Genomic DNA, 72089 nt, shown 5'->3' with positions numbered 1-72089 from the left:
ATTCCACTTGTCGGTGAGCCACAGAATCTCCATAAATGAAGAAGAGCATTTATTAAAAATTAAAATCACACTGCAGGATGCTGTATATGATTAAATGAAACTCTTGCACATAAAACTATCACTTTTTTCTCCTTTAATTCTCCTATGCTTCTGTATCAGATTTTATGGCTTATAATGACTAATGATTACTAGTAATAATAGTCCTTTGTGAACAAAGGTGAAGCTTATTACAGTACCACATTCCCTGAGTCTAAATGTGATCAAGCATATATTTAATTTCAGCTACATCATTTGTGGTAGAATGCTACCTTGTATATCCACCCTTTATTTTTAACTGAATATACTACTGTGATTTTTTCAGCTGTTCAAACTGTAAAGTTGTTCCTGCCAGGCCCATAAAATGTTCTCATGGGCTATGATATCCCAGGTGATCAGAATAAATAAAGTTCAAAAGGTGCTTCTTAATATCCTTGGAAAAGGTTAAACTCAAGGAAATGGCAACTTTGAATCAAAGGTTTCTAAATCAAAAACTGGGAAGCCTGGCCTTAGGTCTCAGATGCTTTCAGCTTCTACTCAATACAAACTGAACTTTCAGCCCTTTAACTAAAAGGAGGCTCTCCCATTTATTTCATGTTCTGGGCTTACTGGACATAGCTGCAACAGTATAAATAACCAGTCAGGACTAACTACAACAGCCCTGAGAGGCAACAGCCATGTACCTCAGGGCTAAATCCCAGAACTGATTTCAAGGGCCAGCATGACTCACAGGAGCCCAGGCTTCTGGGCAGTCATTATGAGAGATTCCAGCACTACTATGGGGCAGTCAATATAAAAGGTTTCAGTCCTGGAAAACCTGGGTTTAAATTTCAGCTGAACCACCTAGAGCTCTGGGATGCTGAATCCAATGACTGCTTTTCAAGTCTGCTGCTCATCTGACTGTCCGGAGGCGGTTAACACTCCTGCCTCCCTGATGGCCCCTCAACATCCTCTCCTCCTCTCTCCCCATGTGGGAGTCTCCTGGAGCCAGCCCAGGTTCCTTTCTTGATTTCCTCAGCACTCTTGTGCAGAGGAATTTCTTTCGTATCCTATTCCAAACTAGCTTCTATTTCCACCTATGTGCCAAGGATTCCCAAATCCTGACCATTTGAAGAACTTTAGCTCAGACCTCTCCCCAGGGCTCAAGGCACAGAGTCGCTAGCCTGCTGGATATTTCCATTTGGATTCTGCCCAGGCTCCTCAGATTTAACAAGTCTAAAATGGAACTAACTCCCACCAAAGCTGCTCACTCTCTCCATCTCTTGTCTTTGCTACTGGATCCTCTCTCACCACTTCCTTCTACCTGGATGATGACCACACTTGTTTCCTAGTTGGTTCCACTGTCCCCAGTCTCCCTCCACCCTTATCTTAGCCGAAAGAGACGTCCTCCTTAAAGACAAACCCTGCCATATAACACCCCTAATGTATTTCCTTCAGGGTCGCTCTGACTGCAGAGTACAGCCCACCTGGGTTAGCACGTGAGGCCTTTCCTACTCTGGCCTCTGCCCACCCAATAGCAGCACCCCTCATGCACTCTTCTCTGTGCTCTTGCCAGCCAAGTGCAATTGCCAGGTTCTCTGGTTTGGGTGCATGCTGAACCCTGTAAATGTCATAAAATCCTAAGGGTCTGTCTGCCTGAAACAAATTTTAAAAAATCACTCCTCCAGGAAGCCTTCCTTGACTACTGAGCTGAATGAGGTGACAATCCTCTGGGCCCCCCAGCAGCCATTTCATAACCTTTATCCTGCCCCTGGACCTCATTAAAGTTTACTGATGATCTTTTTCCCTCCAGGAGCTCCTCAAGGATAGAGCCTGGCTCTTCCATATGTGTGTCTCAAGGAGAGAAACGAGGCAAGAGAAAGAAAATAAGCCAAGTGATGACAGTAACTTGTTACCATGATGCAGAAGTGCTTTTTTCTCTTCCTATTTCCTGTTTTTTCTAGTATTTTATACATTTTAATAACATTAACGACCTATATATTTAAATAGATTTGATACATTTAATGAAAAGTTAATTCATTTTTAAAAGATGTGTCCACTCTCTCCTACATAGCTTCAGCAAGAGAACTCGCTGCCTAAGCAAGTCAGGTTCCCTTCTCCCCAGACCCCTCCAGCTCAAGACAACTCCGTCAAGCTCCATAAATTCTTCAGAACTCAAGCAAAGTAAAAACACTTACTTCAACATTTTCAGCAGGCAGAAGGACCACCCACATACAAAAAAATTCCTTGGCCTTGAGGAGGTTACATTGCTCTAGTAGCTGAGTGCCAAAACCTGTTTCTGGCCAAACATTTGTCAGAACCTCACTGTATTCATAGCCCAACACAAATGAAGAGGTGCATTCACAGAACCTGCCTAAGATTTATAGAGGATGCAACTTCTGAGTGATAGAGCTATCATCTTGCCAACTTGGGACATCAGTGAAAGACTGGGGTGTCAGGGAGGGCTCTGAAAATTCTTCCCCCATATTTTTACGAAAACATTAATTACCTTCTCAGGTATCAAAAAATTCAACCATGCACACTGGCTTGTAATACTTTCAAATATATGAGAAATAATCCAACCAATAAATGTTGTCTGACATTTGCTATTATTTTTCCTTAAAAGAAAACAAAAACTGGATTAGCTCCAAAAATAAAACAAAGAAAAACTCAGTTGGAAAGCAAACCCTGAGGCTTAGAAATCATCTCTCTGATTAACAGCACATAAGTGTTACCTGACAAATGGATTCTTATCTTAAATGCAATTACCGCAAATTTTCGTGATTCCCCACTGTTTTTATAGTTTATGCTGGGCTCTTGAAGCAATAACTTTAATAGCAGAAAATCAAACACAACCTTGCCTGAGCACTTGAGCTGACTAGACTGTTTCCCACCTCAGGCAGTGGATACCCTGGAGTGAAATATTGGCCCTTGGCTCAACTGCTGGCCAGACAGGTACCTGCTTCTCTGCCCTCAGAGGTCCTTGCATCAACTCCTGGGGGGTGCTTTTCACCTGTGGCCAGGGCCTGCTGAGACAGTCAGGCCAAGCAGGGTTTCCACCTGCAGGAAATGCCTGCCTGAGGCACCACCAGCAGCACCCTGGAATGAGGACTCCACCATGCTGTTGGCAGTGCAGAGCATGGTGGCCCTTCTGGCCCTGTGGCTGAAACGCCATCCAAATCAAGGGGCCACTGGAGCACAGGGATATCAAACCTGGACTCATTTCCAGGAAGCTGGGGGTGTGGGAGAGATGCAGAGGAGAGCGATACAAGGGATGAGGGGGAGCTGGGAGCATCATGGGGCCTTTTCACTAGGAAAACTAGAAAAATGGAAAGAGTCTGGCATGCATTTGTGTCACTGAGAACATACTGTAAACAAGTGCAGCATTTAAAGGTAAAATTTCCAAGATTTTTGATTCAACTCAGCACATATTACCTACCTACCTATGAGTACCCATCATCACCTGGAAACTTACCTCAGGTAGATTATTTATGTTCTTATCACACAGAAGTAGTCAAAAGGGAGAAAAAGAGTATGTCAAAGCAAGTCAGAGGAAGATCAAAATGACTGATTCAAAGCCACACAATCATCAGAGGCACCCGCACAGCCAGGAGACACCTTTTGTGCTTCATCCACCATTAGTTTATTGCAAAATGAAGTTTTGGTTCAGAACAAAAGAAAAGTAAGTCCACCAAGAATGAATTACACTAATTAACGAAGTCAAACTCAACAGATAGTAACATGTATTTAGTATCAGCTGTAGGTAGTTCTCAAGGTCAAAATTTATTGGCTATTCAAATGTTCAAGCTGTACAGATATTTTTCAGATGTTACATACAACATATTTGTATCATAACAAAGTTCATTTTTTATAAAATATTACTTCCTTAAGGACTGAAGATGCTAAAAAGCTTCTGACACTAACAATTAAATATTTGGTGCACATTAATAGGTACTATTAAATATCTGACATAAATACATTAAGTCACACAGCTGAGTAAGAAAAGCTACGACCCATGATTGCATACTTTACTAATCCTGTGTTAAAGTAGAAAACAAAATTATGCTACATAAATTGAGTTCATTTTAAGAATCTTTTTATTAGCAGCTATGTCCATTTAAACCATCATTCCTAAAAGAACTACCAACAATAAAATTATTACCTTAAATCTCAAACTATAATACAATCTTTACTATTTGAATTATCTGCTCTCTTGGTTAATAGAGTACATCTGATCCCTCCATATGTGCAATGGCCATTAATGATGACAGGTAGCAGTAATTACACAGTGGAAGTGGAACTGACCATGTATACATTGGAATTACTACCCCCATAGAGGATAGTCAATAAAAACAATGGTTAAAACCGACACATATTTTATCTGTTCAATCGCTGGCTGTCTGTAGCAGTAAACACCAGACACACACATATTATTTCTTCCATAACATCTTCATATATGTCAAAAATATTTTTTAATCTAGGTTCTGATTATTAACAATGAAAAGATGTTCATTTGCTTTCTTACCTCTATAGACTTTATCAGGCTTGCATTCACAAAGCAAACAGAAAAGTGAGTGACTGGAAACACAATTTGACCACAGACTGCTGCAATCAGAAGTGCTCTATCTTAAGGCAAGTATCTTTATCACACACATACATAGTAATTTATCTTATCCACTGGTGAACTTTATCATACAAAATTCAACAAAAAACTGAGTATAACTTGACAACAAAAATACACGTCATAAAGTGTAGACATTCTCAATACATTTAACATATTTTACCCATACTAGATAACTCATCTCAAAGTTCTTTTATTCTTTGGAATTCAGAAATATCCAAAATTCTGAATTCTAGAAAAAATACTAGAAATTAAGTACTCTAATATCTTTGCAATAGGCTCTCCACATAAGGCTACCTTTAATATAAGGCTACTTCAACTTGGTTTCTGAAAATAGCAAAAATGTGCACCAAAATTCAAGCTATTCTAAACTTAAGAGAGAGGAGTTGGTCTTAGGAGGGGTCATGAGGGGATGAGATTTTTGGGCAAAAGCAAAATTTAAAATACATCAAATAAAAATTTTCCTGTTATTTTTGAACATAAAACAAAACTTGTGAAATAAAAATGGTTGCATGTAAAAAAATGGTTGCATGTGTATTTTTAGTGCAAAAATAGACATACATTTACCTTTACATAAATAATTTAAATAGAATATAATCCATAACTGAGTATGTATATTTTAAAAATCTATATTCTGTGACCTTTACATAAGTAGATCTATTCTTTACTTTCAAGTTAGAAATGGTATCACAGTTTATCTTTGAATATTTCAAGTCAATGGCTGTATAAAATGAAAAATAATACAAATCTAAGTCATAGGCCATTTGGTACATTAACATGTAAAGCCATCAGTTTAGGGCCCTAAAAGCAAAAGTGATTGATACTACAAAAAATGGAAAAAATAAACCCCAGATTTCACTCTAGTTCAAAAACTTACAATTTCTACATACTTTCAATTGTTGAATAGTTTGATGCAATGACACTCTGTGAAAAAATTTGATTATTAACTGTATTTTATTTAAAATGTTTTCATTAAAGTGAAAATAGATAATATTCATTATGCCTGAATACAGAGGTAAAATAAAGACAAGGTAAAAACTTTTTTTAAGTTTGACAATGACTACACTCATTTTCTCTGCCAAACTTCCAGTGACATTAAGAGGGAAAAAAATCCCAATTATTTTCGCCTAATAATTTAATCAAGTGTACACTGTAGAAAAATACTGCTCAAAAGGGAAGTTCTGCAGGAATTGCTTATTAAATTTCCAAATTAGACCAAAATAAAGGAAACAAAATGGGACTCAAAAATTCAAACTATGCAGCTAAATAAATAATAACAATAAAGACAATCTAAATAGATCCACAACCTAAATTCCACTTCCAATAGTGATGTCAGGCCTCAGCTGGCTGTGGGGTCTTGTGCTCTTACAGGAATAGGCACAAAGCACCCTTTAGTTTTTCACTGGCACCAAACTCAGGATAGTTGCAAAGCGTCCTGACATTGGTTAATAGTAGAGGGTCAGGGAAAAAGAACTGTTAGGTGTAAATACCAAGTTAAGTGCTCCTTCATTTAAGGGATCTCTAAATCTGCTTATTTTAGTAATTAACCCAACTAGTCACTGAGTTCAAGCACTTGCACTTCTACAGACGGCCACAAATCAGTCACAGCTTCTGCCCACAGAATGATTCACTCTTACAACTGTGGCTAATCACAATAACTGCTTGAGATCTGAGTAAAATCAATTTTCTACTCTGACTACACCACACAAGGCCAATCACTAAGTTCCTGCTACTGTCTGTGCATGATGTCCTATCGACAAAATGCCATAAACGTGGTGGCCCAGGGTGTGGTTCTGTGCTGTGTCTGCAGACAATATAATGGCACTTCCACCATCTCCTTCTAAGGGAAGCTGCCCTATGCACAGCAGTATCCCTACCTCCAAAAGACTGCTTCCACCAAGCCAGGAGGCCTGGCTTCAAGAACTACTCCCCAACCTGGGGGACAGTAAGGCTGAACTAATGCTACTCTGGAATCTAAACAGGGAAAGAAGAAAGAGAATCAACCAGTGGATACCAAGTGGAGAAGGTATTAACCAGATACCTGGAAGAGGTGCAGGATGCCACACTGCTGAGAGGGATGCCAATCCTGAGAGGCAAGACGAGAGACATCAGAACAACCAGACTCAGTCAGACAGCTACTGCTGTGTCTATAACAATAAACACCCATTACCTCCAGTGCCCTACATGTTCTCTGCAACAAATGAACCTATAAACACAGTGAGAATCATATATTTTTGACTTATTGCTAGTTATAAATTGTTTTTTTCTCAGCAAATTTTTTTTAAGGATGATCAACTAGGGCCAGAGATTTACTTTCAGAATGCTTAATAAAAGTATTAAGCAAAAATAAAAGAATCACAAAACATTAGTACACTATTTTTTACAAAAACATTGTCATAATTTTCATTACTCCATAAACTTCAGGAATTGTGGCCATTATTCAAGCATTCAGTGATTAATAATTGGGAATCCTACTATTCGAAAGAACAATTGTTATGAAGTGTCAGATACATTTGCAGCAATGCACAGCTCTCTTTGAAACTTTTTTTTCCTGAAGATTTTTTAATAAATATGTAACATAACAAATGTAGTGTACCCAAAATCTTTATAATTCCATTAGGTTTGATATCCACATTTACACTGAAGATTATTAAAAAATTCACCAAGCCCATTCAAGAGTATTATTAAAAATGTAGCTATTCACCAAAGGCCTTTGGCATATGTACAAAACTAGAGAGCTGTTAAGTATACAGTCAAATACTACATTAGCAATATTAGTCATGAGAAAAATGCCAGTGGGCTCTACCCATTAAAAGATAGTCAGACTGGAAACCTTAACCTTGCAGGCAATCTTCCAAACCATTTGGGGAAGTGTTGTTTATAGATAATATTTAACTTTTCTCCAGTTATTTCACTAACCTAATTTCCTAGAGGAATTTCAGAATGATTATATTCATGGTGAGGGATTGCATTTAAAAAATCTGGGCTTAGTACTGTGTCAAGGATCCTTAGTTATACCAAAAAATGGGTGTCTTGCAAGAATAGGAGGAGTTTTACAAAGGCATCTGCCAGGGTAAGAGCAGTTGATGGTCATCTCTGTGTACTCCACAGGGCCCAGCACAGCAGTGACACTTGGTGGGCCAATGCTCCTACTATGTGCACAAGGTTTAAAAAACAGCAACTTTTCCTACAGCAGGGCTGCATGTCAATTAACTACCAAGTCTTGTTTTTGAAATGGCTTCTCCCTTATCCCAGTAATTCAGTGATGTTTGCACTTCCTGTAGGTACTATAGAGAGATGAAAGTTTAAACACACTAGGAAACCAAGTTCCAGAAGCTCAGACAGGCTCCCTGCTTCCTGAGCTTTTCCGCCAAGGTATCCCCAAGACAGGCAGAGGAAGAGAACTGCCACAGCTCTAACAGACTGTTCAGGGAGAGAAAGCCCACCTTTATCCACACCCTCTGGTGTTCCCCTAGTGCTCCTGGACCATCTGGGTATGAGAAGCACAAGGTCAGGTAATAAAGAGGCATTAAAATAAACCAACCAACAGAAACAAATTATCTTCTCTCTCTTGTGTCTGTGTCTCTGTATCTTCAGGCAAGGGAACACAAACTCCAATTATCTTGGGTTAATGAAGAGAATTAGTTTAATAGTCTTAGAAACCATTAAATGTATATTGATTGACAAACTGTAAAACCTACCAACAAACTATTCTATAGCTTCAACCTGATTAGTAACTTGTATAGATTTAGAAACCCACTTCAACAAAATTTATTTCCTGACACAGGCAGTACATCAACTCAACTCACCACAAAATCTGTCCATCTCTTCATCAAAACACATTGTGAGAATCCAACACCCTTCCATGATAAAAACACTCTGCAAACTTGAAATATAAGGAAACTTCTTCAACTTAATCAAGGGCAGCTATGAAAAACCCATAACTACCATAATATTTAATGGTGAAAGATGGAAGTTCTTCCTCCTAAGATCAGGAAAAAAGAAAAAAAGGTCCACTCTCACCACTTCTATTTTACATTGTACTACTGGAAGTTCTCGCCAGGGTAATTAGTTAAGAGAAAGAAATAAAAGAAGTAAAACTATCTCCACAGGTGACATGACCTTTTAAGTAGAAAACCATAAAGAATCCTCAAAAAACTGTTAAAGGTAATAAACAAGTTTGGCAAGTTTGCAGGTACAAAAAAATCAGCTGCATTCCTATACACTTGCAAGGAGCAGCAATTTGAAAATGAAATTTAAAAACGATTCCATTTACAATCAAATCAAAAAAATAAATATTTAAGAATAAATTAAAGAAGTGCAGGACTTCTACACTGAAAACTATGAAACATTGAAAAAAATTAGAGGAGATTTAAGTAAATGGAAAGACTATGTCCATGGATTGGAAGACTTAATATCATTAAAACAGCAATACTTCCTGAATTGATCTACAATCCCTATCAAAATTCAATACAACCACTTTCAAAATTCCAACTTCATTTTCTGTAAAAATGGACAAGCTGATACTAAAAATTTATATAGAAATGCAGACCCAGAATACCCCAAACAATCTTATAAAAGACAAGGAACTCACACTTCCTCATTTCCAAACTTACAACAAAGCTACTGTCTTTTATGTGGTTCTGATCTAAGACATCAATGGATGATAACTGAAAGCCCAGAAATAAACATACATCTATGGTCAGTTGATTTTTGACAACTGTGCCAACATTGTTCAATGGTAGAAAGAAGAGTCTTTTCAACAAATACACAAAAATTAATTCAAAATGGATCAGAGACCTGAAAGTAAGAAATAATACTATCAAAGTTTTAGAAGGAAACATAGAAGTAAATCCTCATGACCTTATGTTCCTTAAATACAACACCAAAAGCAAGAGACAAGAGAAAAAATAAATAGGATTACATAAAAAATTAAAACCTGTGTACTGTAAAGTGATATTCACTATAATAATAAAAAGACACACTCAAACTGGGAGAAAATATTTGCAAATCATATGTCTGTTAGGGGTCTAGTATCCAGAATATATAAAGAATTCATAATTCAACAATAAGAAGAACACACAAATAAAAATTTACTTGTTTTAAATGAGCAAAGAATCTGAATAGACATTTCTCCCAAAGGGACATACAAATAATCAGGATGTTCAATATCATTAGTCATTATGGAAATGCAAATCAGAAAAACCACTAGGATGGTTATGATGACAAAAAAAAAAAAAAAGAAAGGAAAATAAGTGTTAGGGAAGCTCTGGAGAAAGTGAAACCCTCCTACATTGCCAGTGAGAATGTTAAGTGGTTCAGCTGCTTTGGAAAATAGTATGGCAGTTCCTCAAAAAGTTAAAGGTATCATTACCATATGACCCAGTCATTGCATTCCCAGGCATATACACGAGAGAATGAAAAACAAATGTTCACACAAAAACTCGTACATGAATGTTCATAGCAGCATTGTTCATAACATGCAAAAAAGTGGAAAGAACCTAAATGTCCATCAACAGAGAAATGAACAAACAAAAATATGGTATACCATACAATGCAATATTATTCAGCAATAAAACAAATTAAGTACTGATACATGGTACAATATGAATGAATCTTGAAAATACGTTAAGTAAAAGAAGCCAGGCACAAAAGGCCACATGATTCCATTTATATGAAATGTCCAGAAATGGCAAATCCATAGAGACAAAAAGCAGATTAGTGATTACCAGGGGTGGGGGTGGGGGTGGGGAATGACTGCTAATGAGTATAGAGTACCTGGAAAAGTTCTGGAGTTAGATAGTGACAATGGTTGCACAGAAATTCACAGAATTGTGCACTTTGAAATGATAAATTCTATGGTATATGAATTTTATCTCAATTTTTCAAAAAAATGCATTGTTAGAACCACCTCATATTTACTTCGTTCTACTTTTTAACTTCCCTAACTCGTCTTCCAAATAGCATAAAGCTTGTAAAACAAAACAAAACAAAACAAAAAACCACCACACTGCTAACAACTGATTGATCACTTCAGCCAAATATCTAGTAACTATTTCTCACTCCCCTTCCAAGCCACCTGACATTGGCATGGTAAAGACATACTTGGCCTCCTTTGGGTGGTTTTAGACAGAATAAAATGTGGGTCACCAAATTAAAAAGGTGAAAGGCAGAAAAGGTTTAGAACAGGTAATAAAAAGAAAGTATCCACCTACTGTTCCCAGCTACCACTTAGAAAAATAGTGGGGACCAGAAACCCACACCTTTTCACTAGTTGATAAAAATTCTTATTATTCAGTCAAAAGTTAGTTCCTCAAACCTGATTCCAAACACAGCAGCTTTTCAATGATTTGCTCTGATTCTGATCCCATGCAGGTAGGCCCTTCTAAAAAGACCTCATTCTGGATAAAGAAGATGTGGTACATATACACAATGGAATATCATTCAGCCATAAGAAGAAAACAAATCCTACCATTTGCAACAACATGGATGGAGCTAGAGGGTATTATGCTCAGTGAAATAAGCCAGGCTGAGAAAGACAAGTACCAAATGATTTCACTCATATGTGGAGTATAAGAACAAAGAAAAACTGAAGGAACAATACAGCAGCAGAATCACAGAACCCACGAAAGGACTAATAGTTACCAAAGGGAAAGGGACTGGGGAGAATGGGTGGGAAGGGAAGGATAAGGGCAGGTAAAAAGAAAGGGGGCATTACAATTAGCATGTATAATGTAGGGGGGTATAGGGCGGGCTCTATAACACTGAGAAGACAAGTAGTGATTTTACAGCATCTTACTACGCTGATGGACAGTGACTGTGAAGGGGTATGTGGGGGGGACTTGGTGAAGCGGGGAGCCTAGTAAACATAACGTTCTTCATGTAACTGTAGATTAATGATACCAAAATAAAAAATAAAAAAATAAAAAATCTCATTCTTACAGACATTCAATTCATGAAAAATTGAATCAGGGGATAATAACAAAACGATGATTCGCAGGTTAAAATTATTCCCTAATTGAGTTCCTGTACACATCTATTATTTGTATATGAATTACGACTTACAATGTTTGAAAACCTATTTATTACAAAAAGTGGGATGTACCTAATTATTTCTTGCATGCTACAGTGTCCTATCTCTGCCTTGCACTGCAGAACAGGAAGATTATAAATTAAAAATGTATTAAGAAAAAGACACAAACATACACAGGCTCAATTTCTATCTGATCTTTTTAAACTGGGAATAAAGGGTGATTTCCCTTAAGTAATTAACAAGAAGGGGACCATGACCCATTACTCTAATTTTATAACTAGAATACTTCTATGATTTGGATTCTTTATTTAAAAAAACTTACAAACAGCAAGAATTACTGAATAAAAATACAGATAATAAGTTAGACCATTCTCAAAGCAAAAAATCTAAACTTTCCACGCCTTTCCTACAAACAAAAATCAACGGCCTTTCTTGGACCTGAAAGCTGACCCTTACATTGGTTTCATGATTTTGCATTTAACCTCCAAGTGTTTCATATGAAAGACTGGCTATGGCTAGGCCAATAAAACAAAATAAATATATGTATAGCTATAACCAGACACACACACACACACACACACACACACACACACACACACCTCGTATCAGAGTTCAGGATTTATAACTCAAATACTGCTTTCTATTATGGAAGTGGAATTCTCCAGCCCTCTGCATTTAGAGAAGGAAGGCATGGAATTCCATCAGAGCCGCATGATCAAGTTTGTAACATAAAGTTAGAAAGCAATATAGAAGTTGAACAACTGTGCCATATTAATACAGCAAAAAACACCTGTCATTACTTATGCTCCCTTTCTTAAAAAAAAAAACAAGAACACTTTATAACAATACACACTACGAATGGCTTCTACTCTGTCCGAACAGAATTATAGAATTATTCACAACAAAGGAAATAATTTGAGTCTGGGCAGGGCAGGGGAAGCTACCTAATGCAAAACTATGGGAAATTTTAGTTTTAGTTGTAATGTAATGTAATATGGTGTAAATACAGCAAGATCACTATTTCAGATCTAAATGACAAAGCATTACTTAGTCCTGGTAGGTGAAATCCAAATAGTATTTATTCCCTTTAGCTTTGATCCACTAAATGTCATTTACGTTTTCACTACACTTGGTATAGTGTTATTTTTAAGAATCAATGAAAGGATCTCATCAAACCTACTTATAAATAATAAGCTGACAACAGAGCTCACACTAATGGTCAAAAGTTTAAGTGCTTATTGAGGATGTTTGGTAGAACTGGAAAAATCTGAAAGTTTAGGTATAAGTGGGGAATTGATAAAAGAAAAAATAAACATTAATCACATAAGAGGACAATATAGTCACACTTGCAAATAACATTTCACAAGTCTCTGGAAAGTTCCACACATGAGCCAGCAAGTCACTAATTTACTTTCAGGGGCAGTCCTCTGAGCACAGATAGGTCTGGAAAGGCAGGAAGCAAAACACATTTTACAAACATGCTAAATAAACAAAGAAGTCTATGCAACCTTCCCTGACCAAATGTAACTTTTCCAGAACATTCTATTAATGTTCCTTCCTATTCAGCTATGACAGTTCTCAGCCTTTACCTTCCATATAATGCACTGATATCTATCATTTTAATTATTATCATGGTAACAAATAATTGCACTTACTTGTATATACATGAATAGGTATACAACTGTTCTACAATTTAAGAACTCTATTGAAAATCTGAGTTCCCTACACAGTGGTTTGAAGCCCTCCTTCCTGGCATCTAGGGTGTCCAAAAGCAACATCTGCTTTTTTTTTTTAATTAAGGTATCATTGATATACAATCTTATGAAGGTTTCATAGGAGCAACATTGTGGTTTCAGCATTCACCCATATTATCAAGTCACCCCCAACCCCACTGCAATCACTGCTCTTCATCAGCATAGCAAGAGCAACATCTGTTTTTTATTTGACCCATAAAAGGAGCTCCAAAGCCCCAAAGAAGATATTTTAAAAAGAAATCCTTCACGCTTTCTGATGTTACAAAATAAAACAGAAGTATGTCCAAAATGTATTGAACCAAAAGTCTAGAAATCAGGATTCTGGGGCCTGACCTGACACTAAGGTGACCAACCACCACTGTTCCCCTGAGACTTGAGAGATTTCCCAGGACAGGGTACTTTCGGTGCTAAAACCAAGAAAGTCCCAGGCAAATCAGGACAAATAGTGTACCCATGGGTGACAATGGCTAACACAACCCACTGGGAGCAGTCCCTAGCTGCTAACATTTGGATGGGACAAAGGGCAATGGAAGGGGGCAAGATAGGCCAGAAGGTCTCAAGGGCCCTTTGGTTCTAATTTCCTATAACCCTGTGAAATATCTACACCATATCTGATTGGATTGTATATTGCATACCACAAGTGAATGTACATTTATGTTGGGTCAGAAGGCTCTGAAAATATCACGTGAAGCTATGTGTGAAGTTTGGAGTTACATAAGCTTGCTAATAAAACAGAGTTAGGAGTTTGAGTTTTTTAAATTTTTTGTTTCTATAGCAAAGAGGGAAAATAAGCTGCTTTTCAGAAATACCAGCCAACAAAGAAGATCCTGCCAGAACCAACGTCCAGCTGAGCCCCCCATCTCTCCCCTTTTCCTACCACGAGACTTAAGCAAGACATCTGGACAAAAGTTTAAAAACAGGAAATATTACTGTGAAAAAAATATTTCTACATCTTTAAGAAAGTAAGAGTTACAAATGTGGGCTTACAAGCAACTGCAAAACCCAAAAGCAAAACAGATGCAACTGTTCAAACTAGCAACAGAGTGATAAAAGAAAAAGAAAGATAAATAAGGCCTTGAATTGTTATGGAGTATGTTCACTTTCAGATATATTCTCTGATTTGTATCATTAATTCTGCAAAATCCCTCTTTAGAGGATATAATGCAAGTTACACATTAAGATCAAGTGTTAATCTCAGGTGTGGTAAAATCAGAACAAACATTCAGGCTTCCTCTTTCCTTGCTGGACATTCCAAGTTAGGATAAGATCTGACTTACTGGTACTAATACAGATCCTAATGAAAGTGTTGTTTGCTGTGAAGACTGAGTTCTGAGAAATGTCTAAAAGCACAACTAGAGAGAAGTCTTACTAGATGACTTTTTAAAGGCAGCAAAATTCAGGGAAAGTTATATAAGAAAATACCTCTGTTCCTAAAAATTTACAACATCCATGATACTTTTTTTTCATTCATGAATGAACTACTCTATCATGTCCCATCATCTGTCTCAGTAATGGGCAGCTGAACTGCCATTAGAATTTATACAACATGCCCCTTTATGAATTAGTCAAGAGATGTCTTGTTACTTAAGGGCAGCCTCAAAGTCTGTGTGTGTAGTCACACATGTGACTATACATGAACATATATGGATGTATTCTTTGCATTCTTCTCCTTGCCTCTTCACAGAGGTCTTCCTCCCCACCACCCACCACCAAATCAGTCCATCGTTTGTGCCCAAATCTGTCATAGACACTGTGGGGATATGAAGGTGTGTGCAAAAGAGAGGTCCCAGCTCTCAAGATAGTTATAATTTACTGGGGAACATGAGACATGTTCCCATGAAGATTCCCGGTGCCAGCAAAATGAATGCCTATTATATTTTTATTAGTCATATGGGGATTCTATCATCTGCATATTATTCTCATGTATCACAAAACCTTAATCCAAATAGGTAAGCAAAAATAAATCCATGCCATTTATATCAGATTAAAATATAATAAACATACAATAAATAACAGAATTTATTTTGAGTCTGTAGTAAGTAGCATACCAGTGTGCAGTAGTTGGGAAGATGGGTGAGATGTTTAATGGTCAAAATATCACATAAGTTCAGGAAAAAAAACTGGGGTGGGGGATGGTTCTGCTATTGTTACCTCAGCATGGCAATGGTAAAGAAGCATGGCTTCTCGAAACCCAGAGGTGTGTTAAGGATAAGCTGCTGGGCCAGCTGTCTAGAGATCCAGGTTTTAGCCCCAACTCCTTCACAAACATATCCTCTCTTGCCCTGGTTTTCTCCTGTACTAGTTGAGGTTTGAACTAGATGATGGCTAATATTCCATTAATGAACACTTCTGGTAACCCTTTCCCTGATAAATATATCGAGGGTCCATTCCCCTCTCCACCCCCTCCCCTCCCCCCCAACTAAATAATCTGTAACATTAAATCATCCATGGATCTATAACTTTTAACCTCTTGTGTTTACACATTGGTTATGGGAACTGGTTAACAAACCAAAATTCTAGTTCATATTGCTAAAATTTAGCACTAAACAGTCATCAGTTTTACATTGTCTTGTCTTAATAATCTAGCCGGATTAATGTGGCATGTTATTTAACATTGTTATAAGAAGTTTTGGTGTAGCTATAATTCACAATGGTGAGGATCAGATAAAATAATTATGTATTCATTGCTTTTAGCTGGCTTAAAATTGGCTTAGCTACACAGCAACTAAGAGTAAGGAAATATTTAATTTCTTTTTTATGATTTACAGTGATAACATCTAAGTATGACTTTGGTATAAAAGGGCTATATAAATATCCTTTCATCTGGTAAGTCTTATTAAACCCATGGAAAAAAATTAAGAGCAGAAGAAAGTAAATATGGGTTGTGATATCGAATTATTTCTATTATGATTTTTATGTTGGAAACAGTCTTGTGTGGATAGCTGAATGTTAGGACAATTATCACTTAGTAACAGCAATGAATTCAAATAAAATGAACTCCCTCCCATAAAATGCTAAACAATACAAGCTCTCCTCATTCTGAAATACTCTCTGGATTCATTTCAGTAAAGAAAGAAAAGAATTCCGAAATGGAAAGGGGAGAATGTACTCAACCTTCCATGAAGCTGTATGATAAGGTAAATAATGGGAACAAAAATAAATCCGAGAATTGAGAAATACTCTGGAAAAGTCTTTCAAATACTATTCTTGCTTGTATCTAGCTCCATTATACAGTTTAAAATTTAGCCAAATTTTTTAAGTATTTGTTAAACAGTTCCTGCATGTGACATATGTTTCCAGGATACTTCTGACATTGATAGGAGAGATTATAAAACATTTAGAAATGAAAATGTTATTCTCCAACAAAAAACAACATGATAACTTCCAAGCTTCTTCTGAATTCATAAGATAGAAAAACATTTGGAAAATAGTAGCTTTTAGTTTTAAAATGTTCAAATAATGTACTTTAAAACAAACACAAAAAGTATAATTGTTCAAGGCAAGGAGGAGACAAGTCTAAATAAAAGACCCTACTATTCCTCTATTTTCCTTTGTAGTCTTGATCCTGTTTACTCCATAATAAATAAATTGTTCTTTCCCTTCAGCTGGGAAGGATAATTGTTACCCTACCACGGTGATGACAGTACCACTGCAGTGCTTACCCAGCAAGAAACTCATGAATATGAAGCAGAGTCAACTCTTTCTATCAAAGTGTTTGCAAGAATTGATCTGCAGTGCATTAATTTAGGAACTCAGCAGAGAGGCTCCTACTATATCTAGCCGATCTAAACTTGAGCTCATGGTAACACTGCACAAAGCTATGGTAGATAAAAGTGATGGGTAATGCCAACAGAACAATTCCACTGACAACACAAACTCCTCCAAGAATTCTTCCAGGCACTGTGATAGGATACATATCTCCATAGCCAACTGTAGTCATAGAGATAATCACCCACCAGCAGGCAGCAGGGATGCTGGCGAAGTCCTTGTTGGATGTTTCCAGGTCCAACCCATGTTCAAGAAGCTGAGACAGTGCACTAAAGATTGCCATGGCAACACAAATGAAGACAAGTAACATCACCATCTCTCGGTAACATCGTTTGAGAGTCAAACCAAGTGTCTGGAGACCAATGAAGTGACGGGCGAGCTTAATCACCCAAAAAATCCTCATCATTCTAAGCACCCTCAAGGTGACTCCAGCCCTCTGGAGTTGAGAGTTCTCGCCCGTAAATACTGTCATTAACACGGAGATGTAATACGGTGTGATTGCCAGTAAATCAATGATGTTCAGGGGTCTCTTGACAAACTCACACTTGTTTTTGGAGATGATGAACCTCACGATGCACTCTGCAGTGAACCAACCGATGCAGATAGCTTCAATTATCCTGTCAAGAGAACAAAAGAAGAATCGATCCTTTTATTTTTAAGTATTTTAATAGCTCTTAGATTTCTTCAGATAGTACTATTCTGACATACTAATTCAGTTACTTTTTCCAGAAAACATAAAGAACAGACTGCATGACCAACATCATCAGACCCAGACCCACCAGGACACAACAGAACAAGTATCACAGTTCGAATGAAAACTTTACTTGATAGGGTTCTTTATATATTGCATGTAGTGCCATTAACCATTTTTTTTTTTTTTTGCTTGTCACTAATACTTTTTTTTAGAAAGCCATCTCTTATTTGGTAGTTTGAAATTAATTTTTACTCAGCTGGCCACAATATGAGATATTACTTACCCTGTGTGGACAGTGGTTCTGGACTGTGATGTCAGTTACGAGGGAGGTCAGAAAGACTCTGATCCTACAGACAGTGGACATACCCAAGTTTTTGATGACTTGTTTCTTGGTAAATAAGAGTGAACTCAAGATCATTCCCTAAAATGTTGCTCTGCCTTCTTTTCCTCTAGGCCTGTGTGGGAGACACTGAAGCTGAGCCAGCTTCTTGCGCTTCGCAGGGGTGCCAGGGCCATCATCACCAAGTCAAGACCTTCCTCACTGTGAATGTCACAGAGGGAAAAAAATGCTGAGGACTCCTGCACTGAAGCCAAACAATCACTAGAATTTTCCCAAGGACCTAACTAGTTTGTTTGTTTTCCATAGCTATTATCATGCAACATACATTTCTGAAATATATGGCCACGTTTTACCTACGGCAGTATTTACCAACCTTTCTGTATCACTGCACACACAACTGTAATAATAGTTGAAAACAGTAATATTTACATAGTGTACTGGTATCAAGGGGTAGTATTCTTGAAACAGAAGCCACCAGCCTGGGGGCTCTGCACCCCTCCAACCCCAGGGCCCTTTCCTGCACACTCAAGACTAAGGAAGTTAAATCTCAGCATACCAGTTAGGAAGCCTTGACCCAGAATGAGAGGTAATTCTGAGATAATTTTTAATTAAACTACATTTAAAATCTCAAATTATATTCTAAAATTAAAATTTATAGTTATTATAGCATCATTCATTTTTCACCACATAATTCTTTTCCATCACTGGCTTAGACCCAACCATCAGAAGTACAATGGAGAGAGAAAACATTGGAGTAGGTGGGATGGTAGGCTCGTGGGGCAACACTTTGAAAAGAATGCTGAGACAGTGCATTCCACAGAACACAAGTTGCTGTGTTCTCAGGGACACAAAGAGCTCAGGTTGTTACTCGGTGCAATGAATAAATAAAATGAACCATGTTCCCCTACTACTGGGTTCGCAGGGCCATCAGGATTATTTATTTTCTGAACAGGTAATAAATTCACATGGTTCAAATTTAAAAGGCAAAAAAAAAAAGACACTATAGAAATAAAATTCTCATTCTCACTCCTTCATTAACTATCCTGTTTTCCAGTCTTTAGTCACCAATTCCCCAGGCACTGGTTATAAGGCCAATAGCCACTGACCACCAAGAAATTGGGAACCTAAGTATAGTAGTTTCTGTTGGCTGCTGTAAAAAAAATGACCACACACTTGGTGGCTTAAAACAATAGAAAATTATTTTCTCACAGTTAGAGTGGCTGTGGTTGAGATCTGCTAGTCCTGCAGCTGAAGTACTATGTCCCTTCTCTAGCCAGACATGAACAGGAGCACCGGACCTGGTGCCAAAAGGCTGCTGCTATTCCTGCTCTGGGAGGCAGAGTTGCACTGATCTTCTAAGGGCTCCCCCAGCAATAATAACCTAAGATTCCCTTAAACTAAGAAGAGTAAAAATTTTAATTGTTCCAAAAATACCAGAACGTTTTCTATCTAATTATTTCCACCAGGAGCCAAAATTGTTCACATTAAAAAGGAAGGACTCCAAATGGTGCATAATAATCCTTCAGCAAGGGAATCTCAAAGAGGCAAGCTTGTCTGTAATGAGGTCCTCTGGGCTCTCCCTGTCCACCCCCAGTCAGATACAGTTTATCCAAAATTCCACACTAAAGGGATGAATCAGTGAGGAACCCCAGGCATCCTTCTTTCACCTAGGATTATGCCAAGGCAGTCTTCAACAACAAACACCACCAAGTCTGCCAGAAATCCCTGTGTAGCCAGAGGCACCCTTGCCAATACCACCACCAACTGCTGGCAATCTCAGTACTGACTTTACTGAGTGCTAGAGCCAACAATTGGGTATTTCTATAAAAAACAAACAGGAAAAAAGAACTGCAGAAGAATCTGAGGGACACCATATTCCTTTGAAGCCCATTCTGGTTTCTTTTGAGGCCTAAATGTCTGAAAGTTCACGAATTCGTGGCTGAAAAAAAATGTTACCACTATTCTGAGACCTTTCAGTTGGTCACTGTGCTAAGCACTTTACAGATATCATCTCATTAAACCATTTTCAAGAACTCTATGAAGTATGTATTTCCCCTAATATCTCCATTTTACAGATGATAAAACTGAGGCTGAAAAGTTAAACACCTTTCCCAAGGTCACACAACTTAGAAACTGCAGTGGCACCCATAATAAAACTCAGTTTGTTAAGGATCTGAAGCTCTAAGGAATATTTGAAAATGCTAATGATTTTTATGACATTTCTCGATTTATCACTGTTAGTACTAAATAATATATGTCAATCTTTTGGTCTGTATGATTTATATGTTAGAGCAGCATTTTTCAAACTGTCAGTTCTTAACCCATTAATGGATCAAACCTGACATATTTTTTGGAAATTGAATACAAAATATCAGAGTGTATCAAAGTATAGTTTCATGAAAATTTTGAATTATATGTAATTGTATACTAAGTTATGATGTAAAACATATTCCTTTTTGTAGATAGTGGAGGACCTCAACAATTGGGGGCAATCATCAGCCACCAGAATTACTCTGACCGATCCCTCATTACAGGAGACACATCTTGGGATGGATGACTCAGAGGTTTACAAACAGGCTCCAAGGGAAAGCAAATGCTTTTGGTGCTAGCCAGTTCTATCCCCATGCCCTCCCACCTGGCAAGAAAGGCTACGACAAGATGTGAGAGGCCGTTAACTATGCAGTGTGAGGTAAAGATCAGTCTCTCTCTCTGGGTGCTATCTTCTTATCTTTGTCCATGAGCATTTTATTATAAAAAAAATTTCAAATGTGGAACAAATACATTAATATTTAAATATGTTGCTTATCACTTATTCACTCTTGCATCCATCTACTAGCCTACCTTTGTTTTTGGATGCATGTTGAAGTAAATTGCAGACCTAAGTGCACTTCCCTCTAAAAACTTCAAAGTGTGTATCATTAATTAGTTCAACATTCGTTTCATTTTTTTTTCTTTTGATGTGAACTTTACATGAAATGAAATGCACAAACCTTAAATGTACGTCCACTGAATTTTGACAAATGCATAACCTCTATAACCCAAACTCCTATCAAGATATAGAGTATTCATATCACCCCAGAGAGTTCCCTGCATGTTGTTCATCTTTGTATCTCCTGCCCTCACTTTACACACTTATCTCCTGCCCAAACCCATCAGGCACTTAGCAAGTGCTCAATGGATATTTGTCCAGTACAATGTAAGTGACTTTGTTAGAACTCAAAGGCCTGGGATGGCCACTCCAAGGCCACAGGAAGCCTCTCGGTTCTTCTGAGATCTTTAAGGGTCATCATTACAGGATGCTTAAGCAAGTAATCAAAACCAGTGAATTCAGTTGGACCTTGTTACGCCATATAAAAAATTTAGCTCAAAATGGATTGAAGACCTAAATATAAGAACTAAAACTATAAAACTCTTAGAAGAAAACAGGAAAAAGCTTCACAACATTGGATTTGGCAAATATTCATAAGATATGAGACCAAAAGCACAGACAACAAAATCAAAAATGGACAAATTAGACTACAGCAAACTTAAAAACATTTATGCACCAAAGGACACAATCAACAGTGAAAAGGTAACCTACAGAATGGGGGAAATTATCTGCAAATCATAATCTGATGAAGCGTTAATATCCAGGATATATGAAGAACTCTATAACTCAACAACAAAAAATCAAACAACTCAATTAAAAAATGAGCAAAGAACTTCACAGACATTTCTCAAAGATGATACACAAATGATCAAGCATATAAAAAATGTTCAACACCACTAACCATCTGAGATATGCAAATCAACGTCATGATGCAGTATCCTTCACACCCATTATGATGACTACTACTATAAAAAAAACAGAAGGTAACAAGTGTTGGTGAGGTTGTGGTGAAATTAGGATGATCTGTGGACTGTTGGCAAGATAAGGAAATGATGCAGCCACTATGTAAAACACCATGGAGGCTCCTCAAAAAATTAAAAATGAAACTGTCATTTGATCCAGCAATCCCACTTCTGGGTGTATATCCCAAACAACTGAAAGCAACATTTTGAAGAGATATTTGCACACTTGTGTTCATAGCAGCACTACTCACAACAGCCAAGAGAAGGAAGCACCCAAATGTCCATCAATGGATGAATGGATAAACAAAGTGTGTTATATATAAATAAATCTACATATATATATACACACACATACATGCATGCACACACACAATGGAATATTATTCAGCCTTACAAAGGAAGGAAATCCTGTCACATGCTACAATATAGACAAACCTTAATAACAGTTTTTTTAATTATTATGGTATCAGTAGTATACAATCCCATGAGCAACACTATGGTTACTAGATTCCCCCCATTATCAAGTCCCCACCACATACCCCATTACAGTCACTGTCCATCAGCATAGTAAGATGCTATAGAATAAGTACTTGTTTTCTCTGTGCTATACTGCTTTCCCCATGGCCCCCCCTACATTATGTGTGCTAGTCATATTGCCCCTTAATACCATTATCCCTCCCTTGCCCCCACCTTTCCCTCTGGTAACTGTTAGTCCATTCTTGGGTTCTGTGACTTTGCTGCTGTTTTGTTCCTTCAGTTTTTGCTTTGTTGTTATACTCCACAGATGAGTGAAATCATTTGGTACTTATCTTTCTCTGCTTGGCTTATTTCAATGAGTATAATACCCTCTAGCTCCATCCATGTTGTTGCAAATGGTAGGATTTGTTTTCTCCTTATGGCTGAATAATATTCCATTGTGTATATGTACCACACCTTCTTTAACCATTCATCTACTGATGGACACTTAGGTTGCTTCCATTTCTTGGCTATTGTAAATAGTGCTGCAATAAACATAGGGGTGCATATGTCTTTGAATCATGGATCCTGTATTCTTAGGGTAAATTCCTAGGAGTGGAATTCCTGGGTCAAATGGTATTTCTATTTTGAGCTTTTTAAGGAACCTCCATACTGTTTTCCGCAATGGTTGAATTAATTTACATTCCCACCAGCAGTGTAGGAGGGTTCCCCTTTCTCCACATCCTTACCAACATTTATTGTTGTTTGTCTTTTGGATATTGGCCATCTTAACTGGTGTGAAGTGATATCTCATTGTGGTTTTAATTTACATTTCTCTGATGACAAGTGATGTGGAGCATCTTTTCATGTGCCTGTTGGCCATCTGAATTTCTTCTTTAGAGAAGTGTCTGTTCAGCTCCTCTGCCCATTTTTTTATTGGATAATTTGCTTTTTGTTTGTTGAGGTGCATGAGCTCTTTATATATTTTGGATGTCAACCACTTATCAGATATGTCATTTTATGAACATATTCTCCCATTCTAAACTTTAAGAATATTATACCAAGTGAGTTAACCAACCACAAAAAGACAAAAATTGTATTCCACTTATATGAGGTATCTGAAGTAGTCAAATTCATAGAAACAGAAAGTGGAATAGTGATTACCAGGGGCTGGGAAGAGGGGAGAAAGCAGAAATTGTTTAATGATTATAGAGTGTCAGATTTACAGGATGAAAAAGTTCTGAAGATCTATGTCTTAACAGCAGGAATATACCAAACACTACTGAATAATAATGGTAAAGATGGTAAGTATTATTGTTTTTTTTACATAAGTGGTAGGATTCAAAGCCATGCTCCCAAAGAGACTGGAACCTTAATCCAGAGCCTTAGACCACCTAGCCATGCTACCCACTAAGGAAAAGCAAACAGTGCTGAGCCTGCCATTAATTAACTTAGTGACACAGTCTGCCTCACTTTAAAAGGACTTAAGGTGATTATTCTTGTCATTTGCACTAAGCAGGCCCTGATTAAAATTCAGTATTACAGGACAATTAAGAAAACAAAAATATAAAAACATCCAGAGACTAGATATTTTTACTAGATAGTTGACTTGATAAAGCTAAATGAACAGAACAGAAAACCACTTGAAACAGTTATTACATAAATGTTATATATATTATACATGTAATATATGCAGTAATAAATGCAGTAATATAAATGCATGCATATATACATAAGTAATTATAATATAATTATATTCAACACAAGTGCAATATCACAGTGTATAAGAATATGCTATATGAATTCAAACCCCAATAAATGTTTCTTATTATCTTTCAACAAAATTTTCCATTCTATTTTCTTCAGTTTTACTCTTCACCCATTTCCCCCACATGCACTCCCTTCCTATGGCAACCACCAAACTGTTCTCTGTGAGTTTTGTTTTTGTAGATTCCACATATAAGTGAGACCATATGGTATTTGTCTTTCTCTGGCTTACTTTGCGGAGCAAAATGCCCTCATGGTCCACCCATGTTGTCATCAAGGATTTCCTTCTCTTTAATGGCAGAATAATATTCCATTATATATCTATACCACATTTTCTTTATCCATTTATCCATCAACAGACACTTAGGTTGTTTCCAAGTCTTGGCAACTGTAAATAATGTAATGAACATGGGGGTGCAGATATCTTTTTGAGATAATCATCTCAAATTATCTTTAAATTAAAATAGGATCTTAAAATTCATCTTTATAGTTTTGGTGAGGAAAAAGGAAATATATGTTCCTTAAAAGATACACACACACCCAACATTAAAGATAATAGACTATGATCCTTTTTTATCTAAAATAAAAATAATATATCATTTGTATATGAAACTGTAGAGCACAGGAGAGAAAGCAGGATCTAAAGGCATGGAACTCTTTTGCATTAGTAACTTCCTGTGGAATTTTGGGTAATCTATTTAATCTCTTTTCCCAATTTTTCCCCATTGGTTAAATGGTGATAATAATAGAACCTATCTCCCAACTTGCAAGAATTAACATGCAGTAATACTAAGTGCTCAATAAATTGTTGCTATGATCATCATTGCTACAAACCAACCTAGGCACATAGTCCTCCCTTCACACTCAAAAAGAGACCAATTCAAAGCCTTCTTGAGCACAAAGTACATCATTTCATTCTCTTCTTTAAGAATTTTGCCTATATTCTCATACACTGCTGGTTACACCAAAAATTGGTAAAGCCACTTTAAAGAGCAACTGACAGGGTCTATCAAGCTTAGCACTGCATATGAAACATAGCTGTCTACTCTAGGAATTTATCCTGTATACACACCCTCATATTTGCACAAGAACATACATATTTGCACAAGAACATAAAATATATAAAAAATTTTATATAAACATCAATCCATAGGGGATTGATTACATAAATGTATTTCCCAAAGTTATGAGGTTGAATCATATGAAAGGGATATTGGCAATTTTATGACTCTACATTATACTATGTAGATGTGAGAAGGAATAAGGTGCATTACTGTGCTTTGATGTGAAACATTCTTCAAGATGCACAGGTGTGACAACCAACAACAAATGCTGGTGAGGATGTGGAGAAAGGCAAACCCTTCTACACTGCTGGTGGGAATGTAAATTAGATCAAACGTTGTAGAAAGCAGTATGGAGGTTCATCAAAAAACTAAAAATAGAAATACCATTTGACCTAGGAATTCCACTTCTAGGAATTTACCCTAAGAATGCAGGATCCCTGATTCAAAAAGACATATGCACCCCTATGTTTATCGCAGCACTATTTACAATAGCCAAGCAATGGAAGCAACCTAAGTGTCCATCAGTAGATGAAAGGATAAAGAAGATGTGGTACATATACACAATGGAATATTATTCAGCCATAAGAAGAAAACAAATCCTACCATTTGCAACAACATGGATGGAGCTAGAGGGTATTATGCTCGGTGAAATGAGGAAGGCAGAGAAAGACAAGTAGCAAATTATTTCACTCATATGTGGAGTATAAGAACAAAGAAAAAAACTGAAGGAACAAAACAGCAGCAGACTCACAGAACCCAAGAATGGACTAACAGTTACCAAAGGGAAAGGGACTGGGGAGGATGGGTAGGAAGGGAGGGACAAGGGGAAAAAAGGGGCATTACGATTAGCAGACATAATGTAGGGGTATGGGGGCACAGGGAGGGCTGTAAAAGTAGTGATTCTACAGCATCTTACTATGCTGATGTACAGTGACTGCAATGGGGTATGTGGTGGGGACTTGATGATGGAGGGAGTCTAGTAACCATAATGTTGCCCATGTAATTGTAGATTAATGATACCAAAATAAAAAAATAAAAAAATAAAAGATGCACAGATGCAGCACAGTATGTGTATTATGCTATCATTGTGTGCACATGTGTGTGTGCATACTCATGTGCTGGAAGGATACTCAAGAATCTGCTAATGCCAATTGCTGCCTCAAGGGAGGGAACCAGGGAGCCTGATGCAGGATGGAAAATGCACTTTGTACTTCATTCTCTTTCTTTCTTCTTTTTTTAAATTTTTGCTATCATTAACCTACAATTACATGAAGAACACTATGTTTACCAGGCTACCCCCTCACCAAGTCCCCCCTCATACCCCACTACAGTCACTGTCCATCAGCATGTCAAGATGCTGTATAATCACCACCTGTCTTCTCTGTGTTGTACAGCCCTCCCCGTAACCCCCCAAAACACTATACATACTAATTGGAATGCCCCCTTTCTTTTCCCTGCCCTTATCCCTCCCTTCCCACCCATCATTCCCAGTCCCTTTTCCTTTGGTAACTGTTAGTTCATTCTTGGGTTCTGTGAGTCTGCTTCTGTTTTGTTCCTTCAGTTTTTCTTTGTTCTTATACTCCATATATGAGTGAAATCATTTGCTACTTGTCTTTCTCTGCCTGCCTCATTTCACTGAGCATAATACCCTCTAGCTCCATCCATGTTATTGCAAATGGTAGGATTTGTTTTCTTCTTATGACTGAATTATATTCCATTGTGTATATGTACCACATCTTCTTTATCCATTCATCTACTAATGGACACTTAGGTTGCTTCCATTTCTTGGCTATTGTAAATAGTGCTGCAATAAACATAGGGGTGCATATGTCTTTTTCAAACTGGAGTGCTGCATTCTTAGGGTAAATTCCTAGGAGTGGAATTCCTGGGTCAAATGGTATTTCTATTTTTAGTTTTTTGAGGAACCTCCATACTGCTTTCCACAATGGTTGAATTAATTTACATTCCTACCAGCAGTGTAGGAGGGTTCCCCTTTCTCCACATCCTTACCAGCATTTATTGTTGTTTGTCTTTTGGATGGTGGCCATCCTTACTGGTGTGAGGTGATATCTCAGTGTGGTTTTAATTTGCATTTCTCTGACAACTAGTGATGTGGAGCATCTTTTCATGTGTCTGTTGGCCATCTGAATATCTTCCTTAGAGAACTGTCTATTCAGCTCCTGTGCCCATTTTTTAATTGGATTATTTGCTTTTTGTTTGTTGAGGTTTGTGAGCTCTTTATATATTTTGGATGTCAACCCTTTATTGGATCTGTCATTTATGAATATAGTCCCCTATACTGTAGGATAGCTTTTTGTCCTATTGATGGTGTCCTTTGCTGTACAGAAGCTTTTTAGCTTGATATAGTCCCACTTGTTCATTTTTGCTTTTGTTTTCCTTGCCCGGGGAGATATGTTCAAGAAGAGGTCACTCGTGTTTATGTCTAAGAGATTTTTGCCTATGTTTTTTTCTAAGAGTTTACGGTTTCATGACTTACATTCAGGTCTTTGATCCATTTTGAATTTATTTTTGTGTATGGGGTTAGACAGTGATCCAGTTTCATTCTCTTACATGTAGCTGTACAGTTTTGCCAGCACCATCTGTTAAAGAGACTCTCATTTCCCCATTGTATGTTCATAGACTTCATTCTCTTTTGCATTGTTAAATGCTTTACCATGTGCACATGTTATTCTAATTTAAAAAAAATTCTTAACAAAAAATAAAAAGCAGTAGGGTCTATATGGGTCACAAAAAGAAAAACAAGGAAAAGGAAAAGGAAAAAGCATGCCCAGCTAGAAGAGCAATCACCATGATGGAACTGTCAGCAGCTTAATCAACCAGCACAACCCCAGGATGGTCACAAAAGGAACAGTTACACCCTTGTTACCCCAAGCTTTCAGACTTAAATGTATAAGGCATTTCCAATCACATTTCTAGCAGGCATGCACAGTGTAATAATACCTGGTATAATAAAAATTTCCAACCAACTGCACATCATTGTCCACCACATTATCTAGAGTCTCTTTCATGTCCTTATAAGAGTTTTCTCCACAATACCAAGTGGGGAAAAAAAGCAGGATTTTTTTTTAACTTGATTTTTCTTATGCATTTTAATTACTTTAGAGAAAAAAATCCATGCCATTCATATCTTTTATCTTCCAATTTAGATCAATAATGAGAATAAATAAAAACACACATTAAGGACTTACTCAAGAACCAAGAATCTTTCTTTAAACTTACATGTATGAATTCATTTAATTTGCACAATTGAATGCAACAGGTTTTATTTTCTCCATTTAAGAATGAGGAAACTGGAACAAAGACAGGTCCCTTGCTCATGCCACACAGCTAATTAACGGCAGATAAATAATATACACTCATTATTTACATAATACATTGAGTCATGGCTGGAATATATGTATTTCCTTATTGTAATCCATGTACACTTGTTATTTTACTTTCTTCACTTGATACTGTGCTTACACATGCCCATGTTTGGACAGACATTTCCTTAGGGTATGTGGCAGGACAAGGACACTGATGAATAGAAAGGCCTTTGGGGATTGGAGGTTGGCTATGGAGGACTGGGCTTCCCTCTGAGAGATTTTAAGGGGCTGCTATTATTCTGCTGGATCTCTTCTCCCATGACCATTTCGACTGGGCTGCCCTTGCTTTTTTCACTCCCCCACTTAGCAGATAGGAACATGTACTTTCTCCCTAGCCCGAGTAAGCTGGGCTCTCCCTCTTAACTGCACAGCAGTTTCTCCTCTGTTGTTCTTCTGTCCTGTTTTGGCAACATAGGCAAAATCCACTTTCTTTCATTCTAAATTAACAAGGACCAATGACCTTCTACAAAGGGACAACCAAGTTCTTGACTGTACATCCAAGTATCACAACACCTACTCTACTAAGACAAGGGGCTACCCATTGTATATAAACCTCCATCAAAGATCAGGGTGTATTTCTGCAAAAAATCACAAGCAATTACTACAAATAACGCTTACCTTCTCTGACTCCTTTTGGCATAATAATCAATTCCATTTTCAACCCAAATACATAAGTTGAGTGCATTTTGGTAGAACCTAAGGCAGTACACACCTAGGAACTCTTTCCTGCTAGCATGATTTAGTAGGCATGGATTCTGAAACCTAAGAAAGAAATGGTTCTGATGCTTTGGCAATGTGACAGTCTTTGTGTGTATTTTTGTTAACTTTTGAGGAGAAGAATTGAGACCATTCAACATACAGGAGACAGAATGGTATCTGAATTCCCACGTACCCAGCCCCATCAACCATCAGCTCATTGCTAATTCTGCCACATCCACTTCCCTCCTCAGGTATTATTTTGAAATAATTCCCACATGTGGACATGTATCTCTGAACCCCTTCTTACACTCCCTCCCTGGCAGGTCAACCAAGAGGCAGGAAATGTCCATGGTTTCAGTCTGAATCTCCTGAGACAGGTCAGCACTAGCCACGGGTTTTGCAATGTCCTGGAGTAAGGCTGGGATGACAATCTGTTACTTGGATGTGGTCCAAAGCCAACAGAGCATATTAATTCATTCATCGTGTAATAAAGTTTTAGTGCCTACTGTATATCAGGTCTACAGAGCCACAGAGAGGTCTATAAATATGAATTAAAAATATAACTTAACTATAGTTATGTAAGATGTAATCATTGGAGGAAGCTGGGTGAAGGGTACACTGGAAATCTCTGAACTATTTTTGCAACTCTTGTGTGTATAAAATTATTTCAAAATGAAAAATTTTTAAAAACAACCAAAAAAGAAGATACATGTTGACTTTAAAAAATATGCAACCTAGGGCGGAGCCAAGATGGCGGCGTGAGTAGAGCAGTGGAAATCTCCTCCCAAAAACACATAGAGCTATGAAAATATAACAAAGAAAAATCTTCCTAAAATAGAGACCACAGGACACAGGACAACATCCAGACCACATCCACACCTGCAAGAACCCAGCGCCTTGTGAAGGGGGTAAGATACAAGCCCCAGCCCGGCGGGACCCGAGCGCCCCTCCCCTCGGCTCCCGGCGGGTGGAGAGAAACCTGAGCGGTTTTTTTTTTGGCGAGCACTTTTTGGAAGCCTTAGAGGGACGGGCCCCCGTTGCTGGGGAGGCAGGGTGGCGGGACCGGTGAGGAGGTGCCTGGGAACGGCGCCGGAGGACAAAGAATATCCCGCGTTTCTCCCTGCGAGACCTGGGGGCGGGTGCCTGAGACCGGTGCCTGAGGACGGAGGAGGTCGCGCGTTTTTCCCCTTTTTTTTTTTTTTCTCTTTTGGGCGAGCGCTTTTTGGAAGCCTTGAAGGGACGGGGACCCCAGTGCTAGGGAGGCACGGTGGCGGGACTGGTGAGCGGGTGGCTGGGACCGGCGCCTGAGGACAAAGAATATCCCCCGTTTTTCCCTGCGGGACCGGGGGGCGGGTGCCTGAGACCGGCACTTGAGGACAGAGGAAATCGCGCGTTTTTCCCCTTTTTTTTTCTCTTTTCTGCGAGTGCTTTTTGGAAGCCTAAAAGGGACAGGGACCCCGGTGCTAGGGAGGCAGGGCGGCGGGACTGGTGAGCAGGTGCCTGGGACCGGCACCTGAGGACAAAGAATATCCCGCATTTTTCCCTGTGGGACCGGTGGGTGGGTGCCTGAGACCAGCACCTGAGGACGGAAGAAATCGCGCGTTTTTCCCCTTTTTTTTCTCTCTTTTTGCCGAGTGCTTTTTGGAAGCCTTGAAGGGACAGGGACCCCGGTGCTAGGGAGGCAGGGCGGCGGGACTGGTGAGCGGGTGCGTGGGACCAGTGCCTGAGGACAAAGAATATTGAGCGTTCCTTCCCTGCGGGACCGGTGGGTGGGTGCTTTTTGGAAGCCTTGAAAGGACAGGGACCCTGGTGCTAGGGAGACAGGGCAGCAGGACCAGTGAGCGGGTGCCTGGGACCGGCACCTGAGGACAAAAAAAAAAAAAAAAAAAAAAACAATCGCTTGTTTTTTCCTTTTTTTTCCTTTTTTTTTTTTCTCTTTCTTTCTGTTCCCTCTCTCATTGTTGCTGTTGTTGTTTTGGTTTGGAGAGTGCTTTTTGGAAATCTTAAAGGGGCAGGACAGGTCACTTAGACCAGAAGCAGGAAATCTGGGGATCTCTGAGCACTCTAACCCCCTGGGCAGCAGGGAGCACAGAGGCCCCTTACGGAGATAAATAGTCTCCTGGCTGCTCCCCCTCCAACGGGGCTCCACCATTTTGGAGGAACAGCCCCAGCCAGGCCAAGCCCACAGCAACAGCGGAGATAAACCCCAAAGCAACTGGGCAGGAAGCAGAAGCCCTGTCTGCGCACAGCTGCCCAGCACAAGCCACTAGAGGTCGCTATTCTCCCAGAAAAAGGCTACAAACCAACAAGAAGGGAAGCTCTTCCAGCGGTCACTTGTACCAGCTCTGCAAACTATCTCTATCACCATGAAAAGGCAAAACTACAGGCAGACAAAGATCACAGAGACAACACCTGAGAAGGAGACAGACCTAACTAGTCCTCCTGAAAAAGAATTCAAAATAAAAATCATGAACATGCTGACAGAGATGCAGAAAAAAATGCAAGAGCAATGGGATGAGATGCAGAGAAAAATGCAAGAGCAGTGGGATGAGATGCAGAGAAAAATGCAAGAGCAGTGGGATGAAGTCCGGAAGGAGATCACAGATGTCAGGAAAGAGATCACAGAAGTGAAACAATCCCTGGAAGGATTTATAAGCAGAATGGATAAGATGCAAGAGGCCATTGAAGGAATAGAAGCCAGAGAACAGGAACGTATAGAAGCTGACAGAGAGAGAGATAAAAGGATCTCCAGGAATGAAACAACACTAAGAGAAATATGTGACCAATACAAAAGGAAAAACATTCGTATTATAGGGATACCAGAAGAGGAAGAAAGAGGAAAAGGGATAGAAAGTGTCTTTGAAGAAATAATTGCTGAAAACTTCCCCAAACTGGGGGAGGAAATAATCGAACAGACCATGGAATTATACAGAACCCCCAACAGAAAGGATCCAAGGAGGACAACACCAAGACACATAATAATTAAAATGGCAAGGATCAAGGACAAGGAAAGAGTTTTAAAGGCAGCTAGAGAGAAAAAGGTCACCTATAAAGGAAAACCAATCAGGCTAACATCAGACTTCTCAACAGAAACCCTACAGGCCAGAAGAGAATGGCATGATATACTTAATGCAATGAAACAGAAGGGCCTTGAACCAAGGATACTGTATCCAGCACGACTATCATTTAAATATGATGGTGGGATCAAACAATTCCCAGACAAGCAAAAGCTGAGGGAATTTGCTTCCCACAAACCACCTCTACAGGGCATCCTACAGGGACTGCTCTAGATGGGAGCACCCCTAAAAAGAGCACAGAACAAAACACACAACATATGGAGAATGGAGGAGGAGGAATAAGAAGGGAGAGAAGAAAAGACTCTCCAGACAGTGTATATAACAGCTCAATAAGCGAGCTAAGTTAGGCAGTAAGATACTAAAGAAGCTAACCTTGAACCTTTGGTAACCACGAATCTAAAGCCTGCAATGGCAATAAGTACATATCTTTCAATAGTCACCCTAAATGTAAATGGACTTAATGCACCAATCAAAAGACATAGAGTAATAGAATGGATAAAAAAGCAAGACCCATCTATATGCTGCTTACAAGAAACTCACCTTAAACCCAAAGATAAGCATAGACTAAAAGTCAAGGGATGGAAAAACATATTTCAGGCAAACAACAGTGAGAAGAAAGCAGGGGTTGCAGTACTAATATCAGACAAAATAGACTTCAAAACAAAGAAAGTAACAAGAGATAAAGAAGGCCACTACATAATGATAAAGGGCTTAGTCCAACAAGAGGATATAACCATTCTAAATATATATGCACCCAATACAGGAGCACCAGCATATGTGAAGCAAATACTAACAGAACTAAAGAGGGAAATAGACTGCAATGCATTCATTGTAGGAGACTTCAACACACCACTCACCCCAAAGGATAGATCCACCGGGCAGAAAATAAGTAAAGACACACAGGCACTGAACAACACACTAGAACAGATGGACCTAATAGACATCTATAGAACTTTACATCCAAAAGCAACAGGATATACATTCTTCTCAAGTGCACATGGAACATTCTCCAGAATAGACCACATACTAGCTCACAAAAAGAGCCTCAGTAAATTCCACAATATTGAAATTCTACCAACCAATTTTTCAGACCACAAAGGTATGAAAGTAGAAATAAATTCTACAAAGAAAACAAAAAGGCTCACAAACACATGGAGGCTTAACAACATGCTACTAAATAATCAATGGATCAATGAACAAATCAAAATAGAGATCAAGGAATATATAGAAACAAATGACAACAACAACACTAAGCCCCAACTTCTGTGGGATGCAGCGAAAGCAGTCTTAAGAGGAAAGTATATAGCAATCCAGGCACACTTGAAGAAGGAAGAACAATCCCAAATGAATAGTCTAACATCACAATTATTAAAACTGGAAAAAGAAGAACAAATGAGGCCTAAAGTCAGCAGAAGGAGGGACATAATAAAGATCAGAGAAGAAATAAACAAAATTGAGAAGAATAAAACAATAGCAAAAATCAACGAAACCAAGAGCTGGTTCTTTGAGAAAATAAACAAAATAGATAAGCCTCTAGCCCAACTTATTAAGAGAAAAAGAGAGTCAACACAAATCAACATAATCAGAAATGAGAATGGAAAAATCACGACAGACTCCACAGAAATACAAAGAATTATTAAAGACTACTATGAAAACCTATATGCCAACAAGCTGGAAAACCTAGAAGAAATGGACAACTTCCTAGAAAAATACAACCTCCCAAGACTGACCAAGGAAGAAACACAAAAGTTCAACAAACCAATTACGAGCAAAGAAATTGAAACAGTAATCAAAAAACTACCCAAGAACAAAACCCCGGGGCCGGACGGATTTACCTCGGAATTTTATCAGACACACAGAGAAGACATAATACCCATTCTCCTTAAAGTGTTCCACAAAATAGAAGAAGAGGGAATACTCCCAAACTCATTCTATGAAGCCAACATCACCCTAATACCAAAACCAGGAAAAGACCCCACCAAAAAAGAAAATTACAGACCAATATCCCTGATGAATGTAGATGCAAAAATACTCAATAAAATATTAGCAAACAGAATTCAACAGTATATCAAAAGGATCATACACCATGACCAAGTGGGGTTCATCCCAGGGATGCAAGGATGGTACAACATTCGAAAATCCATCAACATCATCCACCACATCAACAAAAAGAAAGACAAAAACCACATGATCATCTCCATAGATGCTGAAAAAGCATTTGACAAAATTCAACATCCATTCATGATAAAAACTCTCCGCAAAATGGGAATAGAGGGCAAGTACCTCAACATAATAAAGGCCATATATGATAAACCCACAGCCAGCATTATACTGAACAGCGAGAAGCTGAAAGCATTTCCACTGAGATCGGGAACCAGACAGGGATGCCCACTCTCCCCACTGTTATTCAACATAGTACTGGAGGTCCTAGCCACGGCAATCAGACAAAACAAAGAAATACAAGGAATCCAGATTGGTAAAGAAGAAGTTAAACTGTCACTATTTGCAGATGATATGATACTGTACATAAAAAACCCTAAAGACTCCACTCCAAAACTACTAGAACTGATATCGGAATACAGCAAAGTTGCAGGATACAAAATCAACACACAGAAATCTGTAGCTTTCCTATACACTAACAACGAATCAATAGAAAGAGAAATCAGGAAAACAATTCCATTCACCATTGCATCAAAAAGAATAAAATACCTAGGAATAAACCTAACCAAGGAAGTGAAAGACTTATACTCTGAAAACTACAAGTCACTCTTAAGAGAAATTAAAGGGGACACTAATAAATGGAAACTCATCCCATGCTCATGGCTAGGAAGAATTAATATCGTCAAAATGGCCATCCTGCCGAAAGCAATATACAAATTTGATGCAATCCCTCTCAAATTACCAGCAACATTCTTCAATGAATTGGAACAAATAATTCAAAAATTCATATGGAAACACCAAAGACCCCGAATAGCCAAAGCAATCCTGAAAAAGAAGAATAAAGTAGGGGGGATCTCACTCCCCAACTTCAAGCTCTACTACAAAGCCATAGTAATCAAGACAATTTGGTACTGGCACAAGAACAGAGCCACAGACCAGTGGAACAGATTAGAGACCCCAGAAATTAACCCAAACATATATGGTCAATTAATATTTGATAAAGGAGCCATGGACATACAATGGCAAAATGACAGTCTCTTCAACAGATGGTGCTGGCAAAACTGGACAGCTACATGTAGGAGAATGAAACTGGACCATTGTCTAACCCCATATACAAAGGTAAACTCAAAATGGATCAAAGACCTGAATGTAAGTCACGAAACCATTAAACTCTTGGAAAAAAACATAGGCAAAAACCTCTTAGACATAAACATGAGTGATCTCTTCTTGAACATATCTCCCCGGGCAAGGAAAACAACAGCAAAAATGAGCAAGTGGGACTACATTAAGCTGAAAAGCTTCTGTACAGCGAAAGACACCATCAATAGAACAAAAAGGAACCCTACAGTATGGGAGAATATATTTGAAAATGACAGATCTGATAAAGGCTTGACGTCCAGAATATATAAAGAGCTCACACGCCTCAACAAACAAAAAACAAATAACCCAATTAAAAAATGGGCAGAGGAACTGAACAGACAGTTCTCCAAAAAAGAAATACAGATGGCCAAGAGACACATGAAAAGATGCTCCACATCGCTAATTATCAGAGAAATGCAAATTAAAACTACAATGAGGTATCACCTCACACCAGTAAGGATAGCTGCCATCCAAAAGACAAACAACAACAAATGTTGGCGAGGCTGTGGAGAAAGGGGAACCCTCCTACACTGCTGGTGGGAATGTAAATTAGTTCAACCATTGTGGAAAGCAGTATGGAGGTGCATCAAAATGCTCAAAACAGACCTACCATTTGACCCAGGAATTCCACTCCTAGGAATTTACCCTAAGAACGCAGCAATCAAGTTTGAGAAAGACAGATGCACTCCTATGTTTATCGCAGCACTATTTACAATAGCCAAGAATTGGAAGCAACCTAAATGTCCATCTGTAGATGAATGGATAAAGAAGATGTGGTACATATACACAATGGAATACTACTCAGCCATAAGAAGTGGAAAAATCCAACCATTTGCAGCAACATGGATGGAGCTGGAGAGTATTATGCGCAGTGAAATAAGCCAAGCGGAGAAAGAGAAATACCAAATGATTTCACTCATCTGAGGAGTATAGGAACAAAGGAAAAACTGAAGGAACAAAACAGCAGCAGAATTACAGAACCCAAAAATGGACTAACAGGTACCAAAGGGAAAGGAACTGGGGAGGATGGGTGGGCAGGGAGGGATAAGGGGGGGGAAGAAGAAGGGGGGTATTAAGATTAGCATGCATGGGGGGAGGGAGAAAGGGGAGGGTGGGCTGCACAACACAGAGAGGACAAGTAGTGACTCTACCACATTTTGCTAAGCTGATGGACAGTAACCGTAATGGGGTTGTTAGGGGGGACCTGATATAGGGGAGAGCATAGTAAACATAGTATTCTTCATGTAAGGGTAGATTAAAAATTAAAAAAAAAAAAAAAAAAAGAAAGAAAGAAAGAAAGAAAAGGGGATTACTCGTTAACAGGATAAAACTATTGGTAAATCAAAGATCAACGCATGCTTTAAATATCCTTAATGTTGATCACTTAAAGGGTGTCAGATGATCAGCTATGGAGGTACTCTTTTCTGATAATATTCCTTTCTCTTAATTAAAAAAAAAAAAAAAAAAAAGCAGTTACTGTGTGCTGACCTCCAATGAGTTCTGCACAGTGGTATAGAGGGCATGTCAAAGTGTGGGCAAAGGGTCTGTTTGTTTCTACGCAGAAGATCAAGGCCTAGCTTGGATACACAGAAAATGAAATAAGATACGATATGAGGAGGAGCTTCCGGCATCAGCACTCTCTGGAGGACTCGTGCCGGGGGATGATCATCAAAAAGCCTCCCCAGGGATCCGGACGATGCTGCGGTTGTGGCTGCATCCAGCCCACCGTCTCCTGGACTTGCCATAAGAAGGAGGAGGGAGATGTCTAGGCTGGCATGTGCATACAGTGAGACAACGAATTTGACTGGATCTGTACTGTTGGAACTCAACCAGGAGTTGGGAGGGGTGCAAGTTGTAGCACCCCAAAATCTCATGACTATAGACTATCTATGGTTAAAAGAACATATGGGATGTGAACAGATCCCAGAAATGGGCTGCTTTAATTTGTCTGATGGTTCAAGTACAGTTGGAAAATATCCATCATATTATAGATAAATTTTCACAAATGCCTAGGGTGCCTAAATGGTTTTCTTGGCTTCACTGGAGATGGCTGGTAATTATAGATTTGCTTTGTTTATGTCACCGTATTCCTATAATGTTAATATGTGTGTGCAAATTAGTTAGTAGTTTAAAACCTATACATACTTAAGGTACTATACAAGAAGATATGTCAAAGAAATAATCAATCCTCCCAAGTTTCCTTCATATGCTACATCTATAGCTTTTCTTCTTCCTTCCTAATTACAAACCTTAAATAGAATTCGTGCCTCATATCGAATTTACCGAGTATCATAATTCCTCCAGGTGGTAAAGATACCTCGAGACAAGTGCTGGGCATAGAAGCCAGAGGGCATAAATCTGCAAAGAAGTAAAAAGCTAACCTTTGCAAACAATATGGCTTCTCTCTCACTTACCAACTTTACATTTCCCTGTATGGCCCCGGAAGATGACTGGTTAGCCAGAGACGGGTAAGATTCCTCAAGGGAGGAACAACCTAAGACAGGCACAGTCGCAGGGGGGCCATCAGGTGAGAATTTGGGGATCAACAGAGGTGAGGCTCAGAACCTCACCCCCCCTGCTTTGAGAGAAATCTTCTGCATCCGTGGATGTCTTGCTGCCCTTGTCTAGCCTGGATTAATACTTAGTCCATAGGCACACACCTGATGATCTGATCATCTACATTTGCCTTCTTACAGCACTAAACTATGTTTTCTACCTTTATCTTGCATCTACCTACCACTTCAGCATTTTATTAAAAATAAAAATAATAATAATAATAGGAGAAATGTGGGATCAACATATAAATCAAGTACAAAAATCAAATGAATATTCATATTTGACCTGATGGTTTATAGGTCATATTGCATGATCAAAACCGAAAGTTTCTGTGATGAATGCCCTTGTACTGTTCACCATGTAAGAATTTATTCACTCTGTAAGAATTCGTTCACCATGTAAGAACTTGTTCGTTATGCTTCAGAAGATTGGAGACTGACGAGAATTAGGCTTGAGATGGATTAATGATTGTACATTGAGCATTGACCCCCCTATACTGAATTTTATTGTTGTTAACAACCATTTGATCAATAAATATGAGAGATGCCCTCTCAAAAAAAAAAAAAAAAAAATGCAACCTAGTCAGAGGTAAGATGCCCTCCCCGATAATACCTTGACCTATATACACTCAAATATGAAATGTAGGAAGTAAGAAATGCTATTATCAACATACATTAAGTTCAGAAGAGGGTACACTTTCCTTCATCTAGGGATTATAGAAGGATTCTTGAGAAAGAAGCAATCTAATTGTCATAGAGAGACCAATACAAGCAAAGGCAAGGAAAGTGCTGGGTCAATTTGGAGAAGTGAAAGCAACTGCATTTAAAAACTAAAAAAAAGAGCGGAGCCAAGATGACAGCATGAGTAGAGCAGCAGAAATCTCCTCCCAAAATCACATTTATCTATGAAAATATAACAAAGACAACTCTTCCTAAAATAGAGACCAGAGGACACAGGACAACATCCAGACCATATCCACACCTGCGAGAACCCAGCACCTCGTGAAGGGGGTAAGATACAAGCCCTGGCCCCGCGGGTCCCAAGTGCCCCTCCCCCCAGCTCCCAGCGGGAAGAGAGAGATCTGAGCGGGAGGGAGAAGGAGCCCAGGACTGCTGAACACCCAGCCCCAGCCATCCAGACCAGAGCGCAGACACAGTGCATGCGTGGGGTCCTGGATACTAGGGAAACAGGGCAGCAGGACTAGTGAGCGGGTGCCTGAGGTCGATGTGGAGAACAAAGAAACGGGAGCGGCCTTTTTTTTTTTTTTTTTTTTGGCGAGTGCTTTTTGGAAGTCTTAAAGGGACAGGGACCCTAATACTAGGGAAACAGGAAAGCAAGACAGGTGAGCGGGTGCCTGAGACCGGTGCCTGAGGACAAAGAAAATCGTGCTTTATTCTTTTTTAATTATTTATTTAATTTTTTTTTTCTTTTGTTGTTGCTGTCGTTGTTTTGGTTTGGAGAGTGCTTTTTGGAAGTCTTAAAGGGGTAGGGCAGGACACTTAGTCCAGAGGCAGGGAATCTGGGGATCTCTGGGCACTCTAACCCCCTGGGCAGCAGGGAGCACAGAGGCCCCTTATGGAGATAAATAGCCTCTTGGCCGCTCCCCCTCCAATGGTGCTCCACCATTTTGGAGCAGCAGCCCGAGCCAGGCCACGCCAACAGCAACAGCGGAGATAAACTCCACAGCAGCTGGGCAGGAAGCAGAAGCCCTGTCTGTGCACAGCTGCCCAGCACAAGCCACTAGAGGTTGCTATTCTCCCAGGAGAGAAAGGCCACAAACCAACAAGAAGGAAAGCTCTTCCAACTGTCACTCATACCAGCTCTGCAAACTATCTCTATCACCATGAAAAGGCAAAACTACAGGCAGACAAAGATCACAGAGACAACACCTGAGAAGGAGACAGACCTAACCAGTCTTCCTGAAAAAGAATTAAAAATAAAAATCATGAACATGCTGACAGAGATGCAGAGAAAAATGCAAGAGCAATGGGATGAGATGCAGAGAAAAATGCAAGAGCAATGGGATGAAGTCCGGAGGGAGATCAGATGTCAGGAAGGAGATCACAGAAGTGAAACAAACCCTGGAAGGATTTATAAGAAGAATGGATAAGATGCAAGAGGCCATTGAAGGAATAGAAACCAGAGGACAGGAACGTATAGAAGCTGACAGAGAGAGAGATAAAAGAATCTCCAGGAATGAAACAATACTAAGAGAACAATGTGACCAAACCAAAAGGAACAATATCTGTATTATAGGGGTGCCAGAAGAAGAAGAGAGAGGAAAAGGGATAGAAAGTCTCTTTGAAGAAATAATTGCTGAAAACTTCCCTAAACTGGGGGAGGAAATAATCGAACAGACCACGAAAATACACAGAATCCCCAACAGAAAGGATCCAAGGAAGACAACACCAAGACACAAAATAATTAAAATGGCAAGGATCAAGGACAAGGAAAGAGTTTTAAAGGCAGCTAGAGAGAAAAAGGTCACCTATAAAGAAAAACCCATCAGGCTAACATCAGACTTCTCGACAGAAACCCTACAGGCCAGAAGAGAATGGCATGATATACTTAATGCAATGAAACAGAAGGGCCTTGAACCAAGGATACTGTATCCAGCACGACTATCATTTAAATATGATGGTGGGATTAAACAATTCCCAGACAAGCAAAAGCTGAGGGAATTTCTTCCCACAAACCACCTCTACAAGGCATACTACAGGGACTGCTCTAGATGGGAGCACCCCTAAAAAGAGCACAGAACAAAACACACAACATATAAAGAATGGAGGAGGAGGAATAAGAAGGGAGAGAATAAAAGAATCTCCAGATAGTGTATATAACAGCTCAATAAGCGAGCTAAGTTAGGCAGTGAGATACTAAAGAGGCTAACCTTGAACCTTTGGCAACCACGAATCTAAAGCCTGCAATGGCAATAAGTACATATCTCTCAATAGTCACCCTAAATGTAAATGGACTTACTGCACTAATCAAAAGACACAGAGTAATAGAATGGATAAAAAAGCAAGACCCATCTATATGCTGCTTACAAGAAACTCACCTCAAACCCAAAGACATGCACAGACTAAAAGTCAAGGGATGGAAAAACATATTTCAGGCAAACAACAGTGAGAAGAAAGCAGGGGTTGCAGTACTAGTATCAGACAAGATAGACTTCAAAACAAAGAAAGTAACAAGAGATAAAGAAGGATACTACATAATGATAAAGGGCTCAGTCCAACAAGAGGACATAACCATTCTAAATATATATGCACCCAACACAGGAGCACCAGCATATGTGAAACAAATACTAACAGAACTAAAGGGGGAAATAGACTGCAATGCATTCATTTTAGGAGACTTCAACACACCACTCACCCCAAAGGATAGATCCACCGGGCAGGAAATAAGTAAGGACACAGAGGCACTGAACAACACACTAGAACAGATGGACCTAATAGACATCTACAGAACTCTAAATCCAAAAGCAACAGGATACACATTTTTCTCAAGTGCACATGGAACATTCTCCAGAATAGACCACATACTAGGCCACAAAAAGAGCCTCAGTAAATACCAAAAGATTGAAATCCTACCAACCAACTTTTCAGACCACAAAGGCATAAAACTAGAAATAAATAGTACAAAGAAAGCAAAAAGGCTCACAAACACATGGAGGCTTAACAACACCCTCCTAAATAATCAATGGATCAATGACCAAATCAAAATGGAGATCCAGCAATATATGGAAACAACAACAACACTAAGCCCCAACTACTGTGGGACACAGCAAAAGCAGTCTTAAGAGGAAAGTATATAGCAATCCAAGCATATTTAAAAAAGGAAGAACAATCCCAAATAAATGGTCTAACGTCACAATTATCGAAATTGGAAAAAGAAGAACAAATGAGGCCTAAGGTCAGCAGAAGGAGGGACATAATAAAGATCAGAGAAGAAATAAATAAAATTGAGACGGATAAAACAATAGCAAAAATCAATGAAACCAAGAGCTGGTTCTTCAAGAAAATAAACAAAATAGATAAGCCTCTAGCCAGACTCATTAAGAGGAAAAGAGAATCAACACAAATCAACAGTATCAGAAACGAGAAAGGAAAAATCATGTCGGACCCCACAGAAATACAAAGAATTATTAGTGAGTACTATGAAAACCTATATGCTAACAAGCTTGGAAACCTAGGAGAAATCGACAACATCCTAGAAAAATACAACCTTCCAAGACTGACCCAGAAAGAAACAGAATATCTAAACAGACCAATTACCAGCAACAAAATTGAAGCAGTAATCAAAAAACTACCAAAGAACAAAACCCCCGGGCCAGATGGATTCACCTCAGAATTTTATCAGACATACAGGGAAGACATAATACCCATTATCCTTAAAGTTCTCCAGAAAATAGAAGAGGAAGAGATACTCCCAAACTCATTCTATGAAGCTAACATCACCCTAATACCAAAACCACGCAAAGACCCCACCAGAAAAGAAAACTACAGACCAATATCCCTGATGAACGTAGATGCAAAAATACTCAACAAAATATTAGCAAACCGAATTCAAAAATACATCAAAAGGATTGTACACCATGACCAAGTGGGATTCATCCCAGGGATGCAAGGATGGTACAACATTCGAACGTCCATCAACATCATCCACCACATCAACAAAAAGAAAGACAAAAATCACATGATCATCTCCATAGATGCTGAAAAAGCATTTGACAAAATTCAACATCCATTCATGATAAAAACTCTCAGCAAAATGGGAATAGAGGGCAAGTACCTCAACGTAATACAGGCCACCTATGATAAACCCACAGCCAACATTATATTGAACAGCAAGAAGCTGAAAGCTTTTCCTCTGATATCGGGAAGTAGACAGGGATGCCCATTCTCCCCACTGTTATTTAACATAGTACTGGAGGTCCTAGCCACGGCAATTAGACAAAACAAAGAAATACAAGGAATCCACACTGGTAAAGAAGAAGTTAAACTGTCACTATTTGCAGATGACATGATACTATACATAAAAAACCCTAAAGACTCCACCCCAAAACTACTAGAACTGTTACCGGAATACAGCAAAGTTGCAGGATACAAAATCAACACACAGAAATCTATGGCTTTCCTATACACTAAGAATGAACCAACAGAAAGAGAAATCAGGAAAACAACTCCATTCACAATTGCAGAAAAAAAATATACCTAGGAATAAACCTAACCAAAGAAGTGAAAGACTTGTACTCTGAAAACTACAAGTCACTCTTAAGAGAAATTAAAGGGGACACTAACAGATGGAAACTCATCCCATGCTCGTGGCTAGGAAGAATTAATATCGTCAAAATGGCCATCCTGCCCAAAGCAATATAGAGATTTGATGCAATCCCTATGAAACTACCAGCAACATTCTTCAATGAATTGGAACAAATAATTAAAAAATTCATATGGAAACACCAAAGACCCTGAATAGCCAAAGCAATCCTGAGAAAGAAGAATAAAGTAGGGGGGATCACACTCCCCAACTTCAAGCTCTATTATAAAGCCATAGTAATCAAGACAATTTGGTACTGGCACAAGAACAGAGCCACTGACCAATGGAACAGACTAGAGAATCCAGACATTAACCCAGACATATATGGTCAATTAATATTTGATAAAAGAGTCATGGACATACAATGGCAAAATGACAGTCTCTTCAACAGATGGTGCTAGCAAAACTGGACAGCTACATCTAGGAGAATGAAACTGGACCATTGCCTAACCCCATATACAAAAGTAAACTCAAAATGGATCAAAGACCTGAATGTAAGTCATGAAACCATTAAACTCCTGGAAAAAAACATAGGCAAAAACCTCTTAGACATAAACATGAGTGACCTCTTCATGAACATATCTCCCTGGGCAAGGAAAACAACAGCAAAAATGAACAAGTGGGACTATATTAAGCTGAAAAGCTTCTGTACAGCAAAAGACACCATCAATAGAACAAAAAGGAACCCTACAGTATGGGAGAATATATTTGAAAATGACAGATACGATAAAGGCTTGATGTCCAGAATATATAAAGAGCTCATATGCCTCAACAAACAAAAAACAAATAATCCAATTAAAAAATGGGCAGAGGAACTGAACAGACAGTTCCCTAAAAAAGAAATACAGATGGCCAACAGACACATGAAAAGATGCTCCACATCGCTAATTATCAGAGAAATGCAAATTAAAACTACAATGAGGTATCACCTCACACCAGTAAGGATGGCTGCCATCCAAAAGACAAACAACAACAAATGTTGGCGAGGCTGTGGAGAAAGGGGAACCCTCCTACACTGCTGGTGGGAATGTAAATTAGTTCAACCATTGTGGAAAGCAGTATGGAGGTACATCAAAATGCTCAAAACAGACTTACCATTTGACCCAGGAATTCCACTCCTAGGAATTTACCCTAAGAACGCAGCAATCAAGTTTGAGAAAGACAGATGCACCCCTAGGTTTATCGCTGCACTATTTACAATAGCCAAGAATTGGAAGCAACCTAAATGTCCATCGATAGATGAATGGATAAGGAAGATGTGGTACATATACACAATGGAATACTACTCAGCCATAAGAAAGGGCAAATCCTACCATTTGCAGCAACATGGATGGAGCTGGAGGGTATTATGCTCAGTGAAATAAGCCAAGCGGAGAAAGAGAAATACCAAATGATTTCACTCATCTGTGGAGTATAAGAACAAAGGAAAAACTGAAGGAACAAAACAGCAGCAGAATCACCGAACTCAAGAATGGACTAACAGGTACCAAAGGGAAAGGGACTGGGGAGGATGGGTGGGTAGGAAGGGATAAGGGGGGTAAGAAAAAGGGGGGTATTAAGATTAGCATGCATGGGAGGTGGGAGAAAGGGGAGGGCTGTACAACACAGAGAAGTCAAGTACTGACTCTACAACACTTTGCTATGCTGATGGACAGTGACTGTAAAGGGGTTTATAGGGGGGACCTGGTATAGGGGAGGACCTAGTAAACATAATATTCATCATGTAAGTGTAGATTAATGATAACCAAAAAGGAAAAAAAAGCAGTTCCTGTGTGGTGACCTCCAATGAGATCTACACAATGGTATAAAGGGCATATAAAAGTGTAGGCAAAGGGTTTGTTTGTGCTTATACAGAGGATCAAAGCCTAATTTGGCTACACCAAAAATGAAATAAGATACGATATGAAAAAGAACTTCCAACATCAGCACTCTCTGGAAGACTCATGCCAGAAGATGATCATCAAAAAACCCCAACAAAGATCCATGTGCTGCTACAGGTGTAGATGCAGTCATCCCACCAGTTCCTGGACTTGCCATGGGAATGAAGAAGGAGATATCTAAGCTGGCCTGTGCATACAGTAAAACAACAAATTTGACTAGATCTACACTGTTGGAACTCAACCAAGAATTAGGAGAAGTGCAAATTGTAGTGCTCCAAAATCTTACAACTACAGACTATTTACTGTTTAAAGAACATATGGGATGTGAACAGTCCACAGCAATGGGTTGTTTTAATTTGTCTGATTTCTCTCAGACTGTTCAAGTTCAGTTGGACAATATCCACCATATCATAGATAAGTTTTCACAAGTGCCTAAGGTGCCTAACTGGTTTTCTTGGTTTCACTGGAGATGGCTGGTAATTATAGGTACGCTTTGGTTATGTAACTGTATTCCTATTATGTTAATCTGTGTGCGCAATTTAATTAGTAGTTTAAAACCTATACATGTTGAAGTTACTATACAAGAAGATATGTCAAAGAAATAATCAATCTTCCCATGTTTTCTTCCGCCTGCTACTTCTATAGCTTTTCTTTTTCCTTCCTAATTACAACCCATAAATAGAATTCGTGCCTCGTATCGAATTTACCGTGTATCACAATTCTTCCAAGTGGTAAAGATACCTCAAGACAAATGCTGGGCATAGAAGCCACAGGGCATAAATATGCAAAGAAGTAAAAAACTAACCTTTTCAAACGATAAGGCTTCTCTCTCATTTACCAACTTTACATTTCCCTGTATGGCCCTGGAAGATGACTGGTTAGCCAGAGACGGGTAAGATTCCTCAAGGGAGGAACAACCTAAGACAGGTACAGTCACAGGGGGGCCATCAGGTGAGGAATTGGGGATCAACAGAGGTGAGGCTTAGAACCTCCCCCCACCCTGTTCTGAGAGAAATCTGCTGCATCCGTGGATGTTTTATTGCCCTTGTCTAGCTTGGATTAACACATAGTCTACAGGCACACACCTGATCATCTACATTTGCTTTCTTACAACACTAAACTATGTTTTCTACCTTTACCTTGCATCTACCTACCACTTCAGCATTTTATTAAAAATAATAATAATAAAGAGAGAAATGTGGTATCCACATATAAATCAAGTATAAAAATCAAACGAATATTCATATTTGAACTGACTGTTTATAGTTCATAATGCATGATCAAAACTGAAAGTTTCTGTGATGACTGCCCTTGTACTATTCACCATGTAACTTATTCACTATGTAAGAATTTGTTCTCCATGTAAGAACTTGTTCATTATGCTTCAGAAGATTGGAGACTCACGAAATTTAGGCTTGGGGTGAATTAATGATTATACATTGAGCATTGAGTCCCCTATACAGAATTTTATTGTTGTTAACAACCATTTGATCAAAAAAAAATAGGAGAGATGCCCTCACAAAAAAAAAATAGATAAATAAATAAATAAATAAAGTACACACTTCCAATTGTAAAATAAGTAAGTAACCGGGATGTAATGTATAGCATAAGGAATATAGTGAAAATATTGTGACAACTTGGTATGGTGATAGCTGGTACCTAGAATTATTATGTATATAAATGTTCAATCACTGTGTTGTACACCTGAAACTAATGTAATACTGTATGTCAACTACCCTTCAATAAAAAATAATTATCTAAAAAAAAAAAAAAGAAAAGAAAACAAAAACTAAAAAAAAGCCTAAGGGAGGTAGCAGATGATAAAGATGGAAAGGTAAATTGGAGCTTGGTGTTTATTTGATGGCAGTAATCATGGGTACCATTTATTGAAATGACTGATATAAGGCTGGTACTTTAAATATACCATGTCACATTGATAGGTACATATGTACCCAGAAAAGGAGCTAGGTTATTAAATTGTTAGTAATGGTTATCCCAGGAGAATGAGGGAGATTGGCAGGTAGAGGATTATAAAGGTAGGAATCCATTTTTTACCATAAGTATCTATAAATAGTTGAATTTTCACAACTGGAATGTTTTAAGTATTAACCATGTGATTTTTTTTTTTGAGAGTGCATCTCTCATATTTATTGATCATATGGTTGTTAACAACAAGAAAATGCTATACAGGGGACTCAATGCACAATCATTAATCAACCCCAAGCCTAATTCTCAACAGTCTCCAATCTTCTGAAGCATAACGAACAAGTTCTTACCTGGTGAACAAGTTCTTACATAGTGAATAAGTTCTTACATGGTGAACAGTAGAAGGGCAGTCATCACAGAAACTTTCGGTTTTGATCACGCATCATGAACTGTAAACAATCAGGTCAATTATGATTATTCGTTTGATTTTTATCCGTGATTTATATGTGAATCCCACATTTCTCCCTTATTATTATTATTTTTTTAAAATAAAATGCTGAAGTGGTAGGTAGATGCAAGATAAAGGTAGAAAACATAGTTTAGTGCTGTAAGAGGGCAAATGTAGATGATCAGGTGTGTGCCTATAGACTAAGTATTAATCCAAGCTAGACAAGGGCAACAAAACATCCACGGATGCAGAAGATTTCTCTCAAAACAGGGGGGGGTGAGGTTCTAAGCCTCCCCTCTGTTGATCCCCAATTTCTCACCTGAAGGCCCCCCTGCGACTGTGCCTGTCTTAGGTTGTTCCTCCCTTGAGGAATCTTACCCGTCTCTGGCTAACCAGTCATCTTCTGGGGCCATACAGGGAAAAGTAAAGTTGGTAAGTGAGAGAGAAGCAATATTGTTTGAACCATGTGATTTTTTTTTTTCGAGAGGGCATTTCTCATATTTATTGATCAAATGGTTGTTAACAACAATAAAATTCTGTATAGGGGAGTTAATGCTCAATGCACAATCATTAATCCATCTCAAGCCTAATTCTCGTCAGTCTCCAATCTTCTGAGGCATAACGAACAAGTTCTTACATGGTGAACGAATTCTTACATAGTGAATAAGTTCTTACATGGTGAACAGTACAAGGGCATTCATCACAGAAACTTCCGGTTTTGATCTCGCATTATGAACTATAAACAATCAGGTCAAATATGAATATTCATTTGATTTTTATACTTGATTTGTATGTGGATCCCACATTTCTCCCTCTATTATTATTATTATTTTTATTTTTAATAAAATGCTTAAGTGGTAGGTAGATGCAAGATAAAGGTAGAAAACATAGTTCAGTGTTGTAAGAGAGCAATTGTAGATGATCAGGTGTGTGCCTGTAGACTATGTGTTAATCCGAGCTAGACAAGGGCAATAAAACATCCACGGATGCAGAAGCTTTCTCTCAAAACAGGGGGTGGGGGGTGAGGTTCTAAGCTTCACCACTGTTGTTCCCCACTTTCTCACCTGATGGCCCCCCTGCAACTGTGCCTGTCTTAGGTTGTTCCTCCCTTGAGGAATCTTACCCGTCTCTGGCTAACCAGTCATCTTCTGGGGCCATACAGGGAGATGTAAAGTTGGTAAGTGAGAGAGAAGCCATATTGTTTGAAAAGGTTAGCTTTTTACTTCTTTGCAAATTTATGCCCTGTGGCTTCTATGCCCAGCACTTGTCTCGAGGTATCTTTACCACCTGGAGGAATTATGATACTCAGTAAATTCGATATGAGGCACCAATTCTATTTAAGGGTTGTAATTAGGAAGGAAGAAGAAAAGCTATAGAGGTAGCATATGGAAGAAAACATGGGAGGATTGATTATTTCTTTGACATATCTTTTTGTAGAGTAACAAGCATGTATAGGTTTTAAACTACTAACTAATTTGCACACACATATTAACATAATAGGAATACGGTGACATAAACAAGGCAAATCTATAATTACATCCATCTCCAGTGAAGCCAAGAAAACCAGTTAGGCACCCTAGGCATTTGTTAAAATTTGTCTATGATATGATGGATATTGTCCTACTGTACTTGAACAGTCTGAGAGAAATCAGACAAATTAAAGCAACCCATTTCTGGGATCTGTTCACATCCCATATGTTCTTTTAACTGTAGATAGTCTATAGTCGTAAGATTTTGGAGTGCTACAACTTGCACCCCTCCCAACTCCTGGTTGAGTTCCAACAGTACAGATCCAGTCAAATTCGTTGTCTCACTGTATGCACATGCCAGCCTAGACATCTCCCTCCTCATTCCAATGGCAAGTCCAGGAAACGGTGGGGTGGACGCAGCCACAACCGCAGCATTGCCCGGATCCCTGTGGAGGCTTTTTGATGATCATCCCCCGGCACGAGTCCTCCAGAGAGTGCTGATGCCGGAAGCTCCTCCTCATATCGTATCTTAGTTCATTTTCTGGGTATCCAAGCTAGGCCTTGATCTTCTGCACAGAAACAAACAGACCCTTTGCCCACACTTTGACATGCCCTCTATACCACTGTGTAGAACTCATTGGAGGTCACCACACAGGAACTGCTTTTTTTTTTTTTATTAAGAGAAAGGAATATTATCAGAAAAGAATACCTCCATAGCCGATCATCTGACACCCTTTAAGTGATCAAAATTAAGGATATTTAAAGCATGTGTTAATCTTTGATTTACCAATAGTTTTATCCTATCAAGGAGTAATCCCCCTTTTCTTTCTTTCTTTCTTTTTTTTTTATATTCCTTAATCTACACTTAGATGAAGAATACTATGTTTACTATGCTCTCCCCTATACCAGGTCCCCCCTAAAAACCACATTACAGTCACTGTCCATCAGCATAGCAAAATGTTGTAGAATCACTACTTGTCTTCTCTGTGTTGTACAGCCCTCCCCTTTCTCCCTCCCCCCCATGCATGCTAATCTTAATACCCCCTTTCTTCTTCCCCACCCCTTATCCCTCCCTGCCCACCCATCCTCCCCATTTCCTTTCCCTTTGGTACCTGTTAGTCCATTCTTGGGTTCTGTGATTCTGCTGCTATTTTTGAACCATGTGATTTTTTAAATAACTTTTAGATATGTATTATTATTACTCTCAGGGCCCAAAGGTTGGTAATCACTATTGTATTAACCCTATTTCATAGATGAAGAAACAAGCTTCAGGATGTCAGTGGCCTAGTTGGGGTGCTGGGTGTGAGCATGGACATTTCTGCTGGGGGAATGGCTGAAAACAGGAGGTCTGGTTTGGGGACTATTAAAATATTCACATGTAAAAATAAAGGCTCAAAACCAAGCAGTGATGATGGGAAAAGATGAAGAGGAGCCCATACAGAAGCACAAAGGTACCATGGTGCTCAGAGACCAGAGAGCCTCCCTTTGCCGCATAGTGAGATGTACAGCGGGAAGAGGGACTGATTTTAGGAATTATGGCTGGGTGTATGCACTGGAGTCTTATGGCAAAGCTCATGGTATCTGAAAGTCAAGTTAGAGCTTTAACGGCAAAGGGACCCTATTTAAGCTTTGGCAGCAGGTGGATTCATTCACTCACTAAGCATTTCTTAAGTGGTGACTATGTGCTACCGTGTTGTCAGACCCAAGAGCTAGCAAGAAGCCAGGTGCACTGGGTAATACACACCAGGCTGGACTTCATGGGATGACTGGAGGGTGCAAGCAGTCAGGAGGCTATGACACAGATAAGAGAAACAGAAGACCCAAACTGGCCAGAGATGCTTGGAGTAGAATGAAATGAGGGGAAATGATAGGAGATGGATGCCTGAGGCCTCCAACAAGACCTGCCACTGGCTAGGCTATGAGGGGCAAAGTCAGGGTGACAAGGATGTGAGCCGATGCCCAGCACTCAGCAGACATTCATCACTGTCCTGACCTCCCAGAGAGATGTGAAGATCAGAGAGAACCAAGCAGAGCCCCCAAAAAGCAACCGAAGGAAGGAAAAACACCCAGAAAAATCTTACTACAAGGGATGGCCACTCTGAACTATTCTCTTCATTTTCTCAACAGATGGAAAGACAGAAATTATCTTTTTGGAGCAAATTAGGTAAAGAATGTCATCAACCCCCTGCTTCCATGTTCCTATTCATTACCTTCTAATTGAGGACCTTGGATCTGGACTGACTGAAGAAACCTTCCTAGTCTCTGTTGTGCCCCACCTGAGGCTCTCAAAGTTAGGGACACCTGGGTAGCTCCTCTTTGCCAGATGCTGGGGCATGGGTTTTCAGAAGTCTACCATGTTTTAGCTGGATATATACATACAAATGGAAAGACTCAAGATCTGGGCTCTGATTCTCACTACTAAAACATTTCCCTGAGAGGAGAGCAGTAGAAACCCAGACCTGTTGTCTCATGCCCTCCCAACCACCTGCATTCTCCATTCCAGGTGGACCCTTAATCCTTCAGGTGCAGTAAACTCACCCTGCACCTTCACTACCCACCAAGTACACAAATTCATCTAAATAATGCTACAAGAAAATCAGTCTTGTCATTAGAATTAATCTGTTTGCATTCCATATATAATACCAAAGTAAATACTCCCTTTTTATTTACTATCAATTCATAGTGAAAGAACTAACTAGAAGGAATATCAGTAGATCAAGACCACCTAAGAAAAAGTGACACCAAGTATTTTCTTTAATCACATTTTATCATTTTATTTTGATATCAAAATAGTTTTTACCTACAGAGCCACTCAGAAAATGAATTTAAAAAAACTGTTATTTAAACAAATGAGTATTTCATGCTAATATTATTATTTGCTATTGTCTAACCCCAGGTAAATAACATATCAAGAGCTCATCTTGAGTTATTTTTGTTTCATTCTTGCAGGTACTCACATGCAAACATCAGGGCAACCAAACACTTCTTCACATACAAAATTCCCAATACACACATTAAAATTTAATCAATTACGGGGATATTTTTAAATATCCATATGCAATGTCTTCCTAACACAACAAGCTAAATGTTTTATTCTACAGTCATACACTATAAAACATTCTCAGCACTAAAAGGGGCAATATACTCAACTCCCAGTAATGAGTTACTGGCTTCCAACTAACATCAGATAAAAGCTGAAGTGATGATCACATCATGCAAGGCTCCAGATCATTGTCATTCCCCATCTGCTCCAAACAATGTATTCTCTCATGCCTCTTACACTGGCACATCTATCCCCACTTCTTGACTAATTGCAACCAGGCCTTCAGGTTGGAGCTCAAGCATCACCACTCCTGGAAAGTCTCACCTTATGTTCCCAGTATGGCTGGGTTCCTCCCATGTCCCCCGAAACAGCCAGTGTTTATCTTGAGCATACCACATACCACATCATGGTTGTACATTTATTTGTCTCCTAGACGAAGGGAGACAAAGGGAGCTGTGTCTGTCTCTTTAAAAATCACTATAGCACTAAATTGTAACACTTAATAGGTATTCAGTAAATACACTGTTTGAATAAATGACTGGTATACTAATTTATAATTAGTGAGTTCAGCTCTTCTATTAGTTTCATGGAATAGTTAGGACAAAATGTACTTGTTGGGTATATTTAAAAAAACAAAACAAAGATAATGTATTACAGTCCTTACTTCCTACCACACAAAGTAATGAGATGGAGTGTAGTCCTAAAGGCAAAAGGTAAATATAGCCATAAAGACTTGAAAAGAAAACATACAAATTATGACCTGGCAGTGGTCAAACTTTTACACAGGACAATGAACAGTCATCACAGAAGAAAATGTTGATAAATTAGATTTCATCAAAATTAAAAACTTCAGCACAGCAAAAGACACCATTAAGAAAACAAACAGTCAAGACAGAGATCAGAGGGAAATATTCACAGAACATTTATCTGACAAAGGACTAATATCCAGGATGTGTAAAAAACTCCTAAAACTCAATAATAAAGACAAGAAGTCCAATTTCTTATTAAAGAGGCTAAATATTTGGACAAACATTTCACATAATAAAATAATATAAATGGCCAATAAGCCCATAAAATGGATAATACTCTCATCATCAGGGAAGTGAAAATTGAAACTGCATGGAGATATCAGACATCCAAAAGGTTAACTAAATGAAAAAGACTGGTAACACCAAATATTGGCAAGGATGTGAAGGAACTAAAGGTCTTACACATTGTGGGTGGCAGTACGGAACGGGAAAAAGTGTGGCAGTGGCCCCAACAACCGAGAAGGACTTCTGAATGCGCCAAACGTAACACAGTTAATGAGTTAACAGCTTTCTGAAGTTTCTTTTGTTACAGCAAATATTGTACAATTAGAACAACTAGAAGGGAGAAGCAAAAGAAAGAAGACTCAAGAAAAAAATAAAGATTTAAATAAATGAAAAGAACACAGACACAGAAAACAGGAGAACAAAACCAAAAGCTGGTTGCATGAGAAGATTAATAAAATTGTGCCCCTGGCAATATTCAGCAAAAAAAGAAAGAAAGGCCCCAAAGACAATGTGGAGAACAGTGAACCCAGAAGTAAGTCCACATACAGAGGTTAGATGCACGGCAGATGAGGTTCTCTAGATCAAAGTACATCCTTCATTATAATTTTTGGTAGATTAAAGACCAAACTTGAAAAATGAAAAGTAGAATTTTCCTAAATGTTTTAAATGTTTAAGAAAATAAAGGAATCCCTGTGATCCTAGAGATATGGGATGTTTTCTTTAGTAATAATAATAGTAAAACATATAAACCCATAAAGGAATACATTGATAAATTTGTCTGTGTTAAAATACACAATTTCTGCTCACCAAAAAATACTATAAACAAAGTCAAGACAAGCCAGTCAGGAGGAAGACATCTGCAATGCATATAAGTTGACAGAAATCAGTACCCAGGATGCATAATTAATCATTAAGAAAAAAGAAAAGAAAAGCAAGCAAAAGATACAAACACACAGTTCATAAGGATGAAATCTATATGGCAAAAAGTTATATGAAAAGATGCTCGATTTCACTAGTAATCAGGAAAATGCAAATCAGCCATGATGACATAGCATATACTCCCACAGAATAGCCAAAATTAAAAAGACAGACAATACCCAGTGTCAGTGAGGATGTGAAGCAACTGAACCTCTCATCCACTGCTGGGAGTACAAAATGGCACAGTCGCTTGGAAAACAATTTGTCAGTATCTTAAAAACTAAACAAACATCTACCCTATGTTTCAGCAATTCTAATCCTAGGTATTTGTCTAGGAGGAAAAAAACGTTGTCTGCAAAAACACTGGTTGAACATGAATGTTCCTAACGGTTTATTCATCTCTAAAAACAAATGCCCATCAACTGATGACTTGATAAACAAAATGTGGTAGATTCATGAAATGGATACTGCAAAAGGGAATGAGCTCTCCTCAAAAAGTTAAACACAGAATTACCATAGACAAGCAATTATACACCTAAGTAACTACCTAAAAGAAATGAAAACATATGCTCACATAAAAACTTGTATGCACAAATATCCATAGCAACATTACTCATAAAAGGCAAAAAGTGCAAACAATCCAAATGTCCATCAACTGCTCAATGAATAAACAAAATGGGGTATAACCATATAAAAGAGTCTTCTTCAGTTGTAAAGAGGAATGAGGTACTGAGGCATGCTACAACATGGATGAACCGAAAACATTATGCTAAATGAAAGAAGCCAGACACAAAAAGCTTCATATTGTATAACTGCATTTATATGGTGTGTCCAGAATAGGCAAATGCATAGAGACAGAAAGCAGATTAGTGGTTGTCAGGGGATAAGAGGAGGGAAGAACGGGGAGTGCCTGCTACCAGGTAGGAGGTTTCTTTTTGGGGTGATGAAATGTTCTGGAACAGTGATGATGTCTGCACTATAGAGTGAATACGTTTTTTTAAAAAAAAAAACTGAATTGTACAGTTAAAAATGATTACTTTTGTTATGTGAATTACATCTCAATTTTTTTAAAGAATTAGCTACTGAGACAAATAACAATTTCTTAAAAACATGATGCTGATGGAAAGCCAGACAGAAGAGTATATTTTACGCAACTCTAGTCATGTTAAATTCTAGAACAGGCAAAACTAAGTACAGTGACAGAAATACTGATTTCTGTCAGTACCTGCCTAAAGCAGTAAGGCAGAGGGAAACTTTTCCAGATGAAGGAAATGTTGTACATCCTGACAGGGATGGTAATTGCATAGATATATACATTTGTCAAATGTTAATTAAACTGCATACTTAAAAATAGGTGCATTTCATTGCATGTAAATTATATCTCAACAAAATTGATTTAAAAAGAATAAAACATGAGATGTCATTTCACACCAACAGATGACCAAAGTTGTAAAAATGGCAAGGATTGAGCAACAGGATGCTTATTCACTACTGGTTAGAGAATAAATCAGCACAACTACTCTGGAGGGCTGTGAGTGATGTGCATACCTTTCAGTATAGCAACACCAGTCCAAAGTAGACACATTAAAGAAATTCTTCTTTATGTGCACTGAGAAATGAACAAAACTATTCATTGCAGCACTACAGTAATAGCAAAATTTTCACTCACAGAAGAACAAATAAATCAATTCTTACTACATACAGTTAAAATGAAAGGCTACAGCTATAGATATAAACATGCACAAATCTCAGAAACATAAAATTGATCTAAAAAGGCAAGCTGCAGATTACATAGATGATACCATTTATAAAAACGGTTTTAAACGTAAAACAACCCTAATATTTTATGTATAGATACATATGCATATGTACAAGCATATACAAAGGTATCTTAAAATGCGTGGAAATAACATCAAAGTTAGGAAAGTGGCTATTTCTGTGGAAAAGGAAAGAATTTCTATTGGAAAGAGGTACCCAGTGAACTTCAAATTTTTTTAATGTTTTATTTCCTTAAATTGAGTGGTAGGTACACAGGTGTTTGTTGTAATATAATCTATACTTTTCTACATGCTTAAAAGACTTTATAATGGTTTTATGCATAATTTCTTCTTCAATCTTTGTATAACATGCATTTCTTCTATTTCACAGATTCATTTGTTCTACTTCGTAAGTTTTTGGTAGTTGTATTCAAGGGAAGCACATTTTGATTGGTGTAAGGAATTCAACATTTTTTATGCTTAAATTTTGCTTTATTTTTAATAGTCTTTTATATTTTAAAAATTCCTCAAAGCATTTGCTCTAATGCCTTGAAACACCAACATTTAAACAAATCATACATATTAATTCAGACATAGAGACAATTTGTTTTTACAGTCCATTATATACTGCGCTGTTAGCTAGTAAAACAATTTTTATCTTTATAAAAAGAAAACTTCTGCTCTTTCACTTACTTGTTCTTAAATGACATATATAAAAATAACTATCAATTAAATTCAATGTGGTCCTTAATTTGGTTCTTGTGAAGTGAGTCAAAGTTCCCCAGACAGCATTACATGCCCAAAGGCAGAGCAGCTGCCACACAGAGAGCAATGGAACCTCAGCCAAGCATACAAGCTGGGCTGATTCCCAACGCCTGTCACGTTCTGTGACCTACAGTAAGTCACTTACCTGTATTGCCTTACCTGTAACCTGACACACTAGTAACCTCAGAGTGTTTTGTCTAAATAAGGCAATTCATGTGTTGCTGGTCATATAATGGGGAGCTATGGAACACTTATTTCCCCTACTCCCACCCCACCCACACTGCTCACAAGGTGACACGCAGACCAGCCATGCTGTTTCAAAGAGTTCCTTTAGCGTATCAAACAAGAAATGTTTCTGTTTTTCTTCAAATCATATGACATCATATCATACAACCATATCCTTGGTGATCATAAATTAGTGTACATTGTTAGTAAATAAATAAAGGGGTGGATAAAACCCTGTCATGAAGTGTTCCATAAAGCGGCACTTTACAAAAGCCAAACGCTTCGTGTTGTTTCCCAGGCCTTTCAGTACTATTATTGGCATCCTGTCCCCTTCCTGTAAGCAGTCACGGAACATGTCACTCAGGGAGCCCAACTGGACACCGCCTCCCATCGCAGCCCCCCAAAACCATCCCAGTCCCCAAAACAATCCCAGCAGCTCTTGCCCGCTTCTAGCTCACTTGAGCACAGAAGTCCCCAAATTTTTTGATCATCTGACCCCTGAACGAATTTAAGCAAATCATTTATCCCCTTTCAGACACTTTGATTTGACACTTGACAATTTTTAAGTAAAAATATCGCAAAGCATACAAATTCTGGCATGTTGTAAATACTGACATTTAAAAAGCGAAACTGTTACATTACCTTTTCTAATTATCTAATGAATCCAAATACTACATAGCATTTTGACACACCCCATCAATTCTCATTAAAAAATTCACTAACAAAAACTAGTCTTTAACAGAAATTGCAGTTACTTCTTCTCATAAACTTATGTTTTCATTCCACTTCTCCCACATAATTTTGTTCTAATGTAATGTATTTTTATGCTTGAAAAAATTTAAGCGTCCTAACAAAAAATATGCTTACATCTTAATTTTCTTAATTTCCTGTGAATCTGTAATTTAATTTCCAAGAATCTGTTAACTTTTTTCAGCTATCATTACAAAATTAGTATATAAATAAAACAGAAAGTAAAATGTTATTTTAACTGCATCTTTTAATGAAATGGATAGGCTTTTTTTCTTTTCAACTAATTATATCTTTTCAGCAATTGGGTATTTCACATCCAAATTAGTAAATGAGTATTTATTGGTAGAATGACATAGATTCTGCATCACTTCTATTAGTATTTTTGTTTTTACAAATAAAAGTGCTGAGAACCCTGACTTACTTAAATAAGTAGATGAAAATGGAAGAAGCTGTGTTACAGGAATGTTATTCTTTTACCTTTTTCCAACTATATGGGAAAGGTAATATATTCCAAAAATATATTTTGATCTACTTCATCTATTATCAAAAATACTTCTTACACCTATAGTATTTCTATAGAGGAAATATGACTTGAATATAATTATGATGAAACCATCAGACAAGTTCATATTTAGGGCCATCTACACAATTGACCTCCAAAAACATCAGTTTTTATAATAAAATCCTTAGTGCAATCATTGTATTATTAGATGGGAAATGTCCTTGTTTTTAGAAGATATGTACCCTAAGTACATATTTAGGGATGAAGTGTCAAGATGTTTGCAACCAACTCTCAAATTTTATAGCAAATAATAATTTCACACAGATAAATAGAATAAATGAGGCAATTATTATGATGACAGATAAAATCAATGAGGCAAAATGTTTGCAACTGATTAATGTAGGTGAATTGTCATAATTGTTTCTGCATTCAGTAAGTTGTGCTATGTTTTAAAGTATATGAAGAGAACTTAGCCTCACAAAAATATGCAGTTGGAAAAGAGAAGTGTATTTTAATAGACTTTCGATAATTGTGGATATATATTTCTTTGATTCTATACCAAAACTCAAGAACTGGTTGTTTCTTAAAGGTCAGTTACTATATGGAAATTGAAATCATAGCACTGAACTTTTGGCATTCAGTTATATCAAAATCTATTGATTCGTCTAACACTCAGAGTGGATCTTTTGCCCACATGTGGTTTTGGAACATCAAGTATTGGTCATTTAGTATGTACTGATTACTGAATTATGCATATCTCCAAATGTTAACCCATTTCATTCTATAGTATTTTAAAAATCACATTGATTAGTATCACCACTCATCTCACCAGAAAAGTTGTTAAGTATTGGGAAGCCGGCAAGCACACAGTGGCAAATTTAAGTTTGCCCAATTTCTAATTTTTTACTTAAAAGCTCTAATTTTATCATTGGCAACAAATACTGCTTATTGTTTTCCTTCAAATAACAGATTAACTTGTTCATTTGTGCAGAAATGTCTGCCACGTATTCAAGTCTGAATAACCATAGTTTGCCAGTCATTCTTTCAAATAAAAATGGTGTTTCCTCAAAAAAGCTACCTGGTCTGCTTGTAACTGCCAAGCATTTTGTCTTGAGCCAGCCACAGTGCAGCTGCAGTGTTTTCTGCAACTCCCCATTTCATCACACAGACTCTTTAAAAACTTATGCTTAAGGGTTAAGATGTAATAAAACTAGTAACTTTGACTGCTTTATCAAGGGTTTTCTCAAGTGAAACTTTTTTTTTAACTGTGAGTGCGTGATAGTGGAGAATACAGCTGCTAACGGAGCCCGGTGCCACTGCAACTTCCCCTGTGTTCTTGTGCCTGGGGGGAATGCAGTGTAGACATAAAGGGCACCACACCAGAAGCCCTGCCATGACACCCCAGGCTGCCCTAACTCTGCTCCCACCTCTATGCTCCCTTTTATAGAGACACCATCTCACCTTCCCACAACAATGACTCTCTGCTTCTTCCTCCCACTCTGCAAGAAGCTACTGAGGGGCAATAGCTGTCTTGATTATGCCTTAAGACCAAATGAGTACACTACATAGTAATAAATATGACTCACCTCCTTTTCTGAAATGTACTTCCCATGTTATTATCTATAAAATTATAACCTTTTAATATGTTACAAAATGCAGTCCCTGATTTAGTAGGACCTAGCTTGTGAATCCCAGTTTTGATCATCCATCCCTTCTCCAGACACCTCCTACACTTACCAATTAGAGTAAACTGGTAAATCTAAATCCAAATTTGTAGTGTGAAATACAGACAGTCCCTAACTTATGAATACTTGATTTCCCACACCAACCATAAATATAGATAAAAGCCCCTGCTGTATCAGAATTCCTGTGATTGAATAATAAGCTCTGGTTAGGGCAAGTGCTTTAGGAAAACAGAACCATCAATGAGTCAGGGTGGGCCTAACTCATCCAAGGGCAGCATTTGGTGGCAGGCTAGTTAGAAGCCATGAATCAGTAATCCATCCTCCATCTCAATCCTCAGTAACATAGGTACTACTGTTATCCTTATTTTACAAATGAGGAAACTCAGAGAAGAAATGTGCCTGAGGGCACACAGCTGGACAGGCCCAGACCCATGACAGGACCATTCTAGACCAAGGGGTAGCAAATTTTTTCTGTCAAAAGCCAAACAGTAGTGTTTTAGGTTTTGCAGACCATATAGTCTCTGTTGCAAATATTCCACTCTGCAGGAACCACCATAGGCAATATAAACAAATGAAAGTGATTGTGCTCCAATAAAACTCTATGTATGGACACTGAAATTTGAATGTCAGATAATTTTCACGAGTCAGAAAACAGTATTCTTCTCTTGACTTTTTTTACCATTAGAAATGTAAAAACCATTCTTAACTCAGGGGCTATAAAAAAACAGGCAGTGGGCCTGAATTGTCTTCAGGCCATAGTCAGCCACCCCTGCTCCAGACCACCACCAGTCCCACAAGAGAAGTTGTGGGAAACAGAGACCCTTGTCATACAACGATGTCAGAGGCAAACTTGGCCTATTACAACACTGTTTACCCAGACAACGAAAAGGTTAATCCTGTTACAACCTGATCCACAGGGCCCTTTTCTGTCTGAACCCAGGACTAAAGCCAGCCGTTTGAGGGTCAAGGTGAAATGGCGGTCCTAAGTAGCCCCACTGGCTCCACCCTTGCCCCCTAATGTCTGTCCTCCAAGGTTGGGGCTAGAGTGATCTTTTAAAATTAAGTTGAATTATGTCTTTTGCTCAAAACCCACATTCATATACAAGTCCTGAGTCCTTACCATTTTCTCTTTTAAGAAAGACTATCAAAAATATATCCTTTTAGCTGGTGCATCTGTAAGGCTCTACAGGATCTACATCTCCCATACTTACCCTCAACTCCCTACTACTCTGCTTCCTTGCTGTTCCTCCAACAGACAATGGGCACAACCACCTCAGGGCTTTGTACCTACTGTGCTTTATACTTGAAACCATCTTGCCCAGGTTATCTTCACAATTGCTTCCTGCACCTCTCTCAGTCTCTGTTCAGACATCCGTCACCTTATCAGAGAGGCCTTTCCTGACCATGGCTCATGCTTACTCTGTAAACTTCTTATCCAGGCACTTAGCACCATCTATTATATATATATTTATTAGAACATATGGTTCTTGGGGGCAGGGACTCTGTTTTGTTCACTGCCATATCCCCAGCATCCAGAACACCCCCAGATACATAGTAGTTGCTCAATAAATGTTTGTTGAATTTAATGAACAAATGAATGGTGAGCCATAAAACCAATCTGCAATTGATTTCTTAAAATATAACCAGCTCATAGGTTGAAAATGACTTATAAAACACACACTCTCCCATCGTAAATGAAATGATTTTATTTGCATAGTTCTTTCACAGGTACAGTTCATTTACAATATATACTGAGAGCCTACCCAGGTGCAAGGTATTGAATTGTGTTATGAAGCATAGAATTTCTCTTCTTAAAGAATTTCTAAGCTAAAAGGGAGCCAAGATATACTGACAAGCAACCTCAAGAAAAGATAGACAGTGAGAAGGGGCCCAAGACAGAGAAAGATACAGAGTTGAGGAAGGTTAATTTCTTGTTGAGGTCTGTCTTCATTCTCTCATTGACTCTTCTGAGTGATAAACCCACTTAACAGATGAGGGTACAGGACCACAGTAGGGCAGTAAATTAAACCTCCAAGGTCTCCTGACTCCAAGTCCTGGGTTCTTTTCACCACAGTCTTTACTCTGACATTTTTTTTGCCTACGGAAGTCAAATAACTACCTCAATTACATACTTCCCTTGCAAATAAAGTCAAAGCTGAGAAGTCCTTGTCACTCAAAGGCTAAGAAGATCATTTTAATATACAGAAGAAGTATTCCAAACATTCTAATAGAACCCACCAGTTCTTGAATGAATTAATTAATTCAAACACAAATGTTTTGCCTGTTGCTTTCTCTGACTCATCTGCTCAGCCAAAATGCCTGGGTCCCTTTCTTAGCCATTCATGGGCTCCAGCTTTATAACAGATTTTGTACTCCTTCAAACACACCACACCAAAACACAATGCTTCAAACAGGACAGCTGATGATGGTTATACAACTCTCTGAATATATAAGAAGTCACTGAATTGTGCACTTTAAAAGATGAGTTTTATGGTGTATGGATTGTAACTCAATAAAGCTGTTAGACATTTTTTATAAGGAGGTTTGCTATTAAATGTCATCAATAGTAGTATTCTTATTCATTACTCTATCATTATTATAATGGCTATTATTATTACTAAAGAGTAGTACTGAATTTCATTCATATTTTAGAGAGAAATTTGGCCATGTCTGTCAACAAGTTTTTTACATTTTTAAACACAATCCTTTTGACCCAACTATTTTTCCACTTTGGAATTTATCCAACATATACACTCACACCAATTTGCAAAGATAAGTGAAAAGGATTGTGTTCTGCACTACTCTTTGCATTTTTGAAAAAGTGGAGTCACAGTAACCATTTCACAGCAAAGTAGGACAGGGACATGAGAATCAAGTGCCAGGTCACCACTTATCCACTATGTAGGTCTGATGTAATACTTAACCTATCTAAATCTCAGTCATAAAACATGGATAATAATGCTATCACCTCATAAGACTGTCATGAGACTTAGAGGACAAAATACTTGTAAAAAGTTTAACAAATGACTAGTACATACTAAGTATTTAATAAATTCTAGTATAGCCACTAGTATTATTGACACAACAGACACTTGTTAAACAAATTGTAAACCATCCATATAACAGAATACTAGACAGATTTTTAAAAGGATGAGGAAGATTTATATGAACTGACATAGAAAGTTTCAAGATGTTTTTTAAGAAAAAAAGGCAAACTGCTAAGCAAGATTACAGAATGATTCCAGTTGTAAATTTTTAGATATCTATATAATATGTACATATAATTTATACACACACACACATGTGACTGCATGTGTATGTTTACATATACATAGAAAATTTCTGGAAAAATAGCCAGAAACTGGGTAACGGGATCGAGGAGAAAGGGGCATGTTTACTCTGTACTTCATAACACTTAGAAACATACTTTTTTCCAGAAAGCAAAGTTTTCATTTAAAAAAAATAAAAAGAATAATGTTGAAAATGACTTGCTTACCGAAAGTGAGAAAAAAAAGCACTTTGATTAAAGAAATGCTACTGAGAAAAGAAAGTTTCCACTGAATTCTAAAATTGGCAGCAGATAGAAAAACGATGTACACATATTAAAAGAAACAGTTCACTGTGCAAGAACTGAATTTAACAGGTTCTGGATTGTGTTCAATCCTATCAGAAATCTATTAATTACTGGCTTCTGAAAATATCTACCTTATCTGCAAAGCAAAAGTATGGAGACTTTTATCTTCTGTTTCAAATATTGCCTTTTATTTTTAAAGTACTTATAAAACTACTGAATTTACATAATATTGAACTAAAAAGCAATAGAAATAATACAATTGATTTTCAAATTTTCCTTACCTGGTGTTTTATATTGGTTATTTCATTTTTTAAACGTGGGCTTAAAATAACACTGCAAGGAATTTAACCATCTTTACATCTTCTTAAATTCTCACCACCACAACACAAAGCAGTACAAATTAAGGATCAAAATTCTAACAAAAGCAACTTTTAGAAATAATTTCTGAAGAACAGATTAAAATGACAGCAAGACTTTGCATGCTACAGAGATTTAAAACTCAAAAAATACACTGCCCACAGAGACTGACTGAAAGGACAGAAATTCAGAGGAAAAGGGACCACAAAGTAAAAGGAGTAGTTGTTTTATACCTGACCAATCTTTCTCAAAGTATTAACTAGCATGGAGCAACTTTTTATGAAATAGGCAGCAATGCTTAGTAATTCTAAAAGAGGACTCTATATGTTAAAATGCCAAAAAGAACATTATCTTGGCAGTGTTGGAATGACACAGATGTTACTGGAAGGCAAACTGCCTGAAAAATCTGTAGTTTGTCTTACCCAGCAGATAAAATACTAAGAACATTGTCATTATAAGATTAATTAGTTACGAAAATTGTTCAGTAAGGGAGATTGAGAATGTGTTCACCAGAGATCTTTAACAGAAGAGAAAGTCCTCTCTGTGAGATGGTTTTCACTGTTCAGAAAGAAAATGGCACATGATCCCCTGTCCACCGACCCTCAAGAGATCTCTCCTTCCAGATCCTTCTCTTCACACTAACCCATTTAGGTGGTTCAGCAAGCAGACTGTGCAGAAAAGAACTGGATTCCCAGTTCACTACATGTGCGCCAAAGCAGTTAAACAAGAGGGACCCCAAGGTTTGTGGGCCCCAGCATTGCTGCACTCCATAAATACTATCTCACACTTTCCTAGTACTGGCAGATGAGTCATCATTAGTAACAATACAAATCCACCTATTTACCTGAAAACATCCTATCACTTCTCACCATCTCCACTGCTGCTCTCTCACCTGCCAGGTCTTGGTGCATCTGCTCTTACCCCTTAGTCCATTCTCTACCCAGTGGTCAGTGGTGTTTTTAAAACACATTGTATCTGTTTCCTTGGCATTAAGACCCTCCAAAAGCTTTACTGTCACACAGAGTAATACCCAACTCCTTCCCATGGCACATAGGCCCTGCCTGGTAAGTCTCTCCTTCCCCTTGAACCTCATTTACCCCTCTCCCTTACGCTAAATGCTAGCCCACATGCACCTTTCTTCTGTTTTGTAGAAAAACAAGCTCATTGCCATTCCAGCCTCTGCCTTTGCTGTTCCCTCTGTCCAGAACACTCTTCCCTCTCTTTTAAGGCTAGTCTTTTTCATCATGCAGGTCTTAAACTCATGTCACCTCCTCACATCCTGTGCAAAGTAGCACTCCTGCTGCATTCTCTACTGTTTGATTTTCTTTCACTATCTGAAATTCTTGTTTATTTCTTATTTCTTATTTTGTTGTCTGTCCCTCTCCTCAGAGCACCGCCACCCACCTGCTCCATGAGGGGAGGGGCCCTGTCTTATCTGCACTGCCTGGCGTGGTCACAGAAGTCAAAACTTATTGATGAAGGATTAGCTTTCACAATTCTTTTCTCAATAAATAAGTATTAAAAGTATGACTGCTATATTCTAAGCAATTATGGTTTTCTTTTAATGGGGTCAAAAATTAGAGGGCAAAGTATTTGCAACTCAAATCATAAACAAAGGGCTTTCTTAATTTATTTTTTAAATCTTCAAACTAAGAAAGTCATTGACAAAATGAGCAAAAGGTATAAATAGTTCATAAAAAAAGTAAATCTGACTCCTAAATATATGTAAAGATGCATAATTTTACTCAAAGTAAGACAAAAAACAAAGCTACTAAATGTTTTTCACCTTTTGGCATGGTAAAGATAAAAAATATAATAACACTTTATGAAGTATGAGAAAACATGTTCTTTCAAACATTGGTGACAGGAGTATACAATTATAAAATCTTTCTGGAGTTTAATTATGATTTATCTATGAATATTATAAGGGCACATACCCAATATCTTAACTTTCAGGAATTTATCTATGGATATACTTCTATAAAAGCAAAACAGTGTACATGCACAAGGATAATCATTACAGCATTTCCTGTAGACAAGAAACAACGTAAGTGTCCAGAAGTGATGGGATATACATACAGTGGAATATTATCCAGCTGCATAAAAGAATTGGGCAGCTCTTTATAAATTCATATGGAATCATCTCCAAGACATGTTGGTTAGTTAAAAAAGCAAGTTTCATGACAGTGTTATTGCACAGTTTTTTGTGTTTTTTTGTAAATATATATAATATGCTTGTAAATATATAAAATGTCTCTGAAATGACACACAAAATACTAGTAACTTTCGTTATATCTAGAGAAAAGAACTGAATGCCTGGGTGATGCAGAAAGGCTTGATTTTATACTTTTGGACTTTAAACATTATTTATATAATTATTAGCACTTCAAAAGAAATCAATTTAAAAGGGTCATATTTACACACAAATTTTTCAAATTATTTATTTAGAAGACCTTTCACATTTCTTTGGAACTTCAGATCATGTGTTATCCCCAAACTTCAGAAAGTTGATAAATAGAAATCAGATGCTTATATGTATTCCTTTTGCACCATAAGTAGTTGATACTTATTCTCTGACTTGATAGACTTTTTTCTAGCACAGAATCCTATTCTCCTCAACTAAGAATACCACCCCACCTGAAGTGCACAGCCTTCAATGTTTAGGGAGCATGAGTGCAACAGAAGATATATTTCTGGAAGGTTATGTTTTGAAATGTAATGTAAACAACAGATATTTATTATGCCTGAGTAATAATTTTTTCTAAAAGATGCTGTCATATGAGAATTTAGCTGTCTTCTAGAGCTTTTCATCTCATCTAGTTTAGAAGCCAGTACATGTTTAAATGAAAAAATAACTACCAGGCCAGGAAGGATATTATAAATGCCAAATAAGTAGCACAAATAAGCAATCCCTCAAGAAATTCAGGAGGAAACATCACATCTACTAAGCAGGAAAGACTTCAAAAGAGAAATAAACTCTGAGTTGGGCTTGATGGATAATCCTATTTCAACAGGCAAGGGACTGCACAGTAAGGATTATTTGGGTGGTTCAGGGCCAAGCAAGCCGGCAAGTCTGGACAGAGCCTGCAGGAGGCCAGAAGTGCCCCTGGCTCCTGGACGTACACTAAAGTAGTCCGTGATGCTGCATCCTCCCAAGAGCCTGGATTAATTATGATTCTTCCTAATATCTCCCAGAGTTGTCATTTCTTCTCCACTCTTATCACCTCAAAGCAATCCAAGCCCTCATTCCCTCCCCCTGCTAAAGTCTCCAAACTCGCCCTCCCATTTCCAATCTTGCCCATCTCCAGTTCACAGTATACAACTCCCGTTTGTGATTTTATATGCATAACCCCTACTCACCCCAAACCTGCCAAATGCTAACCCACTGCCTACACAATAAAACTACTCTCCCTTTCCTTCAAGGTCTTCTAACATCTGCTCTTTATCCCTTCTCACTCCACCAATGCTCCCTAATAGAATACACAAATTTCATGCCTATGCCCATACTGTTCCTTTCACCTGCAAAATTCCTATTTTGTTCTCATGCAGAGCACATATGGTCATAAAGGTTGAGAACACTACTGTTTAAGCGCCAGTTTTGGGCAGTGCACAACCTCAACAACATTCCAGAGATGGCTTGTTTCCACCCTCCCCCACCTTGAAGGTCTTCCCAGAACTCAACTCAATTGTTGCTCAGTTGTGCCTCTGATTCCCACATTACCAACTTGGCATCTTTTCTTTACAAATAAAGCTACAATATTTAGAACGCCAACAGTGCCTTGAACAGAGCAGAAACTGAAAAGATGTTTGCAAATTATGGTAGGGTAAGTCAAGAAAGGCCGATTGTGGTTAAACTGTACAGACCCTTTAAGGCCAAAACAAGAAGTTTTGCCTTTATTTGGTAGAAGGCAAGTATGATCGAATAATCAGAATGATGTTTTAGAGAGACTCAGCAACCATGAACAAGCAGGGTTTTGAGAGACTACAGTCAAAGCTCCCAGTTTAAGGGCCCTCTTGATTGGAAGAAGACTATGGGAGGCTCCAGTTTCTCTGTTTGGGATTACAGAGATGGGTTTTCCAGATACCTACACACAGCAAATGAAGCTTAAAACTGGGCCATTAAGCCAAGAAAAACATGCTTTTGCCTGAAATATCTGGGTATCTAGGAAACAGTTTGACGTGAATAATTATATACACACATAAACTACATATAACACAAGTAAGTATTGCTCTTTCTCCTTCCTTCACTTCTTTCGCAGTCCTCCTCTTCCCCATCCATCTCTCCTCTTTTTGGTTGCTTTCTCGCTCCCTCCCTCTCTTTCTCTCTCTCCCCCCTTCTTTCTCTCTTTCTCCTTTCCTCTCTCTAAAATTATTATTCATCTCTATCTTTCCAAACGCTTTACATGAATGATCTCCAGAATGCCCTGCCCTTCTCCCAAAAGTCTCTCCATTCCTCCCAGAATTATCATTCAGGTTATGTCACTGTTTTTGCTTGTATATGGATCTAGCCAACTCCCTCAATATTTATACTAATTATTCAGTTCTGCCTCCTTTGCTAATGTAGCTTGAACCTTCACTAACTTTAGAATTCTACAATTACTACTGAATCATTTTAAGGCCAATCATTTATGGCTCATATTCTTACAGCCCTCTCAAAGAACCAAGAGCACTTACGTACTTAGGTATATAAATTCATTTCATTGTACAGCTAAGAGTATCAGATAAGTAATTCTTATCTGGAAATCAAAAACTCAGTTAGAATCTAATACATTAAACAAAATGAGTTTCCTAATGAATTTCCTTTCAAAGCATGTATCTAGGATTTCACATCAAGATGGCCTGTGAGCACAGTGTGGTGACAGATTTTATTCACTTCTTAGATTTAAGTAAAAATCTTTACTCTCCAAAGAGTATTATGGGGAAGTAATCCACTGTGATATCAAAGGCACACAGAACCACTGGAATCATGCACGTTCCTATCAAGAAAAGATTACCAGGCAAAACCTATTTAAAAAATGAATGGAGGGGGAATCTTACAATAGTAGCAAAGGTAAAACAGAATATACTATTTGTGTTTGTGCTGAGGCTGTCTCCCCGGAAAGTTACTTTTGTTTATTCCTCCCACCAAACATGCAAAATAAAGTCACGAGTAACAAAAACAGAATCATGTTATTACTGTTAAAAGGTAAGGACTATCTTAGGAAGAATTCAAATATTTTTCTTTCATTCTGGTAAAAAGAAAAACAGTCCAATACTATTTCTGGATTTAGAGCACTTTAAACATTTCTCCTTTCCCAGGTAATGCTTTTTTCACTCTCCATACTGAGGATCCCTCTGAAAGTCAGAGTGTGACTCTGGTACCAAACAATGGACAGGTGTTTTGCTAACTCCATAGTTTTTAGGAGAAGAGATAAAAGGGATAAAAATCATTTATAGCATCTATCGTTAGATTAATCTCCCTTCTACTATAACAATTTCATTACAGGACGTATTATGCATAGTGGATAGAATGTGTGGACAGTTGGATACTGCAGCCCACATTTCAGGATTACAAGACCTTATGTCTTCCAACACCAAAAATCGGGGAATAATTCAAACTTTGTACCCCAAGGAGAATTGTTGCATACTAACAATACAAGTTTAGAGAAATCTAATTAACCGGTTGCTATTTGCTCGAAAGTAAAAAAAAAAAACTGAGAAGCTTGTTTATCTCTACCTTCCCCTCCTCATGCCTGGCGATTCGCCCTGAAGAGGAGTCTAGGGTCTGGACCAGAGCCGTCTTGTGCCCGGGAAACTGAGGTGTGGAATGAGGACCAACCCGTCCCCTGGCTGGCTGTGCTTAGGGCCTCTCTGGGTCCGGAATACAGCCGGGCTCTGCTGACGGGAGTCAAAGAACTAAGACGGGACCAACGGACGGGACGGACAGATGCACGCGACAAGACGGACGGGACGGGCAGAGAAGCAGTGCGTCCTACCCGGAGGGCTCCCTCCCAGGGCCGGCGGAGTACCTGCTCCGGTCATCCAGGCTGCGGTTGTCGGCTGCCGCGGCGCGCCAGTCGGGCAGGGTGCTGGCGCACAGCACCACCATAGATACTATCACGAACACCACCGACACGCTGGCCAGGATCTGCGCGGCCAGCGACGACGTGGGCTCTTCAAAGGTCCGCCGCATGCGCTCCAGCCAGCGCCTGGAGGGGGCCGCCTCAGCACCGCCGGGTCGCGCCTCGTCGCGGCCCAGCGCGCCCGGCTCGTCTGCCGAGTAGAAGGTGTAGGTGTCGGACATGCGGTCGTCGAGGCGGCGCTGGCAGCAGTACTCGAGGTGCGCGCCCTCCAGGCCCCAATAGATCATCTCGTTGTAGAAGGAGAGCTCGCACATTCGCGGCGCGAAGCGCAGCTTGCCGTGGCCGCGCACGTAGAGCAGGATGAAGCCGAAGGCCTCCGAGTGCCGGTCGAAGAAGTACTCGTTGCGCTCGCGGTCGTAGTCGTCGCACACCTCCAGCACGTCGCGCTCCGAGCGGCAGCCGTGCAGCCGGCTCACGCGGCGCAGCGGGAAGTCCTTCAGCAGCTCCCGGGACAGCGAGTACCGGGCGCCGCCCACGTTCAGCACCACCGAGGTCGTCCTGCTGCGCCCGAAGGTCATGGCTGGACCCCCGAGGCCCGAGGGCGCCGCCGCCGTCCCTCGCTCGCCGCGCGGGGCCTGCTTGCTGATGACCGACGGGGGACTGCGCCGTCGGGGCCCGCTTCTGCCCCTCGCTGGCCCGAGGTCCCCTGGTCTCTAACCTCCCCAGGAGCTCAGCGTCGCTGAACGACGCTTCCTCCGCGCGGCTGTACCTGCAGGTGGCTGGGCAGTCCCCTTCGGCGCCAACGCTGCGCCCCACCGGCCGAGAACGAGGCTGTCAGCGCCGCCGCCCCTCGCGCCCGGGGGATGCCCCCTCCGAGGCCGGGGCGCCCGTTCAAGGCGGCGGCGCTGTCCCCCTAAGGGGAGCAGGCGCCGAGAGCAGGCGCCAGTGCGGGGTGGCTCCCGGTCCCCAGCGTTCCCTCCGGGCGGGGCTCCGGCAACCGCCCCGCCGCCGTCCAGAGGCGAGAGGCAAAGTGAGCAGGTTCGGAGGCGGCGAAGAGCCGGCCCCGAGAGGCGGGGGCGGGGCCTCCTCGCGGTTCCCCCTCCTCGCCTCCCCGCTCCGCTCGGCTCACCTCCCTCCGCGCGCCGCCCTCCTCTGCCCACCCGCGCCCGCATCTCCCGGGCTCGCTCGGGCTGGGATTCCCCGGCGCCCCGCCCTGGACTTCGGGCTCCCCTCCTCGTGACGCCTTCCTCTCTCTCGGCTCCCGCCCGCAGTGGCCAGGAGGGGTCCGCGGGTGGGGATGCGAGGAGCGGGGAGCCCCGGGTGTTGAGGAGAGCAAAGCCCCGCGGCCGAGCTACTTGCTCCCGCGTCCCGCCCCGGGCCATCGGGATGATTTGAGCACCCCAAGAACCCTTTTAACGGCCCCCAAAGGGAGGCGACAGGAGGGTAAGGAGGAGGTGAAGACTGGGGTGTGGGATTTGAGGGGCGGGGACAGACGGCATTTGGAGAGCTTTTTCTAGAAACTATCCGGAACCCAGCTTGGTCGGTTTCTAAGACCGCCCCAAAGGATGTCTCAAAGAAGGCACCCCAGCAGTTGCTTTCCTGGTCGATTCTCAGTTCTCCCGGCTCGGAGACTCACGTACCGCGTGCCCCGAAGGCGGCCACACACCCCAACACCCAGCCCGGGAGCCGCCCTCCCGCGGAGCCGAGCAGCCCCAGCCCCGGCTTTCTGCAGCGCGGGTCCTAGGAGCGCGCCTATGTTGTAGCGCGCCTGCACCCGCTCGTGACGCTTCCTGGAGAGTGGGGTGAAAGTCTAGGTAGAATCGCCTTGCCACTGGCAGAATAGAATTTCCCGTTGCCTTCGTCTGCATCCTCCTTTGCTTAATGTGTTGATTTCCCCTGTGTACCCTCGAGCCGGCTGCAGCTCGGACGGGAACTTAGAGAGCCCTTTAAGGCTCTGCACAGCGAACTGCCTTGTGCTCTGGTGGATGCCCAGGGAGGGGCTTCTACTTGG

General features: G+C 39.2%; 1 protein-coding gene across 2 annotated transcripts; it reads right to left on the bottom strand.

Annotated features, from left to right (window-relative positions):
* Positions 1–15874: 15874 nt before the first annotated feature.
* On the bottom strand, positions 15875–70668 carry KCNG3 (potassium voltage-gated channel modifier subfamily G member 3). Of its 2 annotated transcripts, none has more exons than XM_036990800.2 (2): positions 69992–70668; positions 15875–17808 (listed from the first exon to the last, which is right to left on the bottom strand). In XM_036990800.2, exons 1-2 carry the CDS (start codon positions 70654–70656, stop codon positions 17163–17165), a joined length of 1311 nt encoding a protein of 436 aa, XP_036846695.1. In that variant the 5' UTR covers positions 70657–70668; the 3' UTR covers positions 15875–17162. The 2 variants fall into 2 exon arrangements, with proteins under 2 accessions (XP_036846695.1, XP_036846696.1); XM_036990801.2 differs by having other exon boundaries at positions 70025–70668.
* Between the last annotated feature and the right edge of the window lie 1421 nt (positions 70669–72089).

This window comes from Manis javanica, chromosome 1 (assembly GCF_040802235.1).
Source record: "Manis javanica isolate MJ-LG chromosome 1, MJ_LKY, whole genome shotgun sequence".
Taxonomy (NCBI): Eukaryota; Metazoa; Chordata; class Mammalia; order Pholidota; family Manidae; genus Manis; species Manis javanica.
The sequence above is the reverse complement of the archived record's forward strand: the minus strand, read 5'-3'. Positions and strand labels throughout refer to the sequence as shown.

Bases quoted from the DNA above. Each gene is read 5' to 3' on its own strand.
- KCNG3 (XM_036990800.2), bottom strand. From the start codon at position 70,656: ATGACCTTCGGGCGCAGCAGGACGACCTCGGTGGTGCTGAACGTGGGC. The intron at 17,809-69,991 runs GTAGGACGCACT...TTCTCTTGACAG, and splicing joins CCTGGGAGGGAGCCCTCCGG to GATAATTGAAGCTATCTGCA.